This window comes from Pogoniulus pusillus, chromosome 38 (genome assembly GCF_015220805.1).
Source record: "Pogoniulus pusillus isolate bPogPus1 chromosome 38, bPogPus1.pri, whole genome shotgun sequence".
NCBI lineage: Eukaryota > Metazoa > Chordata > Aves > Piciformes > Lybiidae > Pogoniulus > Pogoniulus pusillus.
In genome coordinates, this window is record NC_087301.1 from 3,307,294 (window position 1) to 3,368,241 (window position 60,948).

Genomic DNA, 60,948 nt, shown 5'->3' on the forward strand with positions numbered 1-60,948 from the left:
CAAGATTCACCTCAAACCATAGCCCCAAGCACCACATCCAAACCACCCTGAAACACAGCCAGGCTGGGTGACTGCACCACCTCCCTGGGCAGCTCATCCCAGTCCCTGACCACTCTCTCCTTGAAAAACTTTTTCCCAATGTCCAATCTAAACCTCCTCAGCCTCAGCTTGAGGCCATTCCCCTTGTTCTGGCTCCAACTGTTTGTGAGAAGAGCCCAGCAGCAGCCTGTCCACAGTGTCCCTTCAGGTAGCAGTAGACAGCAATGAGGTCTGCCCTCAGCCTTCTCTTCCTCAAACTACCCATCCCCAGCTGCCTCAGACACTCCTCATAAGACTCATTCTCCAGGCCCTTCCTCAGCTTTGTTGCCCTCCTCTGGACCCACTCCAGCACCTCCACATCCCTCTTGCATTGTGGTGTCTGAGTGATGCTAGGAACAGAGCATGGAAAGTGCTTTTTCCTTTGTGATGCAGGGTAAGGGAAAGCAGGAGGGCAGCAGAAACATTCAAGCTGCCTGACAGCAGTTTGTGTGCCACTGGCAAAGGAATGGGGTATGGTAGAGCAGACAGCTCTCTGTGTTTCTGTTTTAGTGCAAGCTGAGCCACTTGTACATGTAGCAGCAAGAATATTTTTGTGGTGGTGGTGTTGAGGATGTGGATAAGATCTGTAGAGTGATGAAGCCTCCTGCAAAAGGAGGTTATTCCATGAAAGATTTCCCATACTCTAGACTAGAATCACAAGCCCTGGTCAAGCTGACCATCACGACAGACAGCACTGCCACAGGGAGCTTAGCTTGTACAAATGCTCTCTTGTCAAGTTGACTTTTCATCTTCTTGCCCAGTGCAATGGACTTTCAACTTCTTGAGCCACAGCAGGGTAAATCTTAACCAGCTATTTGTCAGAAATTATGGAGACTGCTTGTGTAACAAAGTTTTACCTGGGGCTGTTAGTAAGTATTAGAGGCAGCTTTAATCTAGAAGAAACTGGAGTGCCACAGTTGTGAATTAAAGCACTCAAAAGGCATATTAAAGATTATGTCTGTCTAATTAGTCAATATTTGTGTAAATGGAGTTTTATTTCCTGTCCTCATGGTGCAGCTGAAGAAAGTAAACCTGTAAGATTCTGATGAATTTGCAGAGTAGAGGAATTCAGGATTAACTTTGGGTTCATCAGCAGGATAAGCAGAATTCAGTCCTGACATCTCTAAGCTCCTCTAACCATAAAGGAAGAGGCAAAGCATGGATGGAAGACTGGGAAAAGGTGTGGTGTGAGGCTACTTGCTGTTGTTGCTCCAAGTTTTCTGTCCATTCTGGTAGTGGACTTTTAATTCTGATACTCCTGCAGGTATTTCTTGTGTAGTAATATAATAGTGAAAGCTCTGTTACAACAGAATGTGGGCTTGAAGTTTGCAGGTAGAAAGCTATTAAAATATTGCACAAAATTAACTGTACCACCAGCAAAGCCCAACTGGCCATATCCCTGGAGATGTTCAAGGCCAAGCTGGATGAAGCCTTGAGCAACTTAGAATCATAGAATCATGAAATCAACCAGGTTGGAAGAGTCCTCCAAGCTCATCCAGTCCAACCTAGCACCCAGCCCTGGCCAATCAATCAGACCATGGCACTACCCTCCCCAGCCTTGCTGCCCTTCTCTGGACACCTTCCAGCACCTCAACATCTCTCTTGAATTCAGGAGCCAAGAACTGGACACAGCTCTCAAGCTGTGGCCTGAGCAGTGCTGAGCACAGGGGCAGAAGAACCTCCCTTGTCCTGCTGCCCACACTGCTCCTGGGCCAGCCCAGGATGCCATTGGCTCTGCTGCCCACCTGGGCACTGCTGCCTCCTCTGCAGCTCCTCTCTCCCAGCACCCCCAGCTCCCTCTCTGCCTGGCTGCTCTCAGCCACTCTGGCCCCAGCCTGTAGTGCTGCTTGGGGTTCTTGTGGCCCAAGTGTAGAACCTTGCCCTTGGCCTTGTTCAGTCTCATCCCCTTGGCCTCTGCCCACCCATCCAGCCTGGCCAGGTCCCTCTGCAGGGCTCTACTACCCTCCAACAGATCCACACCCTTAGAGGTGTTCAAGGCCAAGCTGGATGAAGCCTTAAGTAATGTGCTTTAGTGGGAGATGTCTCTGCCCATGTCAGGGGGTTGGAACTGGATGATCTTTAAGGTCCCTTCCAACCTAAACTATTCTATGAATCTATGAATCTACACCAACAGCATTACTTAACTTGAGAGTGATACAGAAGCAATGCAGCTGTGCTCATCTTGTCCAGGGGCTGGCTTTCCTGCTGCTAGCTGAGGTGCCATTCCTAGTTCTGCTGTCCAGACAATGGGCAGTGTTGTCTAACAGCTCATGTTAACCCACTTTGCTTTTGTCCTACTCATCATAAATAACAGCTTTAGAGGGGGAACTTGAGAAAGAAGGTTATCCTGAGAGAAAGGCCCTGAGGAGATAAAGGTGGCATATCACTTGATACAAACCAGATGATTAATGGTGAGGCTTGCAGCTCCTACTTTGAAAGCTTAGCAAATGTGAGCTACAGCAGAGCAGATAATAACTTGGCCTTTAATTCTGAACTGCATATGGCCAATCTGTAGCACAAAATACAACTGAGGTTATTGAGACACCCTCCCAGCCCCTTTATTTTATGAATGCATTCATTATAGCATGCTTAGTTGGTTGATTGTTAGAGATGCCATGAAATAGAGGCTATCTCTGGTGTTTACAGACTTGTACTTGTTTTCATGGCTCCCTGATTATGCTCCCTATCTGCTTACCCTCCATACCATCTTGTGAGGATGTCAGAGCATCATCATTTGGACAGCCTGGTTCTTGTTCCCCTTCAAAGATTTTCTTTCTTTTTTTTTTCTCTCTTCTGTGCTTTTGTGCAATCCAAACAGCAGCCAATTTCTATTTTACTAGTGGTACCTAAACATTAAGGAAGGCTGGCCACTAGCCAATTCATTTAAGTCTCTAGAATAATAGTTAGCTCTCTAATGAATAGTCTGGCTTTAAATCTCTCCATTCAATTGTGGTGGCACTCCTAAAGTTGACAGGTACTTATAAGACACTGAGGAAAGGTCATTTGTTGGGTGTTAGTTTCATTGATTTGTTCAGAGAACCTTCTAGTCATTCTTCTCCACTCTTTAAAGGGGGGGGGGGGGGGGGGGGGGGGGGAAGGGAGAAAGAAAAAAGGCAGGCAGAAAATTCATTAATTTTCTCATATTTGCTTCAGAAGTCACAAAAAAAAAAAACATTCCAGTAAGCAGTTCACTTTGCTGCTGCTGTGTTTGGGTCTATCCAATGTTACATGTCCCATTATTTACATTGAATCATAGAAGCATAGAATCAGTCAGGGTTGGAAGGGACCACAAGGAGCAGCCAGTTCCAACCCCCCTGCCATGCCCACGGACACCCTACCCTAGAGCAGGCTGCCCACAGCCTCAGCCAGCCTGGCCTCAAACACCTCCAGCCATGGGGCCTCAACCACCTCCCTGGGCAACCCATTCCAGCCTCTCACCACTCTCCTGCTCAACAACTTCCTCCTCACGTCCCAGGCAGAAGTGCCTTATCTATGCTTGGATTCTTGTTCTCATACCTCTCAGCAAGCCTGTGAGTGAAGCAGACATCAGCACTGTTTCTCTTTCACAGCCTGTGACCTAATCCTTCTCACCAAGACATTCTAGCTAGCTTCAAACTAGCACAGGGGACTTGCCCTGGACATCAGGAAAGTCTGCTGATCTTGGATTGGATGCTCTTGGAGGTCTTTCCCAACCTGGCTGATTCTGTGCTTCTACTCCTTGGACTGGCTTGCAATCAGCTGCAGTAATGCTGCTGTTCCTAGATTTACTGCTTGCCTCATCCTTCTTCCCCTCTCCCAGTAAATCAAACGTTGCCATTTTCTTTCTGAAGCTGGAACTTAATGAACTTAAAAGCAATCTGAGGAAAGAGTCCTGCAGTAAGAACCTGGCTGTGCTGATGCCCTGTACCTAAGAAAACCAAGAGCAGTGGCAAAGTTATTTGTACTGTAACTTTAATTTACTTTAGACTGCAACCAGTCCCAGGAGCTGCCAGCCATGTATTTCAAGAACTGGCTTCTTGATGCCCAGGAGAACAAAGTCTAGAGTGACCTGGGTGTTTATTAAACCATGCTGGGTCCTACATAGTGGTAGTGGATACGAATGGTCTTAAACCACCCAATCTGGGGCTCAGTTCTGAATGTTTCCAAGTCCTTTCCCAAGACTTGGATGTTTATTAAACCGTGATGGGTCCTACATACAGGTAGTGGATAAGAATGGTCTTAAACCTCCAATCAGGGGCTCAGTTCTGATTTTTTCCCTTGTAAACTGGGAGAGGAAGGAGGTTAGAACTAAGTAAATCAGTGAAAACACATTTCCAGTGGCCATTCCTAGCTAGCTGGCATGTGTCTGTTGGAAAAAAAAGGACAATGGAAAGGAGTGGGAAGTGGTTAGAGGACAGAAAGATGATCAGTGTATGTGCAGGACCTTCCAGAGTGCTGGGAGAGCAGGGAAGAGCAGAATGCTGCTTGCCAGTGTGGAGCTCCAGCTTCTGCTCCCAAGTGACTGAAACTGCTTTTGCAAAGCTGAAGTGTCTGGGAAGAAGCTGGCATCCTGTGAGAAATGAGGCCTTGGAACAAGGCTCTTCAGCATTAAAAATGCAGGGCTGAGTAAAGGATCCTGGTCAGCATAACAGAGTCCTGGAGCTCTGTGGATCAGCCTTGGCAAGGGAGAAGGTGGAGGTTCAGATGAGAATGTGGGAGTCAGGGAAGGAGAAAGTGACAAAGGGTTTAGATATTGTAGGATGGAAGCTAAAGCTAAGAGGGAGTAGGAAGCTGCCAGAACAAGGCTGTGTGTAGACCTGCAGGCGAGGCTGGGAAGTTAGAACCTGAAGAATAGTGCAGGAGAAGGTCAGTGAGGCAAGGAGTGCTGTGGTCAGAGTGGCCCATGAAATGAATGGGAACACTTCCCAGTGTAGATAAGAGCAGAGCATGCCTGAGGTGAAGAGTTCTCAGCCCAGGGAAGTTATTAAGTGTCTGAATTCCTGGCGGCTGGCCTGAGGACATTGTTAAGAGAGGAATGAAGTCAAGCATGGACCCCCACTATGGCTTGGCTGAATGATATTTAATATTTAAGCTTTTTAAAGTGGAGAGGACTGTGTAGGAGCACCTCTTAGAGAGGAACACAGTCCCTACTGATGAACTGCTTCTGTTCACAATCATACTGGCTAATTATCTTAGTCAGAAAAGAAGCTTTGGAGAATGAGTGCTTTCCATTTGATCCACAAGTCTTAATTAGCCCTTCCCTTCCCTCTTTTTACCCTCTATGTTTTTAGGCTTTGGTTTGGTTATAGGTGGGGATGGCAGAGCTCTCAGGTCTGCCTGAAGCTGATCAAAAACAAAATAATAACTTGCTTGTTTGTTTGCTTCTGCAGCAGTTTTACTTCCTAGAGGAAAAAGCATACAGTGTTATCCTTGTTTGATAGAGGGAACAGAAGGACTGTGGCCAGGAGATGTAACCCAGCAAAACGAGAGTGTGGACAAAAAAATGAAGTCTCTTGATGGAGAGAAATTGGTCAGGATGCAGATTCTCCCCGGGATGCAGAATGGAAAATCTGTTTTAGAAAGTGGTCAGTTTAGAAATCAGATCACAGTGGATACTGAGGGTTATTTGGTAAGGAAGCAAAGCCCTGGTCCAAAGAGGACTGAAGTCACTGGAATTCTTTCCATTGCTTTCCACGGGAGCAAATCTTTCCATAGCAGTGGTTGGTAGCGAGCAAGATAACACCCACCTGAGGAACCGTTTCCCATCTCAGTCCTCAGGCTCTGCAGCCAATCTCTTAGAGCATGCTCAGCTGTTGGATTTCCAGACAAAACATGGGCAGTTGAAGGAGGAAGGAAGAAGAAATGAAGCTGAGGGCAAATAGCAGCAACAGGCAGCACAGAAGGAGAAGAAGGCGGAAGCAGAGCGTATTTGCTTCTCACCTGCTACGAATTAGCCTGCAGCACAATGCCGGCAGAATGCAGTGAGGAGGAGGAGGAGGAGGAGGAGGAGGAGGAGTGGTGGGGCAGGCTGCGGTGCAGCCAGCGTGCAGGGAACAAAAGGCTTTTCTGTCTGGAAATGCTGTGCACCAAGGTGGAAGCTCAGCGCTCGGGCTGCAGCTCTGTGTTTCTCAGGGCTTTGGTTTCAGCAGACAGACAGGTACGGTGGAAAGGTTTGCAAAGGCTGACCCATAAGTCTGGCAGATCTTTAGCTCCTTAATGACACTCAGGCTGTGTCCTGCTATTGCTGGTCAGCATTTTGCTTGCAGGCTAATGTTACAGTTGTAGCAGAACTCGTTCCATATTGGCGTTTGATCCTGGGAGAAGGGGGAAAATCTGGTCAATGCGGTTCTCATTAGCCCCCAAAAAACTTGCAACATGCTGGAGTCATTAGGAGTTTGTTGATTGAGTTAACCGTGCAAGGCAGGCTGCAATTGATCATCTACATTCTCATTAAATATGCCACAGTCTGGGAGAGTTTGTTATGGAACTGTTTGGAGGAACATGAGGAATCTTGGTTGGAGCAGCGGCTTCAAAATTCAAGTGAGAGCTTTTAAGGCTCAAACTGTGTAATCAAAGTCAGAGGTGGGGGCTGAGGTGCAACATAAAAAAGAACCTTTCCCAAAGCTGTTTCTAGAGAGGGTCTTGTTTCAGCCCAACTTGGGCAAAGAGCTGGAGGCTGAAACTTGAATCTCAACTTCCTTAGTGCTGCAAGAGGCAAGAGGTGAGGGTTTGTGGCCAGAGGATTTCCATTTGGAACCGTCTAGCGGTGAAAGGAAGGAAGCACACTTGGGCTTCACTTAAAGGTGATGAGGTATGCTAAACCTTAACCAAAAGCCAAACTCAGCTTTGTATTGCTTATAAGATAGGCAATGAGACAAACAGAGCAAGAGGGGGACACAATTTCACTTTTAAGAAAGGGGTGAAGAGGAGTTGCTGAAGAGTGTTACCTTGAAAAATATATCATGATCACTTTAAACCTTCTCTGTCTCTTTCAGCTTTTGAAATGCTGAAGATCACATCTTGAGGGAATTTGTTAGAGCCTTTGAAGTATTTTTATGTTAGGCCCCTATGGCAGAAGATTGTACAGATGAAGAAAGCACTGAGCAGATTTATTCAGAGAAAATGCATTTAAATTACCCAGCTATAGGGGCACACATTCTTCATTTAGAGCCTGGTGTCTGCTCTCTGAAATCCTCCCAAGAATTGAGGTCATAGTGTTGGGAAACGAGCTTCTGTACACCATGCTTCTGGCCTCTCAGATGTAATGCAGGCAGCACTCTCTGCTGGGTTGGACAGAATTCAGAGGAGAGCAACAAGAAACGATTAAGGGAGGGAAGGAACTGGCTTACATGGAAAGATTAAAAGCTTGACAAATTTGTGGCTTGGTGAAGCAAAGACTACTGCAAGTCGTTGGAAGTTTCTGGAGCCAGGCATGCAGCTTCAAAAATCCCCAGTCTTGCCTCAACCTGGTTTTGTTTGTGTGTTTCCTTTAAAGCAAAATCCTTTTTTTCAGAGCAATATCCTCCTCTGGTGTAACTTAACCACAGTTCCAGGGGAAACAATGGAGCGAAGGGATCTGTGCCAAATTACACTGGCTGAAAAATGTGGCCCTTGTGCATGTTTGAAACTGGCAACAGCAGGAGTGGAAGCAGTGTTTTAGGGAGGCAACTGGTGCTTTAACTCCTGCAAGATAATTCCTGGTAGAGTCAGAAGGCAGAGTGCTTAAATCCAGGAGATATTTGGACACCTGTCCAGGGAGACTCAGAGCAACCTTCTGGTACCAGAGGTCTGGGGAGGGATTTTTTCCCAAGGGCTTGTAGTGATAAGATGAGAGGGAATGGATTGAAGCTCAAGGAGGGCAGATGGAGACTGGACTCTCCCTCCAGTGAGGATGGTGAGGGAGGCACTGGAGCAGGTTGCCCAGGGAGGCTGCAGATTGCCCCTCTCTGGAGATGTTCAGGGCCACGCTGAATGAGGCCTTAAGCCCCAGTTCCATCCTTACTGAGTTGATCAAGGTGATGGCTGCTGTGCAGACACAAGGAGGTAATTGCTCCTGCTGGGGCCTGGGGATTGAATTACAGTGAGACTGAGCATTTAAAACCATGGGATGAGCCTTAGGAAGATGAAGTGTGAAGCTCCTCTCAGAAGAGAAGTGATGGAAGTGATGGATGAGGCTCTAGACAACCTGATCTAGTGCGAGGTGTCCCTGCCCATGGCAGGGGGGTTGGAACTATATGATCCTAGTGGTCCCTTCCAACCCTGACTGATTCAATGATTCACTCATTCTATGATTCTGTTCTATGATTCTAAGGCCTTTTGCTTGGGATGTGGTACTGGGCTGCCCGGGGAGGTGGTGGAGTCACCATCCCTGGAGCTGTTCAAGGCAGGATTGGACGTGGCACTTGGTGCCATGGTCTAGCCTTGAGCTCTGTGGTAAAGGGTTGGACTTGATGATCTATGAGGTCTCTTCCAACCTTGGTGATACTGTGATACTTTTCATAAGGTTGGAGTGTGAACTGAGGCATTATGGCCAAATTTCAATTGAGAAGTTAATTTCTGGCTCCTTTGCACGCTCCTGATTTCAGCTGAGTAGGGACTTATCCTGTCCCAGGGCTGAGATGTGGCATTGGCTGCACATGGAGCTCAGAAGGTGCCACCTTTCAAGGGGGGGGATTGCTTTTATGAGGTGGCTGAAGCTGCCAAAGAGCAGAGGAAGGAGACAGTAGTGCAGTAGCTTCTGGATGGAAGATGCTGCAGATATCACTTTCCAGTGCAATTTGTGTGTGATCTGCACTGAGAGATGAAAGAAGCCAAACCTTTATAATATCATTAGGACTAATTTTCAGCCTTGCCAGTTGCATCAAAAAAGCAAAAGCCCAGCTGTGAAAGGGCCTGTGGAGCCCATGCTGCCCTGTTGCCTTCATTTCTCTGGGTCAGGAGTAGGGCAGAGTGACCTGCTGGATACCTCATCACTTTGCTAGCCAGCTCAGTGAATGAACAGAGAAGAAAGAAGAAAACATAGGCCTCCTGAAATGAGTGTTTGGAGAATGGTGATTTGGGGGGGTGTGAATGAGATGTGAACAGTCAGACAGGAATACCGAATGTGGACCGAAGATGCCAGGGGAATTGTTTCCATAGAAACACAACCATGGAGGCTCACATGGCTCCCCCATCTCAGACTTACAAATTCATATGATTATCTTAATGGTCAGCATAATGGATTGAAAAGAGGCAGGTGATTAGTAAAATTTGATCTGAGTTTGTTGCAGATGCAGGGAGCATTGTGCCAGAGTCTCCATCAGATTGCAGCGTAGAATGGCTCCTATGCTGGGCTTGGATCACCCTGATGTGCTGCAGTAAATCAGGATTAACTCCTGAGCAGTGAATGGTACCCTACTGGTGTCAAACAAAGGGAATCAGACCTAGTTCCTTTTAATTAACTTGAGAGGGGGGGAGAAAAAAGGCCTACATTTGTTTCTTCCTGCATTCTTCTTTCACCTTTGTTGTCCAGACCCTTTGCCTGGCTGCAGACATAATCTTTTGCATGTAAATCAATACCATTCAGAAATGCCTCAGGAAATATTGTTCTGAAATGGACTCAATGGAAGCACATTGCCTTTCTGTGCCAGAATTTATGAGGGGCCCTGGGAGTCTGGTTTCTTCAGTCTTCCATGTCCTTGATGTTTAGGACTAACTTATGTTGCTTCAGCCCCTTCAAAGAAGCCTACACCTCAAAGTGGTGAGTTTGCATTGTGCTGGTAGGGTTCTGAGTGTAATATGGAATCATAGAATCAGTCAGGGTTGGAAGGGGCCACAAGGAGCAGCCAGTTCCAACCCCCCTGCCATGCCCAGGGACACCCTACCCTAGAGCAGGCTGCACACAGCCTCAGCCAGCCTGGCCTTAAACACCTGCAGCCATGGGGCCTCAACCACCTCCCTGGGCAACCCATTCCAGCCTCTCACCACTCTCATACTGAACAACTTCCTCCTCACCTCCAGGCTGAACCTACCCACCTCCAGCTTTGCTCCATTTTCCCCAGTCCTGGCACTCCCTGACAGCCTAAAAAGTCCCTCCCCAGCTGTTTTGCAGGCCCCCTTCAGATCCTGGAAGGCCACAAGAAGGTCACCTGGGAGCCTCCTCTGCTCCAACCTGCACAGCCCCAACTCTTTCAGTCTGTGCTCACAGCAGAGCTGCTGCAGCCTCTGAGCATCCTCCTGGCCCTGCTCTGGACACTCTCCAGCACCTCCACAGCCCTCTTGTCCCAGGGGCTGCAGAACTGAATGCAGTACTCCAGGTGGGGTCGATGGGTGATGCTACCTTCAAATGACTAAGCTTTGATAACATTTAGCTTTCATTTTTAGCAATTAAGTGTGTCCTAGGCTGTTATGGTTCCTTGTATGGTCTGATCTGTCTTTTGGTGTGGACAGTGTTCCCAGCTGAGGTTTTTGTGTGGTACTGTTGACCATTCCTACACAGTCACAAGCAGAGTGAATTGCTGCAACCCTTCAGGAGCAGCTGATAAGGAGGTACTTGTGATGCACTGAGTCTTAGGAAGGATGAGAATCATCCTGTGGGGATGCTAATTATCAGGAATTTCTCACCAAAACATATCCTGTTAGTTCCCAGCCAGCCCCAAATGCAAGCCCCATAAAGGAGAAGAGGCTAAATCCTTGTAGCCTGTATCTGGGCAACCCCAAGGTTTCAAACCATAGCTCAGATGTGTGGCTTGAGCTCCTCTCTGTGAACACCTATGGTGGCCCTCTCTTGGCATTCTGTAGTTTAAACTGGGCTGAGCTGACTTGGTAAACTAGCTCAGCCCATGGCACTCTGGCTGACTTTTGAAGCAGCCAAAAGTTCACTACCCACAAGCTTGGTGTTTAATGATAGTCATTTGTGCCCTTTTTAGAAGAGATTATGTGGACAGGGAGAGAAGAGCAGGAAGTGGAGGCAGGACACTTTGGTACATGATTTCCAGTAACTGATGTTTGTGAGGAACTGTCCCATTATCCAAGACAGAAATGTCTCTACATCAAGAAAAATAAGTAGTGTTATTTTTCTGGGTGCATCTGGGGGAAAGCAGAATAAGGACTGAAATGATGGGGGGAAAAAATGACTCCAATCTTTCCTCCTGCTTTCCCTTACCTCTCAGAACTGTCAAAAAGCTGCTCAAGACCCTCAAAGCCTCAAGACTAGCCCAGCTCCAGGCTGGTGTCTTGCTAAGCATACATAATGCTCCTGCAGCTCCAAGAGGAAAACATCCAAGGTTTGGGAAGGGTCAGCCAGGAATGACATAGCTGCAAGTATGAAAAGAAATCAAAGAGCTGCAGGGTTCCACCCAGGAGAGAAGAGAGTGCAAGAGGCAAGCAGGCCAGCCAGGGCTGAAACAAGATTAACAGGAAGAGACACCCAGAGAGAAGCATTTTCCTCTCAAACCTCATGTGTGTGAATTCAGTGCTAACCTTGACCCATGCTTTCAATTGCCTTGTTTGGAAATGCCCTCCCTTGAACTAATTAGTGAGGCTGCTCTTCCAGCACCCCTCAGCTGCATGGTTTTGTGGTGAGCTGAGTAATGTTGGTTATGTTTCTTAAGACACTGCACTGCAGAGTGACAGGATGTGTCAGTGGCCTTGAGGTGCCCTAATTTCGGTTGGAACCTCTTAATGATACTGAAATCACTGACTGCCAGGCTGGAAGGGACCCCAAGGATCACCTTTAAAGCTAAATTGGAATGCAGCTGAAAATAACAACAGCGTTTATAAAGGGAAGAGGAAATGTTTCTGCCTTTCCACACAGAAAACCTGGCAAGTGTTGGGATGAAGGCAACAGCTTCTTTCCTCGGTGCTCTTCCTCCATGCTGTGAGTCTCTTTTCCATCCTGTAGTCTTCCAGGAGTCTCCTCTTTGCTAAGAGCAGGGTGGCATTTCCAAGAGCATTGTAAAGGAGTTGGACTTCCAGGTCTTATTTGAGTTTTAAAGTGCTTGAGGGCCAGAATTTGGAAGGTGCTCTGCTGATAATGACAGGGGTGGGTTGTAAATGAGATAAAAGCAAACCACAGAGGAAAGACCTGGTGTCCTGTGTCCCTTGAAATAAGTGGGAATGTAGTGTTTTGGTGTCCCAGAAGGCTCAGTTAGGTTTCTAATACTATTGTTAGGGTCCTAAATGCCTTTAAATTGCTGCTGGCTTGTAAACCTAGGTAAGCATTCCAGGCTTTTTAGATTTGCTCCCTTAAGCTTTGCTGCAGAGGTACTCAGCTTGGCTCACTGTGATGGTTTGGGAGCTACCTGCCCCCACTCTTATGAAATCACCCAGACTAGACTCAGCCAGCTGGAAGTTAAGGAATGAAGCTTTGTAGTCACAGCTTAGCACAATATCCAAGCAGAGATTGACACTATCACAAACACAGAGAGCTAGAGACAGAACAGACAAGTTAAAAGCAATACAGAAACACAGCAGCCCTCCCAGAAACCAGAGTGCCCAGGAGGGGCTCCCAACCACCCTTCCACCTTCTTTCCACCCCTCTACCTTATCCCACAGTCTGCTTTATGTTCAAGGTGAGTTTGGAGGATTGGCAAGGAGGATTTGAATGCAGAAGGGTTAGTTACACAGAAGCAGCCCAGGGCATCCCCTGTGACAGACACACACCCCCTGACTCCCTCGCTCTGTCTTATCTGTGCTTTGTGTTCTTGTGTTTGTACATCTCAGCAAGCCTGTGAGTGAAGTAGACATCAGCATTGTTTCCTTTGCACAGCCTAGCATCTCATTTTTCACATTAAAATATTCTGATTTGCCTCAAACTAGCACACCTCACTCAACTAGGAACAGTTTCATTCCTGCAAGAGTGCTCAGGCACTGGCACAGGCTGCCCAGGGAGGTAGTGGAGTCCCCATCCCTGGAGGTGTTCAAGAAACCTGTGGCCATGGTACTTTGGGACATGATTTAATGGCCATGGTGGTGTTAGGTTGATGGTTGGAGTTGATAATCTTGGAGGTCTTATCCAACCTATACAATTCTATGAAATGTGTGTGTCAAGCCATCCTACACCAGGAGTGTGTACACTCATCCTACACCAGGAGTGTGTACACTCATCCTACACCAGGGTTGTGTACACTCATCCTACACCAGGAGTGTCTGCGATGCTTGTGCCAGCAATGCAGCGGTACAGGCACCCTGAGCTCCTGGTAGCCTGCTCTTGGCACAAGGATGTCCAACTGCCCTGCCTCTGGTGCTGTCACCTGTTTGTGACAGTTAGAGGTCGAGGAGTGGAGTGAGTTCAGAGAATGGTGATGAGGCTGAGGAGAGATCTGGCAAACATGACCCATGAGAGGCGGCTGGGGGAACTGAGGGTGTTTAGTCTGGAGAAGGGAGGCTGAGAGAGGACCTTATTGCCCTCTACAGCTACCTAAAAGGAGGTTGTAGTGAGGCTGGAGCTGGTCTCTTCTCCTAATTACTAATGATAGGACAAGAGGAAATGGCCTCAAATTGCATCAGGGGAGGTTTAGGTTGGCTGTTGGGAGGAAGTTCTTTACTGAGCAGGCACTGGCACAGGCTGCCCAGAGAGGTGGTGGAGTTGCCATCCCTAGAGGTGTTTAAAAGCAGAGTGGATGTGGTGCTTGAGGCTATGGTCTGGTGATGAAAGATGCTGGGATGAAGGTTGGACTGGCTGATCCTGGTGGTCCTTTCCAACCACAGCGATTTATAGTGCTGAGATGTTGTGCTGAGGGATTTGGGTTAGTCAAGGACTTGTCAGTGTGAGACTAAGGATTGGACTTGAGGAGCTTGAAGGGCTTTCCAATCTAAGAGATTCTGTGAGTCTGTGTACAGGGTTGGGAGGTACCTGGGACTGTTAAGTAGCCACTCCTGAATTTCCTAAAGCAAGGAGAAGAAGAGTGCAGCCTCGATGTGTGGGTTGGGAGGTACCTGGGACTGCTAAGTAGCCACTCCTGATTTCCCAAAGCAAGGAGAGGAAGAGTGCAACCTCTGCCTCTACCCAAATCCTATCTCTGAGCAAACATCCACTCTATTATGAAACACTATTGACAAGTAGGAAGTAGTTAGTTTACAGAAGGTTTTTCACTCATCAATTAGTGAGGAGCATAGCTTGGACCAACTTTGCCAAGCTTTTCATCTAGGGGAGACTTTTTTATTGCTGATCTACCTCTGCATACCAAATATAATTGGCTTGCCAGCTCACACTTCCCTGACCCATTCCCAAAGCCATTCCATTTGATTGTGTTGGCTCATCTTGCTGAAATGATTTCTTGATTTTTATCTGAAATCCATTGATAATGGTTATTTAAGTTCCTTCTGTGCTATCTGCTGGTTTTAATTTCAGGGAGTACACTGAGGAGTTTTAAGTGCATGGTAGTTATCACAGTGATGGATCAGCCAAGCAAGGCACATTTGGAAATTCACATGTTCCTTTTCATTGACCTCTGATATTTGAAGGATAAGCCTTTTGCATGCCATTAGCAGTTTGAACATCTATAAACATTTCTCACTGTGTTTGGATTGTGTGTTGGAGTAGTTGGAGTATGTGCACGTAGATGTTGAGGGTTTTGTTCCCCTTTAATCCATCCAAGAATATTAACTGCCTGTTTGGTTTTGCAGTTTGCCATTTATTTAATGTTTTCCCTCTAAAGCAGCTTTGGTTTATAGAATCACAGAACCACAGAATCAACCAGGTTGGAAGAGACTTCCAAGATCACCCAGTCCAACCTAGCACCCAGCCCTAGTTTAGAATCATGGAATCAGTCAGGGTTGGAAGGGACCACAAGGAGCAGCCTCTGAGCATCCTCCTGGCCCTGCTCTGGACACTCTCCAGCATCTCCACATCCCTCTTGTCCCAGGGGCTCCAGAACTGGATGCAGCACTCCAGGTGGGGTCTCAGCTGAGCAGAGCAGAGGGGCAGAATCCCCTCCCTGGCCCTGCTGGCCACACTTCTGCTGCTGCAGCCCAGGCTCTGCTTGGCTTTCTGAGCTGCAAGTGCACACTGCTGGCTTCTGTTGAGCTTCTGGTCCAGCAGCACCCCCAAGTCCTTCTCCTCAGGGCTGCTTTCCAGCCTGGCACTGCCCAGCCTGGATTTGTGCTTGAGATTGCCTTGACCCAGCTGCAGTACCTTGCCCTTGGTCTTGTTGAACCTCCTGAGGTTGGCTTGTGCAAAAGAAGGTGGAAGGGTGGTTGGGAGCCCCTCCTGGGCACTCTGGTTGCTGGGAGGGGCATTGTGTTTCTGTATTACTATTTACTTGCCTATAACTGTATATAGAGTACATAATTGATTGTAAATGTGTGCCTGTATATTGTGCTAAGCTCTATATGTGAAGCACCATTCCTTGGCTTCCAGTTGGCTGAGTCTAGTTGGGTGAATTCAGTGTGTGTGTGGGGCACTACATTCTGCTAAGGAAACTCCATTGATTTACAGATTGCATCGAATTGGAAAGGACTCCCAGAGGTCATCTTGTCCAATCCTCCTGCAGCTGTGCCAACTTGGGCATGAAATAATACCCAGTAGAAGTAGGAGCAGCATTAACACCTTGCTTGTGATTGGTACCTCATTGCTGTCTACAACTACCTGCAGGGAGGCTGTAGCCAGCTGGGGTTGGGCTCTGTTGCCAGGCACTCAGCAACAGATCAAGGGGACACAGGCTCAAGTTGTGCCAGGGGAGGTCTAGGCTGGATGTTAGGAGGAAGTTGTTGGCAGAGAGTGATTGGCATGGGAATGGGCTGCCCAGGGAGGTGGTGGAGTCATCATCCCTGGAGGTGTTGCCGCCAAGCCTGGCTGGGGCACTTAGTGCCATGGTCTGGTTGCTTGGGCAGGGCTGGGTGCTAGGTTGGACTGGCTGAGCTTGGAGCTCTCTTCCAACCTGGCTGATTCTGTGATTCTATGAAACAAGGGAGGAAAAGGAAAATGTAACTGTGCTTAGAATCACCAAAACTAGATCTGGACAAACTTTAGTCATGTTAAGTCATCCCAACTGCAGACAAAGGCCTGTCCACCCACCTGTGTGTTTTCCATAGGTACATCAGCAGTTCCTGCCATTGCTTCTGAAGTGCAGCAATATGTTCCACTGTTACCAAATCATGCCCTCTGTGATCAGAGGGACTCTCAACTTACTGTCTGATGATCATTTGACAGAGACTGTTTTCATCAGTGATTTTTCCACTGTCACCCCAACTTCTTTCAGGTGTATCTCTGTTAAAATCCATTGAAATTGGTTAAAACTCACTGAATGAATCATAATGCTTGATCCAAAGACATGTCTCCACTGTTAACTTAGGTGATCCTGATCAGGAATCAATAGAGCTACATTTATACCCTCTCCAAAAGTGCTGTGAGGCTCAGTTCACTAAAGTGTGCAAATAACTTTGGTTAAAAATAGAATGCAAGAGCACAGAGCTGCAGGAGTGCTAAAGAATATCCTTCTCTTTAAAATGTCACAAGCACCAAAGGTCTCCCTTGCACCACATCCTTAGATTCCCGCTATCTGTACTACGAGTTAGACCTGTCCCTCTGGCAGAGAGCTAATCTGGACTCTTCTTACAAAACACATCTCTCAAGTGAAACTTTTGCCTATATTTTTCCCAGAAGATTCTTCTCTTTCAGTCCAGAATTTTATCAGCAATTCTTATGCTAACAGGGGTCAGGAGATGAGATGTTTCTCACGTTACACTTGAAGCTTCTCATGAATAATGGCCTGTATCACCTCTATTGTCTGTCCAAAACATAAGCAACCAGACATAAGGCCAGAAGAGAAATTTAAAGAGTGCTGAATAAGCCAGCAGGACAGAGCAAGAGCTAAGATAGTCAGAGAGTGAAACAAATACAAGGTAGAGCAGATGGTTATTTGGGGAAATATCTGAGCAGATTAACTCCAAGGCAGCTAGAGAATGAGTCAGTCCCTCGGTATAAAGCACCCTGAAATCTTCAGAGTGAGATTAACAGAAGCACAGATGAAGATCACTGTAGCCAAAATAAATTAGAGGTTATTATTCCCTGGTGAATTTTCTTAAGTGTTAAGTAGAGCACACCAGAAATCTAGAGAGGGGAGGAGGGGAAGGGTTGCCATAGTTAAGACTATCGCTTGCTCCCTTGTAAGGGCAATCTGTCCCTCTCAAAGCTGTTTCCCTCATCTTTATTCTCCTTCTCTTCTTTCTCAAATGAATTTCTTTGCCTTTTTGTTTTCATTTTCATGTGTGCATGTGCTAGCTTGAGCCTAGCTGGGATATTTTGGTGACAAGAATTAGATGCTAGGCTGTGAAAAGGAAACAGTGGTGGTGGCTGCTGCACTCATAGGCTTGCTGAGATGGGTAAAAACAAGAACATAAATATAGATAAGGGAGTTTGCTCTCTTTGGCTCTGGGGCTGCATGAACTTCTCTTTCTAACTTGCTGCCTGACTAATCCTTCTGCTTCCTACCCCCCCTGGCAGATCCTCCAAACTCACCTTGAACATAAGGCAAAGTCTGGTGTAAGGTAGAGGGGTGGGAAGAAGGTGGAAGGGTGGTTGGGAGCCCCTCCTGGGCACTCTGGTTTCTGGGAGGGCTGCTGTGTTTCTGTATTACTTTTTAACTTGTCTATTTCTATCTCTAGCTGTAGAGATTGGAAATCTCTGCCTGTATAATGTGCTAAGCTGTAAAGATAGCTTCATTCTTCCATTTCCAGTCTAGTCTGGGTGATTTCTCTTAAGTGTGGGGGGGGGTAGGTAACATCCAAACCATTACAATACATCTGAGTGTGTATGGAAAAAAATACCCTGCAGTTAGAGCAAGATGATAATCCCCAAATACATGACCTTGGAAGTTGCCATCCTGGAGAAATTAGTTACCCACCCCCCACCCCAGCCCTTTAGTCTGTTTTATTTTGTCTTCAGTAAGACTGCAGCTGCCATCTGATTTATATTTATATATGCTCTTTATAGATATTAATGCAATAACAGATTAAACCTAAAGGAGCTGTTACTACGCAGAGAAATCTCAGGGTCTGATCTTGCAAACGCTAATGCCTCTGCATAACTTTCATCTTGTGCATTGTGTGTCTGAATTTAATGGGGACTCTTACATGCCAAAGTTTCTCACATATGCCAATGTTTGCTGCAACTTCAGACTTTCCCCATATGTTGATGTCAATTTGTTTGTGCAACCTCAATACGGTTTAGAAACCTAAGGCTCTGATCACGGTTTGTATCTGTATGGAGAATGGAATCATAGAATCATGGAATCAGTCAGGGTTGGAAGGGAGCACAAGGAGCAGCCAGTTCCAACGCCCCTGCCATGCACAGGGACACCCTACCCTAGAGCAGGCTGCCCAGAGTCTCATCCAGCCTGGCCTTAAACACCTCCAGCCATGGGGCCTCAACCCCCTCCCTGGGCAACCCATTCCAGCCTCTCACCACTCTCCTGCTCAACAACTTCCTTCTCATATCCACTCTGACTCTCCCCACCTCCAGCTTTGCTCCATTCCCCCCAGTCCTGCCACTCCCTGAGAGCCTAAAAAGTCCCTCCCCAGCTTTCTTGTAGGCCCCCTTCAGATCCTGGCAGGCCACAAGAAGGTCACCTGGGAGCCTTCTCTTCTCCAGCCTGCTCAGCCTCAACTCTTTCAGTCTGTGCTCACAGCAGAGCTGCTGGGTTTGGTTTGGTTTAATACTTTTTTCCCCCCAGTTCCACAGGCATCATTGTACCAGATTTTCATCAGGCAAAAATCACAGAATCACAGAAACATCCAGGTTGGTAAAGCCCCTCAGGATCACCATTCCAGCCTTGAATTCTAATCCACAAGATTCACCTTAACCCATAGCCCTAAGCACCGTATCCAAATGCTCACATCCAAACTTCGTTACCGAAGTACAGTTCAGCAGAGAGCATGATGCTGTAGGGGAAGGTACTGGAGCCAAGACATAAACTGGTGTTACCTGTTACTGGTCACTTCATTACCTAAGTACAGTCCAGCAGAGAGCATGATGCTGTAGGGGAAGGTACTGGAGCCAAGACAAAAACTGGTGTTACCTGTTACTGGTCACTTCATTACCTGAGCACTCAGTCCAGCAGAGAGCATGATGCTGTAGAGGAAGGTACTGGAGCCAAGACATAAACTGGTGTTACCTGTTACTGGTCACTTGCTTGTCTGTGCTTCTGCAGAGAGACTGCCTGCAGTGGTTACTGCACTGTGTATATGCTGGGATGGTGAATTATTAAATGTCTTTGAATGGCAGTTTTTTTGCTGGTGCTAGTCTCTTCTCACAGGTAGCTGGAGCCAGAACAAGGGGGAATGGCCTCAAGCTGAGGCTGGGGAGGTTTAGATTGGATGTTAGGAAAAAGTTTTTCACTGGAAGAGTGGTCAGGGACTGGAATGAGCTGCCCAGAGAGGTGGTGGAGTCACTCAGCCTGGCTGTGTTTCAGGCTACTTTGGATGTGGTGCTTGGGGCTATGGTTTAAGGTGAATCATGTAGAGTGGGGTTCTAGGCTGAACTTGGTGATCCTGAGGGGCTTTGCCAACCTGCATGTGTCTGTGATTCTGTGAACCTTAAACACATCCAGGGTTGCTGACTCCACCATGTCCTTGAGCAGCTCCAACACTTCTCTACTGCCAGTGAAACCATCAACTTACATCAGGCTAAACTCACAAGAGGTTCTTCAGGTGTTTTTGTTGAGGACTGCGCAAACTCATAGGTAAAACAAGTTTGAGAGTGGTGATGCTTTTTACTGTATCATCTTCCCACCACACATTCTGAAGGTGAATTCCTCAAAGAGACTGGATTATAAAACTTGGGACATCATATGACAGCCCAGCAGCCAGTTTTAGCACTTGTATAAATAGCTGAAAGTGTCCAGGGAACAGGCAGTGGAGTTGTGTGGAACTCCCTAAGTGCAGCTGCCCTCGAGGCTCAAGGTAAACTGAAGAGTCTGGCTCCACTGTGGTTGTTCTGCAGGGTCATCTCTTCTCTCTGAAGGCTTAGATGCCAACAACTATTTAGAGTCTTTAAGCTTTATCACAGTTCCACTAGAATATCAAAATCCACTTTCAGATAAACCCACTTTCAGATAAATCCCCTTTTAGATAAGCCCCTGTTAGATAAGTCCCCTTCAGACCAAATGTGGCTGGATTCAGAATTCGTGGGGGGGACCCAAATAACCTGTTTCTCTTGAGCTCTAGGACACAGGTGTTTAAATTCCAGCACCACTCTGCCAAAGCAGCATTACAAGCCTTACATTCAGCCCCTGAAGGTATGAATCACACTCACAGTGCACGGTCAGCCTGTTGTAGTCTTCTGCAGGAGGCTGCTGAGTTGAACACCAGTGGTTAGTTGTAAGTCCAATAATAATGGTAATTTTACAGGCTAATGTAAGGGTAATCAAGTCTTCTATAAGGCAACTACTGTGACCATCAGGCAAGTTTTACTTCTCCAGGTTCAACAGTTTACATGTGGCTAATGCAGTCCTGGAGAAGAGGTGACTTCCCTTTGAAATGTGCCACAGCTGACTTACAGGAGCTCTGCTGTGCCCCTGTTTGCTCTCTAACCATTGGCATAAATCTGCCAAGCATCCAGGAGCACCTCAAGCTATTGCACTTCTAAGCTTTGGAGTGAATAAGACATTTCTTAGCCTATAGAAGTGCAAACAGATGTTTCCCTCTTTTCTGTAACCTGGCATTGTGTAAGATGAAGCTCCTTTTCCTAAGGGTTATCTCCATACACACCTGAGTGTGTGTGAATGTATGCATACAAGCATAGCAGGGGTAGAAGAACAAAAAGAAGGTGAGAACCAAGGTAAGAGTCACAGAAGCACCTTTGCTATGGAGACAGACTGAGAGAGTTGGGGTTATTCAGTCTGGAGAAGAGAAGGCTCCAAGGAGACCTTATTGTGGCCTTCCACTATCTGAAAGAGGCTACAAAAAAGCTGGGGAGGGACTTTTTAGGCTATCAGGTAATGATAGGACTGGGGGGGATGGAACAAAGCTAGAAGTGGGTAGATTCAGACTGGTTGTTAGGAAGAAGTTCTTCAGCATGAGGGTGGTGAGAACCTGGAAGGGGTTGCCCAGGGAGGTTGTGGAAGCCTCGTCCCTGGAGGTGTTTAAGGCCAAGCTGGATGGGGCTCTGAGCAACCTGATCTAGTGTGAGGTGTCCCTGCCCATGGCTGGGGGTTTAGATCTGAATGATCCTTGTGGTCCCTTCCAACCCTGACAATTCTGTGAAAATGATTAAGCCCTTGAAGTGAAGAAGAGGTTTGTTTAAGCAGTATAAATAACATTGTCCATAACCTTTTCCTCCCAAGTTTCTGCTATTGAGATGTAACAACCTATGTCAAAAAGCTGTGGGACAGCTGAGGTATTGATGAGGGCTTTTGAAATGTGTTCTTTCCAAATGATATAGGATACTCAAGAGTCCTATCAATGTTATGCTGCTACATCCCTGTGGGAAGTCCCAATGTTAGTCACACCTGGGCTAGACACCTTGCAGAGGATTAATCTTGTCTGAATTCAAAATTACTGGCTTAGGGCTGAGCTGTCCAGTCAGAATCTAACAAGTGGAGGAAGAAGAATCCATGTCTAGAGAGTGAAGGATGGCAGCTAGTTTAGATCCTGTGTCAGGAAGAAGTGCATTGCCTGTTGGAAGTGTTGCTCTTCCTACTCATTGTAGAGGGAGTCTCTGTGGATAGTTTTGGCAGCTGATTTTTTACATCACAACTTATATGAGCACTGTCTCAGCCCCAAACATGCAACACTGATATTTTGCAAGTTCATAGAATCATAGATCAGCCAGGCTGGAAGAGACCTCCAAGCTCAGCCAGTCCAACCTAGCACCCAGCCCTGGCCAATCACCAGACCATGGCACTAAGTGCCTCATCCAGGCTTTGCTTCAACACCTCCAGGGATGGCAACTCCACCACCTCTCCGGGCAGCCCATTCCAATGGCAAAAAGTTGGTCAGTTGTTGGAAGATGCAGATCCAGCCTCCCTGGATTTTTTTTTCTTTAAAGAGAGACCAATTGTTGGATATTTCTTATAATCTTTAGAGCATCCACAGGCACCTACACAACTCTTGAAAGAAAAAGAAGCTTGTGCTTGACCTTTAGAGACAAGTTGGCACTACTGAGTTATTGGTATGAATTAAACAACTGAGAAAGCTGTTTCCCTGATGAGGAAACATGAACTGGTGATTTCTGTCTGGGTAATGATGGACTATTGTCCACTCCTGTCTGAGTTGGCAGGGACTGAGGAATGTGTAGGGTGGTTCTTCTCACTCTCTGCTATGGGGCAGCCTCCAAATTTCACTGCCTTGCAGGGCAGCTGAGAGTCCTGCAATGGTTTGCTCCACCTCCTGTGCTCGAGGTTCTAACTCCAAGAGGCACAGTGTCAAACCCAAATCTATTGGAGAGCTGATCTCACCAAGCCCTATGGCTTTGAGTAGAGATCCCAGCAGGCAGCTCGAGAGAGGCCAATTAATAAACTGCTCTCTGTGTCTGTTCCCTCTGTGTGTGTCCTTCTCCTGTTTCAGATGGGTCTGAGGACCGGAGCTTGTCCTCAGAACACCACAAGTACTAGAAGCTGCATTTTTCTATAAATTGGGAACAGAACTGGCCACCAGAGATTGAAAATCTGGCAGGCAGAGCTGATTAGACATGCTCAGAAGAGCTTGCAGTTTCACTGCCGCGTACCCTTTGGGCTCGCAGCGAAAAACAAGGCAGGGAGCTGCCAATGTTTGTGTGTGCGATGCTATTGTTTTAGCTTAGGATGAGATCAGTCAGTGGACAGAGACCAGAGCAGAACTAAAGTGCTCTTTTTTGTTCCAGGGCATCATGAGGAATGTGAGACTGGGGTCACCCCCTGTCCCCACCCTGGTCTTTATGGCTCCATAAACAAGTGCTGCTCAAGCTTTTTTTTTCCATTCCAGTGGCCACACATTAGTGTTTTGAACAGACCCTGGTTCTCCCTGCCTCATTTTGGTGCCTCCTTTGGAAATCCTCAGCCTTACCTGCAGACTGATCATAGAATGGGTTAGGTTGGAAAGGACATCAGAGATCATGGATTGTGCACATTCTCTTCCAAACTCCCCATGGGCAGAGATGCCTCTCGACTAGACTTGGCTACTCAAGACCTCATCCAACCTGGTCTTGAACACCCCTGGGCTGGAGGCAATGATACCACACCTTGAGTACTGTGTCCAGTTCTGGGCCCCTCGATTCAAGAGAGATGTTGAGGTGCTGGAAGGTGTCCAGAGAAGGGCGATGAAGCTGGTGAAAGGCCTGGAGCACAGCCCTGTGAGGAGAGGCTGAGGGAGCTGGGGGTGTTTAGTTTGGAGAGGAGGAGGTTCAGGGGTGACCTCATTGCTGGCTACAACTACCTGAAGGGAGGTTGTAGCCAGGTGGAGTTGGTCTTTTCTCCCAGACTGCCAGCAATAGAACAAGGGGACACAATCTCAAGCTGTGTCAGGGCAGGTTCAGGCTGGATGTTAGGAGGAAGTTGTTGGCAGAGAGAGTGATTGGCATTGGAATGGGCTGCCCAGGGAGGTGGTGGAGTGGCTGTCCCTGGAGGTGTTGAAGAAAACCCTGGATGAGGCACTTAGTGCCATGGTCTAGATGACTGGCTAGGGCTGGGTGCTAGGTTGACCTGGCTGAGCTTGGAGATCTCTTCCAGCCTGGTTGATTCTATGATAACTGGTGACCACATCTGACTTCTTCCACCCTTGTAATCCCATATGCATCCTCAGAATATTTTGACACCCACATGATCTTTAGAGGTCCTTTCTAACCCAAACCCTTCTTTGATGCACTTAATTTCAGCTTTTCCTTTGATTTTCCTATGTACCTTTTTGATAACATGGTGTAAATGTAATTGTCAAATGAAATATACCTACTTCTATTCTGATGGAAGAGGGTGATTGCAGTGTTTGCTGTGGTTTCAAGGAGGGTTTGAAGAACACTAAGGGTAAGATTCCTAGATGAGGGGACCCAGGGGAGTGTTTTAGGTGGTGGCTGACCAGCAACGCCCTTGTTGCATTCATTGGCTTAGTGTTGAAGCGTAATTGCGGTATCAATCGCGAGCTCGAGCAGCAGCAGCATTGCTAAGGTGTCTTTTTATTTACTATTCCAGCAGTAAGGAGGAAAGTGAATAATGACTACTTAAATATTGTGATCTGCAGGGGTTGAACCCAGCACCTCAGCAGCTGAAGCTCTGTGTTTCCGTAGCTGCAGTTCCAGATTTTTTTCATGAAGAGAGGCTGAGAGACTTGGGAAGTTTTAGTCTGGAAAAGAGAAGATTTAGAGGGGATTTGATAAATATTTATCAATATCTGAGGGCTGGCCAGGAAGGGGGGACAGGCTCTGCTCACTGCTCCCTGGGATAGGACAAGGAGCAATGAGTGTAAGTTGCAGCACAGGAGGTTCCAGCTCAACACAAGGGGGAACTTCTTGACTGGAAGGGTCTCAGAGCCCTGGCACAGGCTGCCCAGAGAGGTTGTGGAGTCTCCTTCTCTGGAGCCTTTCCAGGCCTGTCTGAATGTGTTCCTCTGTGATCTGTGTTAGATAGGATTGTCCTGCTCTGGCAGGGGGGGTGGACTGGATGATCTGTTTGAGTCTCTTCCAACCCCTCACATCCTGTGAGCTGTGATCCTGTGAGATGCATCCCAGCGCATGGGGCAAGGTCTGACTCCCAAAGCTTAGATTTGCTCATGACTTTGAGCAGCCCAGGTGAAGTTTTCTGTGTGCCTGTCTGTGTGGCAACGAGACAGGTATCTGCCTTTTTTTCTGTTGACAGGGGCTAACAGAGGCTGCACAGCTTTTGCAGGCAGATGCATTGCCACAAGGCCAGATGCTGCCATTGCCGCAGCCACTGAACAAGACGAACAATTATTGAAGCCTCCTCTTTATCAAATTCATTTGCAGTGGTTGCTCCCAAAGCTTCTTTGAGAGAAATGAGGAAAACAACCCTGAGTATACCTACTGAAAGCTTGTATAAACCCCTTCCAAAAAAAGAAAAAAGGGAGGAAAAAAGAGAGAAAAAGAAAGAACCTTTCAGTGTGTTAAGTCTGTCTACAGCTACAGCAGAGGGAAGCAGATGTAAGCAAGCCTGCCCATGCCTTCTGAAGCTCTGTTAGTTCCTGGAAGGCAGCCAGTGCTGAAATAATGGCTCAAGGCAGCACCCCTTTCTCCCCTCTCCCTGACCTACTAGCAGACAAGAGATTTGTACGTTATTAAGCTGTGGAGCACACACTGTGCTCTGCAACTGGACAGAGCAGGGCACTGTTCAGAGCCCCAGTCACGTATTCACTGTGAGCATCTTGTATAATGTCAGAAAATTCCCCCTTCCTCCCTGACTCCTGCAATGTCCCTGGGCTTAAAGACACCTCCCTGTCTCTAGATGCTGACACATGCACAAAACCTAGTTGGGGTTATTGTTTGGGCTATGTGTCCTGTAAGTCAGGAGAGGTGATCTGGGCTGGCTTCTAGCCTGAGTGGCTGGTCGTGCCGTGGAGGTTACCAAGGTATATGTGCTGCAACTGTGCTCCAAAACCTGCTCTTGTGAAACGTGGAGAGATCTGGAGACAGCCTTGATGCTGTGCACTTACAGCATGTAGAGAGAGATCAGGATGCAATGACATGCAAGATAAATAGTTTTCATTTGTCTTCCTAATCAAAGCTCCTTTCAGTTTTACAGGAACTAGATGATCCTTGTGGTCCCTTCCAACCCTGCCTGATTCTGTGATTCTAGGTTTCTCACCCTTGGTTTCTTTTCCCCTCTTTCTTTAGCCCACATTCAACTCTCGTGGTTTATTTGTCCTTTTTTTTTTTTTATAACTGTCTTGCCTTTGCTTCTGCATGATTCATTTATTTATTGTTCTTTGTCTTCCAGTGAATGGGCATCTCTCACTGGGCTTCAGTTGCAGTCATTTTGCAAAGTCAGCTCATGGGCATGATCCCATTTCACTCACTGCTGTGGTGCTTTCAGTTCCACTCTTAGGCCCGCATCTTGCAGGCTGTGCCTGGCTCCACACGTGGCATGGATGGATACATTCAGATGAGGCATTAGCAAGGCTTTATTTTGTTAGGTTTTTGTCAAGGTGCTGCTGAAATTTGGAATTGCAAATTTTGATCACAAAGGATACTAAGAGGCAAAGCCAGAAATGATCCTTTAAAAGCAGTCTTTGATATTTGAAAGGATTGGTGAAGAAACCCTTCAAAACCTCCCTTGTTTGCTGTTGCTCCATTTCTTGTTTTCTTTCATGGAGATTTCTTTTCCCTTTCTGAAGACTTCCAAAATACACAGCCTCACTGAAATTCTGTTGCTCCCATGAGAAGTTCTCTTTGTAAGTTTTGACCTGGGTCCATCTCCTATCACAGATGCAGCTCCTTTCCTTTGAAGTATAGCCAACACTGCTGAAACAATTGTCAGAGTTGGAGACTGAAGGCTTACATCTGATCCAGAGGAAGGGGTTAATATTGGCAGAGGCAGTTCACCTCCAGTTTCCCGTCCCAACCAACACAAGGGGATCTTTCTGTAGGTGAGATGTGTCTCTCATTGCCTGTGACCCACCCTTGTCTCCTGGGAAGTCCTCCAAATCACTCCTTCCTTCTAAGCTGCTCCTCAGCTGCCAGGTGGTAAAGCCTTTTGGGTTGAGCTCTTATTGCCCCATGTGACCCAGAAAGGAGAGACTTGGCAGCGTTTTAGGAATCACAGGGCTGTGTAATATTCAAAGGGAAGGCATTTTATAAGTCAGGCATTTTAAGGTCAAAAAGCTACCTTTTAAAAGAAAAAGATAGTTCTGAATTAGATGCTTTTAATCATCACGATGCTCTGCTTAATTGCAGGTTGGTTGGTTGGTTTTTCTCCCGTGGTGTTCTGCTTCTCCATACAATCCCCACAAGGTCTGCAGTGAGGGAATTGAAATGTGCTTGGCAGCTCCATTCTGCAAAGCCTCCATAATTTTTGTCATCGATCCAAAATCTTATGCCAGTTCACTGATGTGAGGTCACTCTAATTTCATCCCATGGTTGCTGGTAGACTGCTGCTTTTCTCTCGTCCCGGCTGCCCTCACCCCCTGCCCAGGCTCTCTCCCCCACCTCATTTTGTTGGAGGTTAATCACTGCGTGAGGTAACTCCTTCCTTGGCATGTTCTGTGATCTGGAAATTTCGTTGCTAATTACTGCCTGTGCACCGGAGAAGAGGTCTGCAGAGTCCTGCCCTGTAAGCCACTCTGCTTGTCCCTAGCTCAGATTGCACAGAGGACGTTGCTGCCTAACAGGACTCTGGTGGGGGCTGACCAGTCTGAGCCTGGAAGAAAAATGGACTCCTTGTTATAATCTAGAGTGTCTACCTAGAAAACACTTAGTGCTCCACGTGCTTAGCAGCAGAAGAGAAAATACCTGTCTGGAAGGGAGAGTGTCCTGCTTTGAAACAATAAAGCCTGTGTGATTTGAGCTTTGAGCGCTCAGGACCTGGGGTGAGACAGGAATGTAGGAGCGAGGTTTGGACAGAGTGGCTTAAACATTCTCCTCCCTCCTCCCATCCCTCCCTCCCCCCCCCAAAAAAAAAAAAAAAAATCTTGCTAGGAGGATGAAATTTTCTTTTCTTTTCCCTTTCTGGTCACGTTTTACCACTGGAGTTACTCAGCGAATTAATAGGTATAGAAATGCAAAGCTCTTTTCTTATTACACGCCATCGATCTGATTGCAGTGTCATTAATTGAAAGACTCGGGAAATGTGATGGATGGTTCAGTTCAGGATTCCACATTCGTTTTGGCATAGCCCTGCAGGAGAAAAGCTGCATGAAGCTGATTGAAGGGCTCTTTTTGTCTGACATGAATTATTCTTTCATTGTCAAACCTTGTAACAGCATTCAGACATAGGGAGATTTACAATGTGAAATCCTAAATGGGGTCTATTCTTAAAATAAAATTAGAAAAAAAAAAGGGGGGGGGGAAGAAAAGAGAGAGAGAGAGAGAGAGAGAGAGAAAGTGAGAGAGCTTTATCTTGCAATGTCGAAAATAGCTGCGTTTAAAAACCCCCACAACTCTTCCTCCAAATTAAATCTCTTCTGCAAAACCCAAGGGGCTGATGTTTCTCACTTAATTTTAAATTATTCCAATGGTAAGGCCTTAAATGAGGAAAAAAAAACCCAAACCCAACAATTGCTTTAATCACATAACTGTTGTCAACGTTTTTATTACATTCAAAGGCAGTTGCTTGTGTGAGAGGGGTTGTGTTTGTTCTTGCCACCGCTGTCATTTACCTAGCAGACCTATTTGTCTGTTAATCTCTGAATCCTGCCTTGTCCTGGAAAGGAAGATGAGGTTTTCTTTTTTCTTTGGGGGGGGGAAACCTAAGTGGATGTTGTTTAAATGCTTGGTTTGTTGGGTGCTGTTGGGGTTAAGGAAATCACTCCGCATTTTAGGAAACAGAAAAATGTATCTGTCTCCTAGGCCAACAAGATTTCACCTCCTTCCAGCTCGTGTCTGAAGGCAAATCTTAGCAGATAGCTTCGGTGGGGTTTATTAGGTTTTTTATTTGCCTGCTGCTCAGTTGTGTTGTTCAATTCCCGTTGCTCTTTTGTCCGTTTAAAAATTGGTGCCATGCTCCGAGAATCGCTCTGCGACGTTACCGAACGGAACGGTTAAGGAGCAGTAGGAGCCCGGCAGATCCGCCTGGCTCGCCACCTGATAGGGTTTGCAAAGTTAATGAAGAGTTTGGAATGCAAAGTAGCCACCCAACTTGTGGTCTCATTTAAGAATAAAATAGTGAAATAACATTATCCGAGATCTGAATCGATGTCATGCCTGTTACAAATGCTGGAGCTGGTAGAATAGCAAGATTACACAGGCTAGACAGATTAGATGGAGAAGAGCATTCGATTACATTACATCTGATTAGTGAGGTCTATTCATCTGGGGGGCTTTGGAGAGAAAGCAGAATTATTTTCTCGGAATGTGGTGTGTTTGAAGGAGTGAAGAGATCAGGACTCGGAGCAGGAGCTAGGAGAACCGGGCGTAAAACAGAGCAGTAAAACCCATCCAGCGCTCTGGCTGAACTGCCTTCCACCCTGAGCTCCCTTGCTGTCTGACAGAGCTGCGTGCCCAAGTGGTGTTAGCAGATAGATAGCCACGGGAACGATTCCAGTCTGTGCTATTCTATTTAACTACTTTTCAACCCCAGATAAGTATCGAGCGATTAGTTTCTGTTTGAACTCCTAGACAAATGCCCCCTTTCCACCTGAGATGTACATTTGCAGGCAACAAGACCGACCCGATAAAAGAGATGAGTAATTCACATGAAAGTGGGAAAGAGCCTTTTTGAGATGCCAAGAAATAAAAACGCATCGATGGGAAATGTTGTCCTCATCCTCTCCCCCCCCACACACACACCCTGCCCCTCCCCCTGCCTGTTCTGCATGTAATACCCTAGCGTACGTATATTTTAAGGTCTCATTGTTCAGCGAAGGGTGAGATTATTTGGTAGTTTTTGTTATGCTTTTGTCTGCCTCCTAGGACTCCTGGCAAAGAGCTGGCGAGCGTGGTTGTGCCTGGTGGAGTTGCACCGCGCTGGGTGTTGTGCTGGTCCTCTGTGCGGTTGTCTTTTCCTTTCAGAGGAGCCTGCGATAAACTCTGCGCTTGGCACACTGGAAACCTTCCGTCTCCATAGCACCTGCAATTCCCAACAGCTAAGTTTTGGAACTGAGACTGCATGGCGGGTCAGCACAACACCCATTTAGCACCATTGCTTTTTAAAGCCCCTTCTTGCTTTCTTTAAGGCTGTACAGCTCTGGTACGCTTGCACTCAGGGCTTCTCTGGGCAAAGAGATTTGTTTTACTGCAGCTTTGCTTTAATCTGGCTTCATTGTGAGCACCTCCAATGTCGTTAGCAGTGGCTGGCTGCAATCTTCTAGCCACTAGCTCGTTCTTTACAAGGTGAGGGAGCTGGGGAGCTATTTCTTTAAGGAGGTATTTCTGTTGTTTTAAATGTAAGATATTTATTTCTCTCTCTCTTCCCCCCCCCCCCTTCCCCCTTTATGCCATTTAAAGCTAAATAAACTTGACAGTTTCTCAGAGCCCCAAATTTGGAGGAAGGTTTTTTTTTGCTTCCTTTGGTCTCACTAATTAGCCTCCTATGGAAGCTGATGCAAGTCGAAAGAGAGCTAAGGATAGAGGGTTATGTAGCGCGCAGCCTTGCAGGACTGCGCGAGGCTATCGTAGGTGAATAAAAAAGCTTCCTTCTCAGCAACAACAAGCCCCAAACTGCTTAATTTTGCAGAGTTTCCCCTCCACTTCCAAACACAGGCTGTAATTTCTGCAAATTAAAGAGCAGTTTGGAGCCGTAGCCGCGCTTATCAAGTCTGTGTAAATAACATTGCCCACAGAACGTGTTGTCACCTCTGAAATGCTCTCTGCTCATGGATAGCAACCTAGCTCTGTCTTTTCATCTGGTGGAGTCAGGGTGGTGCTGGATTTTTGCAGCTTTTTCTTTTTTCCCTTCATTCTATTGCTTTTGATTTTGTTCCAGGCATTTTGTTATTTGGGTTGTTGGATGTTTGGTTGGTTTGTTTGGTTGGTGATTTTTTTTTCCCTTAGTCCGTTTTGACTCTGACAGGTTTTAAAGGTAAGGCTCATCCTGGTTTGGTTATTTTTGAGGTTAAGAAGAAGGAGAGAGTGAAAGGTACTGTATCTTCTTAATTGTTTGGCTTAAGTCTAAAACATCTAAGGGGGGAGGGGGGGGAAACCCCAAACCAACCCCAAACCCACCCTTAAAATGATCTTAAAAGTAACAGCCGCTTAATTAAAAAGAAATAGTAACAAATTTAGCTTACCCTCTTTATGGACTTAACTTCACGAAATTAGGCATCCACTCTGTCTCCTCTGGAATAATCAGTTCCTTATCTAATATATATGAAAAGACCAAATCCATCTACATCGTTTGCATCTGTAACTCAGGAGCAGTTGATCAAAAAATGGAAGCAGTGCTAGAGAGGAGAGACTCTTTTAGTTTTAAAGCCTTTCAGTCACCATTTGTTTCCATCTAGTTAAGCTTTAATTTCCTTTTATTGTGTGGTTCAAATGAAAATATACAATGCCATGTCTAATTGTGTCGCTGTTCACATTAATAACCTGTAACTTTACATAACAATGAGCAAGAAGCATCGAAAAGGCAGAAACAGATGCAATTATTTGTTGCTAGCTAAGTTACTGTACGTGACCCAGGTGCTGTAGTACTATTTGCATGTGTTTCTCACCTTTGTTCACCCAGACACATGGGGATCTCAAGCTATTGCTGACTAATTGATAGTTGTAGTAACTGCTATAGGCTCCTTAGATTAGAAATGCATGCAGACGTGTGTCTTGATTCAAACATTAAGGAACACACACTCTCACTTACTTACATGGGCAGAAAGTCTTCATACTATTAGAGGTGTGTGATGGAGATAGCAGGACATAAAACAGAAGAGAGAGAGACACAGAGAGAGAGAGAGAGACAGAGACAGAGAGATGGCATGCAGCATATATACCCCTACAAATAGTTCTAAAATGCGTTTGCAAATGCAGAAGTCTTCAGAACCATCCAACAGTTCAGCACACCCTTTTTATCTCTTCTCTGCGGGACGTCTCCATCCAGATTACTGGAAAAAAAGCGGAAAAGGTGAGAGCTCTGCCATCTTAGCTCTGAATTCATCTGATTTCCTTTTTTTTTTCTTTTTTTTCCCCCTTTTTTTTTTTTATCCCCCCCCCCCCCTCCTCTCTCCCTTGTATTCCTCATGCCATTGTCCATTCTTATGATGGCAGCCGCCCTTGCTCTTGAATGCAAGTGTCACAGCGGGAGCAAAAAGGGTTCAGGGCTGCATTGTCAAAGCCATGGTTGCCTATTGTTTCTTAGCCTTTCACTGCTCTGCTTTTCCGAGCCTCTTTCCCTATCAGTGGCCCCTGTCAAGGGGAGGAGTAGGGAGAAAATTGCAAGAGTTAGTCGTCCTTTTTATTGCACACTGTTATGATAAACAGCCCAGCAATACATCCCACAAAATTAGGAATTATAACGACGGGACGGAGGTTGGGGGGGAAGAGGAGGGGGGGGGGGGGGGGGAGAGAGAAATTCTTTGTAGGTTTGCGTTTGTCGCTGCCCTTATGTCAAAAGCTTGGTTTCTTAGGAAAGACTTTTGTGTTGGTGTTTTGCCCAGCAAAAAAAAATAGAGGCAGCTGCAAAGTGAACAGTGAGCTATTTAGCCACAAGGTAAAAATTTCCTGTTGCTATTTGGGTGCTGATGCTTTTCAGTTTTAAAGGGGGGTGGGGGGTGTATGGTGTGGGGGTGTGTGTGTAGGGAGCGGGGGGGGGAGGAAGCATGACTGAAAGCATTTCTCTAGCTGTCCATTCATTCATCCATCCATCTCTATTTTACCTTTTCAAGGCATGGAAAATGATTTTTAAGGAGGCCAGGGAGGCTGTTTGCACCTCGGGTTTTGGTCGCAAATAGCCGAGTGGAGGATGAGGTTTTGGCGGTTCAGGGGATTGAATTCTCGTACTGGGAAACGAAGGGGGGGAATGAGTGTCCTGTGCCCGTGCCAGAAAGTGCTGCTTTGTCAGGTCATCTAAGAGTAAAATCTTGTCACAGTTTCTTCCCTTCGTGGAGAGGCTGTGTGTGTGTGGAGGGACAACGTATGGAGGTCTTTACATGGCGTTTCAAGCGTGGGTTTGCCTGTCCTGTGCGAACAGGCCGGCTTCAACGGTGCTCAAAACTTCAGGGAGGTTACAGAGTCATGGCCTCAAAGTTTGGGTCTTTTGGGTTGTTGTTTGGGTTTCATTTTTTATTCCCTTTCATTTTTTATTCCCTTTTCCTGTCGTCGTTTTGCTGCGTTTGAGATGAAATTAGTGAGAAGAGAGAAAGCAGCTCTGAACTATGGCATCCAAGGGGAGATACAATCCTACTTAGTGAGGTTGTGAATAATCTCCTCGCTGATTGCTGGGGGTGGGGGGGAGTAGTGGGGTTTTTTTTTTGGTCTTAAAAAGCAAAACAGAAGCAAAATGCAATTTGATTTATGCTTTTAACTCTTTTTTTTCCCCCTCCCTGTGTAAATATCAGCATCTTTTCCACCCTTTAATTTGTATTTACTCTCCTAACTCTACGTTTAGTTTTGAGCTGCCTTTTTTTTAAGTCTACGTTTCCATCCTTTCCACTGAGCTGTTCTATGACCAGAAATAAGAAAGAGAAAACACTTCAGCCCCTTCAAATCTGTGCTTCTTGAGGCTGCATATCTAAGTCATTGCAAATGTCTGGTCCTATTTTATCATCTCTAATAATAACAAACAGGCAAAGTGCTTTCACAGATGGAAACGTGGTTCAGATGGTAAAGAAGCATGCAGAGAAACGCTCCTTAAACCGCTGAACAGTTAGGCTCCTGTTTTGGTTCTGCTCAGTTGAGAATATTTAGCTGTCTGGATCTCTAAATGCTTGTTGTGAGTTTGCTTTGAAAGAACAGGAGAAGATATTTCACCTGAATTAACTTTTAACACTGGGGCTGCTGAAATAGAAGTGATTTGATGAACACATTCTCTCCCTCTGTCCTGCAGGCAACTTGCCTTACCTCGTATTCACCCTGGCAGGCTTTCTGGGGTTTTTTCACATGTATGTATTCCCTTGCACTGCCAAGTTCTAGGTCAAGCATGTGTCAGTTTGGAAAATCTTTAGGTCTGAAACTTTTGGAAGAAATGATGAAAGAACTCTGGCCTTGTTTTAAATCAAACTCCGAACGCAAGCCGAGGCCACCCTGGGAGCACAACGTTTCATTTCCATTCGACATCTGCCTTGTATTTACCGTTGCAGCCCGGTGTCAGTGCGGAAGGGGCACTTCTCCTTGATAAAAGTTTGGTTATCTCTTTTGTCAGAGGTTGTCATTTCGGGTCTCTCAATCTGGACTGTCATTTTGTAAAAGCTTTTGTGGCTGGAGCTGAATGGAAAACCTGGAACGTGTAAGAGATGAAAGAGACGAGGGAGAGGATTCGACTGTGACGCGTAGAGCAATTCTGGTCGCTTGGGACTCTCAGGCAGATGGTGCCTAATCCTGATTTGCCTTACTCCAGTGTAAACACTGAGCTATCCCACCACTGAATACTGATGCAGCATCAGAATTAGGCCTGGCTCATTTCTTTGCTCTCTCAGGCTGCTGGCTCACCTCACAGTGCTTTCTGCGTACGGAGCTCTCATTTTACACTTCTGCTGGTAGATGCCCACTGAGTGACTTCATGTGGATGGCAAACACATGAGTGTGGGTCCCGAGTTTCAGCTCTTACTGCAGACTTGTGCTTGTAGAAGTCCCATCAGAATCTGGGAATAAACATGGGAATAACTTGATGTGCTTTCTTTAAGTAGGTCTGGGTATGGAAATATCCTCTCCACAGAACTGAGATGGACTTTTGTGTGTCTGGACATTCTGCAGTGTCAGTGGGAATGTGCTGGTAGCAACTGAGATGTTCAGTCTACCTGAAAGGAAGAGAAGAAAGTTTATCCAGGCCAAAGGCAGAAACATTTGGCCTCACAGATGCATTTTGATGAAAAAAAAGGTGGATTTAGGAGGATTAGCTGGAGAATTGTTACAGCCTTGAGATCAAGAGAGAGCCATTTCATGTAGAAAAGAGAAAACTTCACCCCAGGCTTGATTTTTCAGATGAATTTTTGCTCTCTATTTATCAAGACAACTTTTGTTCAAGTTGCTTTTAAAATCAGAAAATGAAAAGTTGGGGGTGTCTGTGAAAATGAAAAGTTGGGGGTGTCTGTGTCCCCCAACTCATTCTGTGGTGTGAGTTTAAAGTGCTCAAGGCTCAGACACCTCTTTAACTTCTCCCTGTGGGATCTGAGTGAAGCACAGTCCTTACAGCCATGCTCTGCATAGGAGTGACTTTCTTTTTGTTTCCCTTGTAGGATTAACTTCATGATTCAGTGAGAATTGATCCTAAAGGAGAAAGAGAAAGGGTCACCTGGATTCTTCTGGAGGTAAGAGTCAAGGCTAGAAGTCCTCCTGAAAGTCCTATCCAAGACACAAGGAGAGCATCTCATTTACTGGCTCTTCTCCAAAGCCTCCATCCCGCACTGAGACTTAGGCAAGTGTTGTTTTCCTCTGACTGGAGCTTCACTGGTGAGGCCTGTGAAGGGGTAGCTCTTCAAGTGTATAAATGTTGTCAGTGAAGTTTTGTAATGGCATGGAAGCTTTTTGAGGCATAGGAAGTTCCATGGAAACATGAGGAGGAATTTTTTTCCCTGTGAGGGTGGCAGAACACTGGAACAGGGTACTGGGTTGGGTGGGTTGTGGAGTCTCCCTCTCTGGAGATACTCCAGACCTGCCTGGATGTGTTCCAGTGTGATCTGCTGTAGGTGATGCTGCTCTGGCAGGAGGGTTGGACTGGATGATCTTTTAAGGTCCCTTCCACCCCTATCCTTCTGTGACAGTTGGCAGCTCTGTAGCAGTGGAGCTGAGGGCAGGTTCTTGTACCCCTGTGTGACATCACACACAGGTGAATGTGGGAGGTCATATAGTCCAAACTGCAAAACTCCTAATGAGTTGTGCTAGGAAAAGCTGAAGTCTTTACTACTTCTAAATCCATACCCACCTGAGATGCACATAGGGAGAGTTAGGTCACTTGAAATCACTGAGGAGGTGCCCCACTGCATTTACAAGCACCCTGAGTTTTACAAACCACCAGAACCAAGCCTTTGCAATGAATTTTTGTACCAGGCAGGCTTTGCATGGCATGGGCAGCATCTTCCCCAGAGACTGGCACTGGTTTCCATGTGCTTGTTTATAGAATCAGGTGTTACCCAGGAGGAGCAAAGTGATTTCAGCTTGACAGGTAGAAAATAGAGTGGTTACAGCCCTGTTAAAAGTGGAAGCATCTGAAATAAGACATGGAAGAACACTTTTGTCTTCCACTGGGAAAAGCCTGCTTGAAGGGACTCATTTAGCCATGGGAAGCTGGGAGAGAAGTGTGGAGTGAAAGACTAGCCAGGCAATTATTCTACTAATGGGTAAGATTATGTTGGTTTTCAGTAAATCAGTGCAAATCTGTGGTTAACTCTGCCTGCTGGAGTGAGTCTGAATAGAGAGAGTGCAAGGGGACAGACCTTTACCTGCTGGATACCACCCCAGTGTGCACCAGCAATTGGAGATCTGCTTTGGCTGCAGGTTGAAGTTCTGTTATGAAACTGTCAGGGACTCTGTCTTGCTTGGTCTGGTCTTCCCTGAGGTTCAGAGCATGTTGTGCTGGCAGATTTCTTTCTTCCTTATTCAAAACATGTGACATAGCTTAGCTAAACCAGAGCTTTGAAGGCCATCAGTCTGTCAGCACAACAGAAAACTTCCATGTGACAGTTTTTGGCAAGAGAAAAAGAAAATCATTTTTTAATAGTTACAGTTTGCTTTCTAACTCAGGCCAATTGCTGCATTTGGATGCTTTGTCAGAGGTGCTTCATGTGCTCAAATAGCAACCTTTATTCATATTTCAGCTTTGCAGGATCATAGAATCAGGCAGGGTTGGAAGGGATCACAAGGAGCAGCCAGTTCCAACTCCCCTGCCATGCCCAGGGACACCCTACCCTAGAGCAGGCTGCACACAGCCTCAGCCAGCCTGGCCTTAAACACCTCCAGGGATGCAGCCTCAACCACCTCCCTGGGCAACCTATTCCAGCTTCTCACCACTCTCATACTCAACAACTTCCTCCTCGTGTCCAGGCTGAATCTCCTCACCTCCAGCTTTGCTCCATTCCCCACAGTCCTCTCACTCCCTGAGAGCTTAAAAAATCCCTCCCCAGCATTTTTGTAGCCCCCTTCAGATGCTGGAAGGCCACAAGAAGGTCACCTGGGAGCCTCCTCTGCTCCAGCCTGCACAGCCCCAACTCTTTCAGTCTGTGCTCACAGCAGAGCTGCTGCAGCCTCTGAGCATCCTCCTGACCCTGCTCTGGATACACTCCAGCATCTCCACATCCCTCTTGTCTCAGGGGCTCCAGAACTGGATGCAGTACTCCAGGTGGGGTCTCAGCAGAGCAGAGTAGAGGCAGAGAATCACCTCCCTTGACTTGCTGGCCACACTTCTCTTAGCCACAAGGTGATTTTGGTAGGAAAGTTATTTCAGTCTAGCTCTAGAGTTTTATTTCTACACCTGATATCTACTTAACTGCTTTCTCCAACCTGTATGTGGAATTCCTACTTCTATTTAGTTGAATGCATTTTACCAAACCAGGAAAAGTCAGTGTGGGGATGATGTGCATGTGCTGAAAACTGTGGACAGTGTGTTGCTTCTTTATGTTGGCTTTGACTGTGATGTAGCACTTAGATCTGGGAGTGAATGAATAGGTTTAAAAAGAGCAATACCCAAATAGTGTTTCCATCTGCTACTTGTTCCTTTGGGTGTTCAATGTTTTTTTTGTTCCCATGGTTTGAGAAGAGACTGAAGTGTAATGGAAAGCACTTGCCACATTTTAGGTTCTGGTCTATTTTTTCACTAGCTACAGAATGTGCAGTCATTCCTCTAAGGTTCAGAGGCCTGTTTAAACTTTTATAAAGCAAGAAGCAAGCCCTGCACTCTTAGTACTTTTCCTGCCCTTCACATGTTTGTAATGTCTCGTCCAGCTTCATCCTCTGTTACTTGCCAGAATGATGTGGGAACAGGATTAAGAGACCTACATAATGTGCTGTGGAGAGAGGAGGTAGAATCCTAGAGTCAACCAGGTTGGAAGAGAGCTCCAAGCTCAGCCAGTCCAGCCTAGCACCCAGCCCTGGCCAATCAACCAGACCATGGCACTAAATTCCCCATCCAGGCTCTGCTTCAACACCTCCAGGCACAGCCACTCCACCACCTCCCTGGGCAGCCCATTCCAATGCCAATCACTCTCTCTGACAACAACTTCCTCCTAACATCCAGCCTAGACCTCCCCTGGCACAGCTTGAGACTGTGTCCCCTTGTTCTGTTGCTGGGTGCCTGGCAGCAGAGCCCAACCCCACCTGGCTACAGCCTCCCTGCAGGCAGCTGCAGACAGCAATGAGCTCTGCCCTGAGCCTCCTCTGCTGCAGGCTGCACCCCCCCAGCTCCCTCAGCCTCCCCTCGTAGAGTTGAGAGGACACTGAAGGCAGGTGCGAGCTGGCCCCGAGTGCCTAAGGAATGTACCAGCCTTAGGTTTAAATGCTGAGAGAGCATAAACCACTTGCAGGACATGCTCTCCCTGCACAATTTACCTCAGCCTTTGTTGGTGGTTCTGCTGATAACACCCACCCTGATATCCATCTCTGCTTCATATTCTTGCCCGCGCCTGGAAAATCCTTCCAGTCTTTGCCAAGTCATCACCTTCTCAACATGCAAATCCCTCCTAAAACCTCACTTCTTCACTATTGACCATATGGAATGATTTATTCTTCTAATATAGCAGCATATTTGTCCAGGCTCTAGATAGATTAGCTGGGCAGTAGGCACCTATCTAAATGAGCTGTGTGGTATTTTCACTGTAACCACATTTCCCTCCCCCACCCCCCCCTGCCCCATTTATTTATTTAACTTTCTCATTTTGCTTAGTTTGAGGTGAAATAAGCTGATAAAACTGCATGGAGTTAGGAGCTCACATCAAGTCATTCCATTTATTCTTGTTCTACAGTTTGAGTCCTGTGTAAATAATAGATAAGTGGTGAACAGTAATTAATGCAGGTGCAAGCTGCAGCTCAGGAAAGTGCCCACTTGGCATTGAGATTCAGCAGCATGCAGTGGGCAATGGAAATCAAACAGTGGTGATGATCACTGGTGGAAGATTATGTCTTGCTGAAAGCAACAGAGTGGATGAGGAATTGGATAAACCCCCATGTAATGTGGTTTGATCTCAGAGCTGACCCTGTGCAGAGCATGGAGATGGCTTAGAGACCTCCTGAGGTCCTTTCCAATGTGAATTATCCTGCGTGGATGCTGTGGATGTAGGTGGCCTGATGCTGGGAAATGATCATCCAAACTTGTCAACTCAGGCCAGTAGAAGGAGCAGGTTTCTGAAATGTGGCTTGTGGAAGCAGCAGTTTTTACCTGGGAGCACTTAAATTCTTCACCATGGAAGTGGTGAAACACTGGAAGCTGTGGAGGCTTCAACCTTGGATGTGGCCTTGGGCGGCTTGCTGCAGTTGGAAGTGTCCCTGCACAGGGGTTTGGACGAGATGACCTTTGAGGGTCCCTCCCAACCCAATGCAATCTGTGACTCTGTGAACAGGGCTTTGAGCAACCTGGTCTAGAAGAAGGTGTCCCTGTCCATGGCAGGGGGATTGGAACAGGATGATATCTGAGGTCACTTCCCATGGCAGGAGGATTGGAACTAGATGATCTCTGAGGTCCCTTCCTATGGCAGAAGGGTTGGAACTAGATGATCTTGAGGTCCCTTCCCATGGCAGGGGGGTTGGAACTAGATGATCTTTGAGGTCCCTTCCCATGGCGGGGGGGTTGGAACTAGATGATCTCTGAGGTCCCTTCCTATGGCAGGGGGGTTGGAACTAGATGATCTTTGAGATCCCTTCCCATGGCAGGAGGATTGGAACTAGATGATCTCTGAGGTCCCTTCCCATGGCAGGAGGAGTGGAACTAGATGATCTTTGAGATCCCTTCCCATGGCAGGGGGGTTGGAACTAGATGATCTTTGAGGCCCCTTCCAACTCAAACCATTCTATGAACCATGGACCATTTCTTCACTGTAATAGTTGCCCTTACAGTATAGTTCTAACCTGATACATTTCCTTTTATTTTCCACCTGAAGAAACTTGCATGAAAGGAGAAATGATTTGCCACTTTGTAGGAGCAGATTCAGTATGAGCCCATGATAAAAAAAAGTAAGCCTTTAATTTAAAGCAAAAGCTGATCAGGACTTTCCCAGCAATCCATCTTTCTAATGGAAGCTCTAATGGGTTAGTGCATTAAATTGTGGGAGAGATATTCTTTAATATCTTCTCACAAAGAAAGAGAGAAAGTTCAGTTCTGCTAAGTTTTAAAAGATGCTGGGGGATAAAAGCAAATGTTCCCATGCCATTCCCCATGATTTAAGATGATGGCATAGCTTTGAATAATTCCCAGGGTGAACTTCCCTATTTTAGGTAAAGTGAGTAAAATACTCTAAGAGGAAAAACTGAATGAGGAGAGAGAGGATTGAAGAAATGGCAGCATTAGTTCAGAGTAGTGAATCCAGGATGTGCTTGAATTCAGTAGTTAAGAAAACCATGTTGTGAGTGTTCAGCAATCAGGTATGGATGGGAAGGTAACACATCAGGTAACAAACCCTCGAGTGCTGGTGAGTGGGGGGATCTTGAATGTTTATGTTCCATATATTCACAGGGTGCAGCAGGTTGGAAGGGACCCTCAAAAGTCATCTTGTCCAACCCCCCTGCACTCAGCAAGGGCACCTCCAACCAGGGAAGGCTGCACAGGGACACATCAGTTCTGATCTTGAATGTCTCCAGGGATGGAGCTTAAATCACATCCCTGGGCAACCTGTCCCAGTCTTTTACTGCTCTCATTGTGCAGAACTCGCTCCTGACATACAACCTAAATCTCCCCTGCTGTAGTTTCAAACCATTGCCCCTCATCCTATCACTCCAAGTCCTTCTAAGCAGTCCCTTTATGGCCTTCCTGTAGTCCCCTTCAGATACTGGCATGTAGTTACAAGGTCATAGAATCTACCAGGTTGGAAGAGAGCTCCAAGCTCAGCCAGCCCAACCTAGCACCCAGCCCTGTCCAACCAACCAGACCATGGCACTAAGTGCCCCAGCCAGGCTTTCCTTGAACACCTCCAGGGACTCCACCACCTCCCTGGGCAGCCCATTCCAAGGTCTCCCCAGAGCCTTCTCTTCTCCAGGCTGAAGAGCCCCAATTCTTTCAGCCTGTCCTTGTAGCAGAGGTGCTCCTGTCCTTTGATCATCTTTGTGGCCTCCTCTGGATCCCACTCCAGCAGGTCCTGATAGCTTCACTCATTAAGCCAATAATTCCTTTCTGAGGACACAGATCCCTCTTTTGCAAGCCTCCATTCAGAAGGTGACAGAGAAATCTAAACCTTGGTAAATGATCTTTGGGGCCATCTGCTTCTGTCTTGTTTCGAAAGCAGCCCTCAGAAGAGCAGATGAGATGAGGGACTCGGTGACAAACCTTCATTGTTCTGAGGTTTAAAATAAACTTGTTGCGGCTGAAGCTGACAGCATCAGCTCCCCAGAACGCTTCTTGTCGTTTCAGTGCAGCCTGCCTCACCAGCCAGGCTGTGATTAATTGCAGCAGGGCTGCTCACAATTTGAACCAGACATCAAATGCTGATCTTGCCCTCGGCATACAGCTCATCTGGGGGCTGCCTGTGCGCGCAGTCCTTCACCCCGCAGTCGCTTCTGCGCACAGGTGCTGATGTGAGGGGCCCAGTTGAAGCCACTGGAGCTCCACGTGAGACAGGCTCTGTGACCATGTGTTTGTGTAACCCATTGGTATGTGTCTGGAGTGTGTCCTGGTTTACTGGCAGCTTAGTAAGTGCTGCTGACCTGTGTCTTGCCCTTTCACGCACTTAAGCAGGCACAGAGCAGTACTAGTTTGTCTGGCCTGTTGATCAGCCAGCCTCCCCAGGGGCCAGATTTTCTGCCTCATGAACTGGATCTGGCCCCTGAACTCACCAGCTGGCTGCTCCACTCGGTGGCTATCTGTAACAGATACCCAAGCAGAGAATCAAGCTGCAGACGGGGTTAGTTCAGGTGCTCAGAGCAGGACCAGCCTGGCTGATGCAGAGCCTAAGTGTGCCAGGTTAATGTGGCATTATAGTTTTTAGGTCCAGCTCTAGGTCAGGCTATAATTACTTGTGTGTTCTGCCCAGCACTGCAGTCATCATAATTAGGGGAAGCTCAGCAGAGGAGCCCCAGGCCAGTCTCTGCTGTTCAGAGAAGAGCATAGTCCATTGCTCAGTGTGTGTGGTGCATCCCTTGAGTGCATCCCTTGGTACAGTAGACAATCTCATCACTTTAAAATGCATTGGACTCTTTGGAATACTCCTCAGTGAACTGATACTGCCTTTTGCATCACTGTGATTCAGTCAGCCTGTTTCAGCTATGCCAGGAAAGTCACTGCCAGGTCAACAGCATTCATTTCCTATTGAGTTTTCCTGGAGAGTTGCACCAGGTTTCAGATCAGTCCTCAAGACCACTCACAGGAAGAGATACAGGAATACCTCAGCCTGTTCCCTGGGTTAGTCTGGTCCAGACAGATGGCAGTTAATTCACTTAGCACTTAACTGAAATGATGAAGGACTTTCTTATTATTTTATTTGGTTTGCAGAATGATCTCAGTGCTGATAATCCTCTGAGCTCAGGGATGCTGCTGATCTGAGCAAAAGCCCCTGACTACCACAAATGTCCCTCCTTCCTCTCTATGGTTTCTTCTAATGCTCCTCTGGTCATCTTTGGCTCAGTAGCTTCAATATTCTTCAGAATTAGGAATTAGTCTGGTTGATTTATTTCCCTGTTTCAGTGGCACTGGAGACAGATTAGAGCAGCCTGTTTTAAAAGTCAGAGGAGGAGAAGGAACCTAAAAGCAAACTTTCATCACAGAATCATAGAATCAGTCAGGGTTAGAAGGATCAGATAGTTCCAGCCCCCCTGCCATGGGCACTTACAACCTACCCTAGAGCAGGCTGCCCACAGCCTCATCCAACCTGGCCTTAAACACCTCCAGGGATAAGGCCTCAGCCTCCTCCCTGGGCAACCCATTCCAGCCTCTCACCACTCTCATGCTCAACAACTTCCTCCTCATAGCCAGGCTGAACCTACCCATCTCCAGCTTTGCTCCATTTGCTTTTTGTCAACTTGCAGTTCTCTTTCCACCCCTCACCCCCGCAGTGGACAGGTTAGCTGTAGCAGAAGGTATGGCTACAATATCACCATAGTAGTTGTCAAAGCCATGAAGACTTTGACAAAAGGCCCTAGCTGGTTGATAATTATGCTGTTCTGCAATCATTTTGTATAGGATAAAAATGGGCTCATTATTCCTTGGCCATGATGTCAGTCTTGGCCCAGGACCTTGGCTGTTGTTTTCAAGGCTTGGAATTGAAGCAGCTGAGATCTGGGTGTGGTAGCACTGCAGTGCCTTTTCTCTGTGGCCTCAGGCAAATCCCTGAAGTTGAAGAAGAGATTTAGGAACCTATTATATTCTCAAGAATAACATAGCTTCATCTCAGAACGAGGTATTCATTTGAGGCAATTAACTCTCCTTGCTTTCAAAGCTTCTTAGTCTTTCAGTACATTACCACTCAGTCACCCCTCCCACCTTCTACATGTGCACTAGCCACAGAAGCACAGAATCTCTTAGATTGGAAAGCCCTTCAAGCTCCTCAAATCCAATCCTTAGTCTCACACTGACAAGTCCTTGACTAACCCAAAGCCCTCAGCACAACATCTCATCACTATGAATTGCTGTGGTTGGAAAGGACCACCAGGATCAGCCAGTCCAACCTTCATCCCAGCATCCTTCATCACCAGACCATAGCCTCAAGCACCACATTCACTCTCCTTTTAAACACCTCTAGGGATGGCAACTCCACCACCTCTCTGGGCAGCCTGTTCAGTGCCTGACCACCTGCTCAGTAAAGAACTTCCTCCCAACAGCCAACCTCAACCTCCCTTGATTCAACTTGAGGCCTTTTCCTCTTGTCCTATCATTAGTAATTAGGAGAATAGACCAGCTCCAGCCTCACTACAACCTCCTGTTAGGTAGTTGTAGAGGACAATAAGGCATTAAGAGAAATAAGGTGTCTAAGAGAAATAATAAGCCCTGGGTATTTAGGGCCTGGGTCACAGGGACTGTCTGATAATTGTAGGGATCATGCTCCTTGTCTGTGCTGTATTTTGTCCAGGCAGAAGCCTTTGCTGTCACCAGACCCCACATCTCTGCTCTGTCCTCCTGCCCCATTGCATGTTGTACCTGTAGTCACAGCTCTAACCCTTCCTTGGCTTTCCCTTCTTTGCTGTTGTAGCTGCTAGTTTCAGGTACTCAGTGTGCAGCAGAGTTAACTTTCTGTTCTACATGCCCTGATGTCAAGGGGTGTCATGGTTTGAAGGGTTCCAGGTTATCCCAGACTGCTTTGAAAAGCTACATCAGCCTGGGCTTGGGACCAGCATTACTGTTTCAGTGGAGCAGTCTGAGCCAATTGCTACATCCCATCTCTTCTCAATGCTTTTTGATCTGGCTTGGACCTCCTCCCAATCAGCTATTTTCCATCCACAGTGTCCTGGGCTGGCTGTAGGCTGAAATCCAGTCTGGCATCAAGTGCTCAGTATATGTAGACAGAAAACTTCCATGGACACTGGCTCAGAATGACACCACAAAGTGCTTCTGGACTCAGTGACCACTGTAGAGGCTTCCAGAGGGTCACTTTGTCTTCATTCCAAGAATAAGAATATCAGTAGAGATTTTTAGGAGAAAAGGTCACAAAAATTCCCTGGCACAAAGAGTCCAGGAGAAGAGAATAATAGAATCATAGAACTGTGTTGATTGGAAAAGCCTCCTCAGATCATCCAGTCCAACCACCAACCCAACACCACGGTGGCCACTAAACCATGGCCTCTAGAGTCATGTCCACATGTTTCTGGAACACCACCAGGGATGGTGAATCCACCACCTCCCTAGGCAGCCTGCTTCAAACCCTGACCACTCTTTTCACAAAGAAATTGTTCCTAATCTCCAACCTAACCCTCCCCTGGCCCAGCTTCAGGCCAATTCCTCTCATTCTATCACCTGATACTAGAAAGAAGAGACCAATCTCCACCTCGTTCCAACTTCCTTTTAGGGAGCAAGGAGGCTCCTCTTCTCCAGGCTAAACAAGCCAAATCCCCTCAGCTGTACCTTGTCAGGTTTGTTCTCTAGACCCTTCTCGCTGGGCAGAGCTCAGGTACAGAATAAGTCAGGGTTGGAAGGGAGCACAAGGAGCAGCCATTTCCAACCCCCCTGCCATGCCCAGGGACACCCTACCCTAGAGCATGCTGCACACAGCCTCAGCCAGCCTGGCCTTAAACACCTCCAGGGATGGGGCCTCAACCACCTCCCTGGGCAACCCATTCCAGCCTCTCACCACTCTCCTGCTCAACAACTTCCTCCTCACCTCCAGCCTGACTCTCCCCACCTCCAGCTTTGCTCCATTCTCCCTGTATCCCCCATTCTGCATCTTCTGCTACAGAAGGTGGAAGGAGCTGAAAAGAACCAAAGTTCTGGCATAGTAATTTTCTCTGCTTAAAAGGCAGAGAGAGAAAGGTTATCCACTCTGATCTGCATCCAGGTTGTCTCTGTTTGCACATATGAAGTGGCTGCATTTGCTGTGGCTGTTATTTCAGGTCGGTGCTGCTGCCTCTGTCTATACAACGACAATTTGTATCTGTGGGAATGAGCAGATCCTGGTGCCTGTTGGGTGCTAGCAGCCCTAACCATTTGTAGCCCTGACTCCTGCCGTATGAAGTGCTCTTACCAGCACTCCTGTGCATCTCACCCTTATTATATAGTGTAATAGTGATGGTGGAATTTGGCCCCCAATATTATGTCACCAAACAGAAAAACACACGACCCTGCAGCAGCTGTAATAGCATAATAGGATAAGTGCGAGGGAGAAGCAGCAGGGTATAATAGATACTCAGCTGCTTCAGAGATGGGGCCTCTGCCTCTACCTTGATAGAAGGAAGCTGGGAAACTAGGGCAGCATAAGAAGAGAGTGACAGTGTAAGTGCTGCAGGAGGTGGTTGTGGGTGAATTGAAAAATGCAGCAAGCTGGGATGTTATATAATAAATAATAACAATAATATCTCTGCTTAGGTCTGTTCAACCTGAAATACTTCAGCCAGCTGCTTTACACAGCTCAAAGTAGTGTGGGGGCCTCTTTGGTATTGGCTTTCTTAATATCTTCTCTGTAAAAGCCTCTGTGTGTGGTTTTGTGCTGTGTTATGAGTGTAGGGAAGCATTCACCTGCCCTTCTCTATCTGGAAGCCCTGAATTTCACTTGCTTATAGGGCAGAGAAATCCATGTGAATGACCAAGGCTGGCCATGCTTTGTGATGTCTGAGAGTGGAACTGATGGGGAAAACACATCTGAAGGGGACCTGCAGGTAGGCTGGGGAAGGACTCTTTAGAAGGACTTGGAGTGATAGGATGAGAGGCAATGGTTTGAAACGGCAGCAGGGCAGATTTAGGTTGGATGTCAGGAGCAAGTTCTGCACAGTGAGAGTGGCAAAAGACTGGAACAGGTTGCTCAGGGATGTGGTTTAAGCTCCATCCCTGGAGACATTCAAGGTGAGAATTGATGTGTCCCTGTGCAGCCTTCCCCAGTTAGAGGTGTCCCTGCTGAATGCAGGGGGCTTGGACAAGATGACTTTTGAGGGTCCCTTCCAACATGATGGAATCTTTGACTCTGTGAGAAATCAAGCATGGGAAGTCTCAGCATGTCCTGCCCTGTCCTCTTGGCAGCAGTGCTCCATCCTGGATCCCAGGAGGGGATTTGCTGCAGATTGCAGAAATCTGGCTTTCAGTCTTTGGTTTCTGTGATGGCAGCAGGCCTCTGTGTTGAACTGTATACTCTTGCAGGCCAAGACATGACTTTCTGGCACTGATTACCATGTCTAAGGTGTGTTTCCTGTGCCACTCTTTGATGTGCACTCTCATCTTCGCTCCTGGCTTTGTGGCTTATCTAAGTTACCAGTTTTCCTTTTAACTTATTTGCTGACTTAGGTTAAGGTCCTCCTGCCTAAGTGATGAGTCACTTTTACTTGCATAAAAATTTGCATTTTCTTCCAGAGAAGCACTTAGGAACAGGTTAAATGAACCATTTAGATGATTGAGAGAGATGCCAGGCAAAGTGCTAACGTGTGCAGTGAAGCTCTTTTGTTACTCTTTGATCCAGATTACTTCTATTCATTTGCTTCCCTAGATGCGAGTTGCTGAGCAGTGCCTTCTTCCCCATTGCCTCCCTTTCCTCTCTTTCTTGGTTAGAATAGATCAGTGCATTTGGGATTGTGGTTTTCCCTATGCTGTTGGGCCATCAGACAATGAAATTCACCTTAAAATTCCAGGAATTGCCAAGGTGGACTCAACTGTGGAACACATGCAGAAGGATCAACAAATACAGGCTGGGCAAGGAGTGGCTTGAGAGCAATCTTGAGGAGAAGGACTTGAGAGTGTCAGCTGAGGAAAAACTCAGCATGAGACAGCAGTGGTGGCTGGCAGCCCAGAGACCAACCTTGTCCTAGGCTGGCTCGAAAGCAGTGTCAGCAGCAGGACGAGAGAGGTGATTCTGCCCTTCTGCTCTGCTCTCATGACATCCCACCGGGAGCTTTGCATTCAGTTCTGGTGCCCCTATCATAAGGTGGACATGGAGCCGATGAAGTGGTTCCAGAGGAGGTCACAAAGATGATCAGAGGGCTGGAGAACCTCTCCTATTGAGACAGGCTGGGAGAGTTGGGGCTGTTCGGTCTGGAGAGGAGAAAGCTGAAGGGAGACCTTAGAGCAGCCTTCCAGTACCTGAGTGAGCTACAGAAGAGCTGAGAAGGGACTTTTTACAAGGGCTTGGAATGATAGGACAAGAGGGGAAATGGATTGAAGCTTGAAGAGGGGAGATTTGGATTGAAGATTAGGAAGAAACTCTTTACAGTGAGGGTGGAGAGACCATGGAACAGGTTGCCCAGAGAGGTTGTGGATGTCCTCTCTCTTGGTGGTGTTCAGGGCCAGCTTGGATGAGGTCTTGAGCCACCTGGGCTAGTGGAAGATGTCCCTGCTGATGGGACTAGGTCGTCTTTAAGGTCTCTTCCAACCCAAACCATTCTACATGACTATGAACATGGCAGTCTTTGGCCAACAATGAGATGTTAACAAGGAGAAAATGAAACCACAGATTGTGTTCTTTGCACATTTTCTTATCTGGAGCAAGTGGATTCAAAACTTAGTAGTTAATTCCAAGGTAGGAAACATAACACATGTTAGAATTCTTAGAGTGTTTCCAAGGGGGATATCCTATCTCCACAAGTTTATTATCCACATTATCCTTATTATCCATAAGTTTGTGAGATTTATTGAGGGAAAATTAATGTTCCTCTTTTTTTCTCCATCTACAGTAATGAAATCACTGTGCTGAATTATAGATGGTCAGGCAGGTTACTGAGAGGAGCTGAGCTTCCTTCCCTGGGGGATATAATCTGAGTTTGAATCCAAAACAAGGAGGAAATGCTTGCTCTTAGCATTATGTTTGAGGACCGCAGTTAGGATGTCACCTGCCAGTTCAGAATGAGAGGCTGGAGTAAGTGAGACACTTGGTGTAATGGTGTAATGCCAAGTCTGCCATGGAGAAAGAAAAAGACCTGTAGAAATATCAGCTCACATGAGTTGGATGCTTCCATGATTTGTAGTTAGCTTTGAGTAAATGGTTTGTTAATGATTGGGTTGAACCATGTCATAGCTCTTCTCAGGTAAATGTAGGTACTCACCTGGCCTATATTACAGCAGTATCAGGGGCTGCCCTGTTTTGCTGATGGATTCTTCTCATAGCATCCCAAGGGCAGAACAGTGCTGGTGTCCTGTCTCACAAAGGGGAAACCAAGGCACAGAGGGGATGAGTGACCTGAGCCAAAGTTGAAGAGAGCATGGTGGCATTTTAGGGACTCAGATGGGGATCCTTGCAACTTTTAGGCTTAGACCTCCTTTGTGGCATACTGGTTTCTCTAGCACCATTTCTATTGCTGCTGATTTGGGTAGGGATATATTTCCAGGGCGGGGGTGGAGTCCCCATCCCTGGAGATGTTCAAGAAACATATGGATCCTTTGGGACGAGATTTAGTAGTGTTAGTTTGATGTTTGAACTCTACAATCTTAAAGGTCTTTTCCCACTGAAACTATTCTAAGATGCTGAGATTCATAGAATCATAGAATAGAGCAGGTTGGAAGAGACCTCCAAGCTCAGCCAGCCCAACCTAGCACCCAGCCCTGTTCAATCAACCAGACCATGGCACTAATTGCCCCACCCAGGCTTTTCTTGAACACCTCCAGGGACGATGACTCCACCACCTCCCTGGGCAGCCCATTCCAATGGCAAAGCACAGACACACAAAGGTGCAGGCAGGCAGCACTGAGAAGCTGGAATGCACTTCAGTGGTGAGGGGGTGGCCTGGAAGTGGGATTTGTTTTTACACAGCCTCTTTGAGTGGGCAGGACACATGAAATGCAGTGTCTCCTTGCTCTTCACCCATTTTAGGCCTTCTCAGAAAAGGAGGGATGACAAACATCCATACTCAAACCTGCCTCGGACGCGGCTCAGGCTGTGGGAACCTCCGGGCGCCAGCGCCGCTGTGTCACACGGTGAGCTTCAGGCAGATTGCAGGCTGCAGTGCGGGGAGCTCAGAGCCTATTTTAACTGCATTTGCACTGATTTGCTTCATCCTGAAGCCACCACCGAGTTCTTTAGCATTATTGATCCCTCTTGACTTATTGGGCGCATCAGTTGCCGTTGACCCTGGCATCTTGCTGGAGCAGACTGGCCCATCATGTGATGGTGTCTGCCTTTGTCCTTGCTCCCAGGCCATTCCTGTTTTGCTCAGCAGATGTCTTTTGTTCCTGACAAAGATTGCTCATCCGATTGTTTTGGGGGTCAGTGGGTGTGCCACGTCCGGCCTGGGGGTCCTGGGTCTCAGCCCTTTCCTGGGTCAGACTCACCCTCCCTGCCCCCAGCCTGTACCACTGCTGGGAACAGCAGAAGGAGCCTGCTTTGCTTTTGCTTTTTTTCTTCCCACTCTTTCTCCCCAGGGGTCTGGCTGGATTATTTCTGAAGCTGCCTTCTTGCTTCTGTGAAAGTAAGCCAGTGAAAATAGATTCTGTGTTTCACAAGGGTTTCTTTGCGGTGCACCTGGGCCCCCACCTTGGCTAAATGACAGGCTCACAGCATGTTAGGGGTTGGAAGGGACCCAAGGAGAGTCCCACCCCCCTGCCAGAGCAGGAGAATCCTATCTAACACAGCTCACACAGCAACACATCCAGACAGGCCCTGAAAGGCTCCACAGAAGGAGACTCCACAACCTCTCTGGGCAGCCTATTCCAGTGCTCTGTGACCCTTCCAGTAAAGAAGTCCCCTCTTGTGTTGAGCTGGAATCTCCTGTGCTGCAATTTACACCCGTTGCTCCTTGTCCTATCCCAGGGAGCAATCCATCCCTCCCTGCTTTTTGGTTTGCTTCCACAGAGAATCTGTCCCACAGATTTTTGCAAGGAATAGGGGGAAAAGTTGGGGACTGTGAGAGGGGTTTGTGTGGCAGTCTACAGGATTTGATGCCTGAGTAACTTCTCTCTTATGCCAGCATCAGCTAAATTAAGCATTCTTGCTCTTCAAATAAATAAAATCCAAACAACCAAAAAAGCCCACCCCACCCCCCCCAAAAAAATAAAAGCCCAACACTGTAAACCAAAGTCCTCTGCCAATACAGCTCCGAACTTTCGGGTGCCTTGAGGGCATCGGAGCACCTCGTGTGTGTGCTGCTGCAGTGAGCATTTGGGGGAACCTGATAAAGCAGGGATTTGGCTGCTGTGTGGTGCCCTGGCAGAGGAGGGTGACAAAGCTGGTGGGAGGCTTGGGACACAAGCCCTATGTGGAGAGGCTGAGGGTGTGCAGCCTGCAGAAGAGGAGGCTCAGGGCAGAGCTCATTGCTGTCCACAACTACCTGAAGGGAGGCTGTAGCCAGGTGGGGTTGGGCTCTGCTGCCAGGCAACCAGGGGCAGAACAAGGGGACACAGCCTCAAGTTGTGCCAGGGGAGGTCTAGGCTGGATGTTAGGAGGAAGTTGTTGGCAGAGAGAGTGATTGGCATTGGAATGGGCTGCCCAGGGAGGTGGTGGAGTGGCTGTGGCTGGAGGTGCTGCAGCCAAGCCTGGCTGGGGCACTTAGTGCCATGGTCTGGTTGGTTGGGCAGGGCTGGGTGCTAGGTTGTGCTGGCTGAGCTTGGAGCTCTCTTCCAACCTGGTTGACTCTATGATTCTATGTATCAGTTAAGGCTCAGGTGATGGTCAGCAGAGAGGGAGTGAGAGTTTATTTCAGCCAAATCGCCACCTAAAAGTTTGCTTCTGAGAGTGCAGCTTGGGGCAGGAAGAGCTGAGAAAGTCTCCATTATCTGCTGATGGCTTTAGCGTTCCAGATCTCTGCTTGAATTGGCTCCTGAGAGTGCAGCTAGGGAGAGGAAGAGCTGAGAATGTCTTCCTTATCTGCTGATGGCTTTAGAGTTCCAGGTCTCTCCTTGAATTCTAAGATGTTTCTTTGTCTCCAGTGGTTGATTTTAGACATTTCACCACTCGTGGGGTAGCTAAAGTCTATGCCAATCCAGAGGTTGTCTTCTCCTCTGCTTCAGATGGTACTGGTAAACTTTCTGCTCAATTCCTTCTGTGGGCTGGATTGCATTTCTTCTCCAGAAAATGAAGATAAATATCAATGTGTCCAATTTCTGCACCAGTTTACTGCAGCCAGGCTCTGTTCCTCAGCATTGTACTACTTCATTACAACTTTAGGTGCAGAACCTGAATCAGGTCCTGGCTCAGAAGCCTGTCAACTTCCTTATTACTTCTTTTTGTTCCACTATTACTTCATCTCAGGAACTAAATATTTCTACACACACCCCCCGATCCCTTTTTCCTTTTCTTTTTTCTTTTTCTCCTTTTCTTTCTTTTTCTCTTTCTCTTTCTTTTTTATTTTTCTTCTTTTTCTTCTTCTCTTTCTTCTTGTTTTCCTTTTTCTTTTTATTTTTCTTCTTCTTTTCTTCTTCTTCTTCTTCTTTTTCTTTTTCCTCCTCCTTCTCCTTCTCCTTCTCCTCCTCCTCCTTCTTCTTCTTCTTCTTCTTCTTCTTCTTCTTCTTCTTCTTCTTCTTCTTCTTCTTCTTCTTCTTCTTCTTCTTCTTCTTCTTCTTCTTCTTCTTCTTCTTCTTCTTCTTCTTCTTCTTCTTCTTCTTCTTCTTCTTCTTCTTCTTCTTCTTCTTCTTCTTCTTCTTCTTCTTCTTCTTCTTCTTCTTCTTCTTCTTCTTCTTCTTCTTCTTCTTCTTCTTCTTCTTCTTCTTCTTCTTCTTCTTCTTCTTCTTCTTCTTCTTCTTCTTCTTTTTCTTCTTCTTCTCCTTCTCCTTTTTCTTATTTTCCTTTTTCTTTTTCTTCTTTTTCTTTAAATTTGTTGTGTTTTAACTTCAACCTACACTTTTCCTGCTAAACCCACCATAAATTACTACATTATCACCTTAGCTCATTGACTGCAGCTTTGTTCCCATGGCACAAGGATCCCTGGAAAGGGGGGGATGTTTTTTCTGTTACCAGTGGGAATTGGAGGGGGAAAGGGCAAAATTAAATTAATAATAACCAAAAAATCTGGTTAAAAGAAACCCCTTTCTGGCGGTAAGCTCAGCTGCTGGTCAGCTCTGTGTGTGATCCCCCTCTTCTGGAAGTCTGTGGAATTAGCCGTGGAGCAAAGCGCTGCAGGCCAGCAGAGACAATGGGGTTTTGGCAAAGCTGATGGCAGGAGGAATCGTTTTCATTGCCCTTTTTCCCCCCTTCCTTTCCTTTGGAATTACACAGCAGAATGTCATTTCGCTCTGTATCAGCTTCACCCTGGCGTAACTCATTTGCGGGTGGGAAGGGAGCTGAGCTGGGTCTGCCTGCAGAGGGATGCTGGTCTGCCTGCAGAGGGATGCTGGTCTGCCTGCAGAGGGATGCTGCTCTGCTATATTTGGCGGGGCTCTATTTTTAGTGCGTCTTGCAGGACTGACAATGGTGTGCGTGTGTGGTGGGGGGGGGGGGGGGGGGAGCGGTTGTCCCCTGTCTGGCACCTGGCACTGTCGTTTGTGGCGTTTCTAGGTGTGAAATGCTGCCATTCGGAATTGGTAGTGCTTTAAATTCGATTTGTCTAGATCAAAATCGTTGACAGGCAGAAGGCAGTTTAGAGCCAATCCTAGAGCATCCTCGGGAGGGGTTGTGTGAGGCATGAGTAGGCAACAGGCAGAATGATTCACATCAGGTACCTGATCTGTCTGCTATGGACAATCACTGTTTGTAGGGGTGAGAAAAAGAAATGGAAGCTAAGGTTTGAAACTTCAGGGCTGGAAATGCTGCAATCTTTTGCTGGGTGTAGGTCCTGAGATTTGTGTTTGCTGCAAAGCAGAGCAGCCAACTTGATACCCACATCCAAGCTTCATCTTCCAGAAACTGAATCTAATCATAAAGGTCATTGAGCTACAAACATCTTCCTGACTGATTGTCTAACATCTGCCATCTTGCTCCATCATACTCCTCTTCCTTTTTGCAGCAGTAATCACATCAGAGTTCATAACCTCTACTCAGACATTTTAAAGGAGGCAGGAAAATATTCTGGGAAAGGTATTGAATTACAAACTGTGTTTAAACTGGAAGAGGGAACTGAAAGCACAGAGATCACATCATGCTCCCCCACAGCTTAAGGAAGCAGCATTCCCTTACTGTCAGCCATCCTTTCCAGGGAGAACGATGAGATGAAATCTTCTCTTTCCTTTCCTCCCTCCAGGGCTCAATTTAGTGCAACTCCTGGTTGCACATGGCAAAAGAGGTGGAACATGGATGTTGAACCCAGTGGTGTGTATGGCATAAGTCAGAGAGTTTTCCTGCAATAGAGGAATACTGCCTGTTCCTTAGGACCCTAGAAACCCTGGCTGTGAAATGGAGCCCTTTCAGAGAAGGTTCTCCTGGCTCCTGTCACAGGTGGAAGCCTTGGACAGAATTTAGTTTCACACATGTGTCAACTTGGGGAGACATTTTCCTTGCTGCAATGGGAAATGGTTTCTGAGTGATGTAAATGCCAAGTTTTCCAGAACCTTGTAAGGTGTCTTTGTCCCACATGTCCAAGGAAAGCATCCTCTTAGCCTTGGGTAGAAGGAATTGGTTATAGGGCTACAGATGAAGTCATCCAGACTCAGGGTGTCTCAGTTTCAAGTCACTTCGCTTCTCTTTCCTCTTCTGCCTTTCTTCTTGCTGTGTCTTGCAATCTAAATATTGAAATCTGTGCAGCCCAGTGGGGCCTGGATGCCAAACAGTGCCTCTGGGAAGTGCTCTAATGCCAGTAACATCCACATGGCCCTTAGTATTGAACCTGCTGGTCTTAAATCAGGTACCCTCTTACCTTCCGTGGCAAGAGACGAGTCCAAATCTGCAGGGGAGCTGCAGGAGATGTCTGATTGAAACTCTGGGCTCTGCCATAATGGATCCATCTCCCTTTCTGCTAGAAAGTTTCCGAGGAGTAATAAATTCACTGTAGGTCTGCACTGAATGCAAAATTGATCAGACTGCAGGAGCCAGAGGGAATCAATTTTGTGTGTGTGTGCTTGGTGCATGCGCCCTCAGCAGCGCAGTCTGTGCGTGCCCTGCATCTACATCGGTTCCTTTTCTCTGCTTCCTCCTGCAACTGGCCTGCAGATGCCAGGGAAGGGAGGGGGGGAATGGTTTTTTTATGAAATAAAAAAGGTGAACCCGTGGCATTAGGCAACTCTGAGCCATCTGTCTTGTCAGGGTTCTTGGTGGAGGGAAGGCACATAGGATGGTTCCTTAGACTGCCGTTAATAAAGAGCCGCAGAAACTGCAGCCAGAGATGTATTCTTCCGTGTGAGACAGGAATTGCCTTTTGTCTTGCCTGCAGGACCCATCAGGAAGCTCAGCCTCTCTTTCCCTTAAGGAAAAGCCAGCACACACAGCACAGCCAGTTGCATGCACGTTTTCTTCTCTTGCTGCCTGCCAGGCTGATCCTGCCAAGGTGCTGAATCACTCCTGAAAGAGCCCAGCACCAGCCCCATACCCTGCACCCCGGGCGAACGGCAGCTTCCTAGAGCCCAGGAGATGTGATCAGATATGTCTCCAACTTACCCAATGCAATAACCTGCTGAAATAAAGCAACAGATGCTGACTCATGCCCCAGCGTTTTTGTGCTACTCTGCTCACTCAAAGGAGCTGGCAATCGTTTGACTTTCCTGAGGTTGGGAAGGAGGAGAGGACAGGAGGTGTGGGGACAGAGCCAAGGTGGTTTTGGTGATGTCTGAGTGCTGCCTCTGTGCATAGCTTTTATTTAGTTATTTTCTCTTGTGTTTTTTGTTTTAAATTGATTCAGTTATTGGGTTTCACTTTTCCTTTCTAATTTGACTCACTTATTGGGGTTTTGCTTTTCCTTTCTAAAATGCCAGTTACTGGGTTTTGCCTCTTTTTTTTTCCTTTCTTCTTGTAAATGGACTCAGTTTCTGGGGTTTTCTTTTCTTCCTCCCCTTCCCCTTCCCTTCCCTCCCCTTCCCTCCTCTCTTCTCCTCTACCTCTCCCCTTCCCCTCCTCTCCCCTCCCTTCCCCTCCTTTCCTCTCCCCTTCCCCTCCTCTCCTTTCCCCTCCCCTCCTCTCTTTTTTTCTCCTCTCCCCTCCTCTCTTCTCCTCTCCCCCTCTCCTTCCCCTCCTCTCCCTTCTCCTCTCCTCTCCTCTCCCTTCTCCTCTCCTCTCCTCTCCTCTCCTCTCCTCTCCTCTCCTCTCCTCTCCTCTCCTCTCCTCTCCTCTCCTCTCCTCTCCTCTCCTCTCCTCTCCTCTCCTCTCCTCTCCTCTCCTCTCCTCTCCTCTCCTCTCCTCTCCTCTCCTCTCCTCTCCTCTCCTCTCCTCTCCTCTCCTCTCCTCTCCTCTCCTCTCCTCTCCTCTCCTCTCCTCTCCTCTCCTCTCCTCTCCTCTCCTCTCCTCTCCTCTCCTCTCCTCTCCTCTCCTCTCCTCTCCTCTCCTCTCCTCTCCTCTCCTCTCCTCTCCTCTCCTCTCCTCTCCTCTCCTCTCCTCTCCTCTCCTCTCCTCTCCTCTCCTCTCCTCTCCTCTCCTCTCCTCTCCTCTCCTCTCCTCTCCTCTCCTCTCCTCTCCTCTCCTCTCCTCTCCTCTCCTCTCCTCTCCTCTCCTCTCCTCCCTTTCTTTCCCCTTCTTTTTCCTCCCCCATCTCTTTTCTTTCCCCCTATTTTCCTTTCCTTTATTTCTTTCTATTCTTTTTGTCTTTCACTGCATCCCACAGCCAGGTTCTCAGCTGCTGCCCTGGTAGAAGGCATTTCAGAACCCTGCCACATGTATAAAGTCTCCAAAGCAGGAAGAAGAATGCTGCACTCCAGCTCTTCTGCATGTCACTAATGTCCTTGGAGAAAGCACCGAGTTTTTGGCAGAGGTTTGACTCCCAGCCTGTAACCTGTGCCGTTTGCCTTTCCAAGGGGCAAGCAGCATCTTCCTTTTCTTCTCTCAACATCCTATCAGGCTGAAGAGCCTCTGTTTTGAGCTCATGTCAGAGATTACAAAGCCCCAGAACCCTCTCCTTCCCCTGAAGAATCAATCAACCTAAACTAATACTTTAATGACTCCTTTTCCTACCGAGGAAACAAATTCAGGCACGCACACACACACACAGGAACACACACACAAAAACCCAAACCACCCAAACCCCACCTTTCCCCCCCTCCCTTTCTTTTTCCTTAAAGAAGCCAGGGGCTGAGGAGGACCTCGTCTGGTCAATGAAAGAAAGAGACGGATGTCTGGTGCCATGGCAATGGAGCAGGGATTACTTCGCACTGGAAAATAGGTTCTCCCCCCCCCCCCCCCCATTCCAGTGTTGTGGTTCTTTTTTTTTCTCCTCTCTCTCTCTCTTTTTTTTTATTCTCTCTCCCTTTTTTTTTCCCCTCTCAGGCAGCTAAGAGTTGTCACTGAGTCTGAGAGGCCCTTTTAGAGGAAAACGAGCCTCTGAGGAGAGCTGAATGCTTGCTTTCAGCGGCTGCTGCTTGAACAGTCTGCTTTGCTTTTCGGGCAAGTCAGGATGCAAACACCCATATTTGTTTAGAGCATTTGCACAATCCCAGTGTGTGTGCATATGTGTGTGTACAGATCTATACCAAACAAGAGTGACTGGCTGCAGATTTGGGCTGGAGGAACACACTCTGCTAACAAAACCCTGCAGACATTCGGTTGGAAACCGCATCGAGCGCGGCCAGATCAGTTCCGGACGGTGCTGTGTGAGTTCAGCACTTTACTGCCAGGGGTTTCTGCCTCATCTGGGGACTGTTTGGCGTTTTCTTGCCATTAGGTTAGGCTTTGATTTGGATTAATTAATTTCCTCGCCTGGCAAAAGGTAATTTTGGTGGGAAAGGCTGCTTTAAGGAGCCTTCTGGTGAGAAGCAGTTTGGTTCTGTGCTCCTTCCTCCTTCCTCTCAATTCAAAAGGTTTTCTTTTTGAAACGAAGTTTCAAACTGAAGGGGAATATTTGGGTCAGGGCAAGGATGTTTTGAAGATGTTCTATGTGACTTTTCTGAGCTGGCTAAAGGATTCCCAGGAGAGATGGAGTCCTGGTCGTGGCTCTTGTGTCTCCCCTCTGCCAAAATTCCCTCTGCTTCCCGCTCCAGCTGACAAGTGTTTCTTCCCACCACAGAGAGAATCACAGAATCATGAAATGGTTTAGGTTGGAAGGGACCTCAAAGATCATCCAGTTCCAACTCCAGGTAAAATTCCCACCACAAAGAAATGGTAGGGCACCATGTAACAGGCAGTGCCTAGAATCATAGAATGGTTTAGCTTGGAAGAGACCTCAAAGATCGTCCAGTTCCAACTCCCCTGCCATAGGCAGGGACACTTCCCACTAGAATAGGTCACTCAAGGCCTCATCCAACCTGGCCCTGAACACCTCCAGAGAGGGAGCAGCCACAACCTCCCTGGGCAACCTGTGCCAGTGTCTCACCACCCTTGCTGCAAACAACTTCTTCCTAACATCCAGTTTGAATCTCCCCTCTGCCACTTTAAACCCATTCCTTCTCATCCTGTCATTACCAGACCTTGTCAATAGTCCCTCCCCAGCCCTCCTGTAGCCCCCTTCACATCCTGTAAGGCCACTCCAAGGTTTCCTGGAAGCCTTCTCTTATCCAGGCTACAGAGCCTCAACTCTCTCAGGCTGTCCTCATAGCAGAGCTGCTGCAACCCTCTGAGCATCTTCATGGGCTCCTCTGGATTCACTCCAACACTTCCATGTCCTTCTTGATTTGGGAGCTCCAGAACAGCACACAGGAATCCAGGTGGGGTGTGAGGAGAGCAGAGCCAAGGGGCAGAATCCTCTCCCTTGCCCTGCTGCCCACTCTGCTCTTGCTGCAGCTCAGCACAGGGTTGCTGTCTGGGCTGCACTGGCACTGCAGGCTCACATTGAGGTGCATGCCAGGTACAACCCAGAAGGTCATTCCAATGTAATGTGTGGTCCTGATTCTTCAGTGCTTTGGGCATTCCTTAGCCAGGGACTTTGGAGGGAGCTGGTTTGCTATCTAGGATTAGAGAGCACATTAACTCTGCAGTCATGACTGCTGGGTCATGTAGACGCAGGTTTCACTGGCATGGACAATGGCACACGTTGCAAAATGTTTCCTTCCTGCTGCCCTTCTGAGAGGTTGTTGCTTTTCACCAGAGTAAAGTTGTTTAAAGCAGGAGCTAAACCATGGTTTTCAGCCACGTTAATCTTCTTTCAGACATGCCATGGCCTTTTTCTTTTGCAGAGCAGCACCACCTCCAAGCCTTTGAAATCCTACTGTAATATTTTGTGCTCTCTGTCCCTTCTGAGCCGAGTAGATGTTATAAGCTATGCTGTTGTAAATAGGGTGTGTATCTCTCTCTCTTTCTCCTGTCTGGAATGAAAAATAGCTCCTTTCTTTCATCTTCCCTCATTTGCTAAAAAGTAACCCAAAATAATCCCCCCCCTCCCTCCTTATTATTATTTTTGGGTTTGGTCATGTTGAGGGTAGGTGGTGAAATGTGCCAGGATTAAGAATAAATGTGACCCTCCTATTCAGTGGTTACTAACTGTGAAACATAAAATCCCTGTCCAGGTGAAAAAAAGGCAACTTTGAGTTGTCATAGCAACAGCAGGATGGTTATTTATTTTTGGATTTCCATTTTCACTGATTTATTTAACACATTGACAATCCATTTATAATGAAGAGGAATTCAAGAGGGGGTTTGTTTCTGGCTGGGTTTCTAACTAAAGCAAGGTTGGGTTCCTTTTCTTCATAGGAAATAAGCAAAGATGAAAAGAGGTAAATAAAAAAGAAACCTTGTGGCTTTTGGGGGCTTTTCCTGCAGACAAATACAGATGCTGAGTGGTATATAGGAGGCCAAAACCACGACTGACTTGTTTATGTCTTCTGGAAGAACTTTAGTGCTGTAAGACAGAACAAAGATTTAACTGCAGCACAGCTGTGAGGCAGAGATGCTGCCCTCCACCTGCCTTCGGTTGCATGTGTGCACTTGCTGCCAAGAGGTCATCTGAGCCACTGCAAGTGATCCTTCTGCTCCTCCTGCTCCTTGTGAAGGTCAGGGAGTGTCCCAAGGCCATGAACAAAAGGCATCTTTCTCATTTTGGTTGTGATCTCAGAGGCTATGCTCAGCGCAGTTTAGTTCACTCTCAAGGCTCAGCCTCTCGGAATCAGATTTGCCTCCACTTGGAATGGGCTGCCCAGAGAGCTGGTGGAGTCACTGTGCCTGGAGGTGCTCAAGAAAAGACTGGATGAGGCACTTAGTGCCATGGTCTGGTTGACTGGATAGGGCTGGGGGATAGGTTGGACTGGATGAGCTTGGAGGTCTCTTCCAACCTGCTTGATTCTATGATTCTCTCTGCAGGGTTCATGTCCAAGCAGGCACATGGAGTGGGGCTTGAAGAAGCCACAGAGCCCAAACATACTCCATGCTTGAACTCAGATTGGGTCTAAAAGTGGTAAAGAGGGCCCTGCCTCATTTTGGGGTCTTTGTTGTTAAGATGAGTTGTGCTCTGTTGTCAGGAGTGTTGATAGTTTGCAAGTCCAGGTGAGGTCAGTAGCCCTTTGGGTAGGAGATGAGTCTGAAGGGTTTTGTGTCTGGTGACTTAAGCCATCTCTGGATACAGTCAGCTTTGGATCTAAGCATGCAGGCACCCACAAAGTTAGTGGTGCCTGGGAACTGTCATGGTTTACAGCAGCCAACACGTTTTGACAACAGTGAAGTGTCACAGCAAGCCCAAGAAATTCCTATCACCATCTAGCAATTCCTATTTATCATCCTGTCAGTCCTTTGCATGCCACCAGAACTGCCACACAAGCCCAATCCAGGGGTGAACTTTGAAAGCATCAGAAACTTGGGAATTTAGAGGCAGATTTTGCAGAAGTGAGCAGTGAAATCAGAGTGGAATAACACAGCAAAAGCAAACTCAGCTGCTTTCTGCCTGGACAATGTGCCTGAGTGTACAAGGGGAGAAGCAAACTTCTGCATGGCTTTTTTTAAACAACCTCTCTTTCTGGAACTGCTCTGCAGCTTGGTTCCTCTCTGGGATGATTTTTGGATGACTTAAGATTGGTGGCTTTAAAAAAACCCAATGGATTGGTATTGTAAAGCTCAATAAAAATGGTGAGCCTGGCAGGTATTGGGGGGCCACAGAATCACAGCAGCATCCAGGCTGGCAAAGCCCCTCAGGATCACCAAGGCCAGCCTAGAACCCTACCCTACAAGATTCACCTTAAACCACAGCCCTAAGCACCACGTCCAAACCACCCTGAAACACATCCATAGTGGGTGACTCCACTACCTCCCTGGGCAGCTTATTCCAGCCCCTGACCACTCTCTCTGTGAAAAACCTTTCCCTAATGTCCAATCTAAGTCTGCCCAGCCCCTGCCTGAGGCCATTCCCCCTTGTTCTGTCTCCAGTTACCTGTGAGAAGAGCCCAGCAGCAGCCTCTCCACGATGTCTCAATCATTTCTTGTTACTATTTGTGGCATGAGTCTGGACTGTTTTCAAGGCAAGCTCAACAGGAGGCCAGCAGGTGACCAGAGTAAGCATTGCACTTGCAGCCCAAATCTGTTGATTTGTGAAGGATGGGCTTGGGTTTTAGAGCAGCCACTGCAGGAAAAGGT

General features: G+C 47.1%; 1 long non-coding RNA gene across 1 annotated transcript; it reads left to right on the top strand.

The window, feature by feature from the left end:
- Nucleotides 1-31,595: 31,595 nt before the first annotated feature.
- Nucleotides 31,596-55,414, top strand: LOC135191182 (uncharacterized). Its single transcript, XR_010308753.1, has 3 exons — nt 31,596-31,667; nt 34,936-35,007; nt 54,686-55,414. It is a non-coding gene; the product is annotated as an uncharacterized LOC135191182 (long non-coding RNA).
- The last annotated feature ends 5,534 nt before the right edge of the window (nt 55,415-60,948 follow it).